Below are 72,089 nucleotides of genomic sequence, written 5' to 3'. Positions count from 1 at the left end.
GAGTGGTTTTTAAAGAAATGCTCTCACAAACACCTGCAATGTGACAGCAGATGATAGTCTGTTGAAAAACACGAACACTGACAATGCTGAGTTCCTAAAATGCTGAGTTCCTCTGAATATGAGGAAGTTTTAGGAATGTCTTAAACAAATTATTCCAATTATATTTTCCTTTTCATGTATGCATACAAAGGTCTTGTGACAAACATCTGTGTTTAAATCAACCTGAAAGTTCTTTTCATAAATACAAAAATAAAATTTTAAGTGATAAGAAAGTATTATTTCATGGTTTCATTAGCAATGATTTGACTTTTTTTAGTGTTTCATAAAATAATGGTGCAACATACGAGCTCTCTAAGTCCCATCTTATAGATGAGCAAACTGAGGCACTTTTATTACTTGCTCAAAGTCACACAGATATTCTCAACCCCAGGTCTTTCTGATTCTAGAACCTGTGTTCTCAGCCATTATTGCTCTTCATCTCTGACATCTCTGAATTCAGATCAACATAGGTTCTGATTCCAGCAACGCCACTTTCTGGCTTTGTGACCCATGAGACTGATGTCTAGTAGTCTCTGAGCCATAAAGCAGAAATGCTAATGAAACCTGCTTCTCAAAGTTATAGGTGGGAAAATCCATATGTGAAAAGGTTCAACACAGTTCCTGGCCCCAAGAAAGCGCCCAGGATGTGGCAGGCTGAAGGAGGGTCTACCTAAAAGTCCGCGCACATCCGAATCTGAAGAGCACCCCTTTGCCTCTGCAGCAGCAGACAGAAGACTTGGGTGGCACCAAGAGCTCAGATCTAGGACTGGAACTGTGTCAGTAAAAGATGCTTTTAGCACTCTCAGGACAAGCCAGTCTGTATACACTTCCTGGTGCCTGCGAGATGCTCAACTCTTCCTTCCTACTAACAAAACAACAGCTGCAGTAACCGTAATTAGTGTATTACTTTATTATTACCATTTATATCTTTTGAATGCCTACACTTTGGGACTGTTCTAAGGCCTTTACCCACATTCTAATCTCACAGTAACCCCAGGAGTAGGCACATTACAGATGAGGGGAAGGCTTAGAGAGTTGAAGAACACATAGGGCTGTCTTTGGGCGTCCTGGGCTGATTCAGAGAACAAATACGCCCAGTGTCTTAGGTTAATTTGGTACTTTGGGATCCCATGGTTCATTCCCATTAGGTCTGAGATTCAAGTTAAGAAGTCGACTTCTAAATGTCATAAAGGATTTCTTCTCCCCCTGCCCCACACCAGTGATAAATAAAACTGTTTACCGTGGAAAATTTGGAAAATATTTATAACAAAAAGTCATGGTCACATATAATCCCATTGCACAGAGAACACCTCCTGGTTTATACTTTTTTGCTCCTTTTCTCCCATTCTTATTTCTAACCATATTTTACACAGTTTATGTTATACATGGAATTTTATATCTTGCTTTTATCTCCCGGTATAAGCATTTCCCATGTTATTGGAAACTCTTAAACATCATTTTTATTGTTACCAGTATCGTTGAATGGGTGGACCATAAGGTCCTTAACCACTCCCTTAATGTGGGAGCATTTAATGTCTGCCGGCACAAACTTGTGTGCCTAAACCTTTGCTTACATTTCTATTTCCTTGAGATAAATTATTTATAATAGCATTACTGTGTCAAATGATTTAAGACTTGATAGATATTGTCAAATTGTAATTCATATTTAAGAATATCTATTTCAACCTTTTTTTTTTTTTTTTTTTTTTTTTGAGACAGAGTCTCATTTCATCGCCCAAGCTGCAATGTAGTGGTACAATCTCACCTCACTGCAACCTCCGCTTCCCGGGTTCAAGCGATTCTCATGCCTCAGCCACCCTAGTAGCTGGGATTACATGTGCAGGCCACCACACCCGGCTAACTTTTATATTTTCAGTAGAGATGGGGTTTCATCATGTTGGCCAGGCTGGTCTTGAACTCCTGGCCTCAAGTGATCCGCCTGCCTTGGCCTCCTAAAGCACTGGGATTACAGGCATGAGCTACCGCGCCCAGCCGAATATTAACATTTTATTGTTATTTTGATAATGAAATTTTTCTGATTATTTTCAATTAACATATTTTTGTTTACTAGTAAATGTGAACTTAAAAAAAAAAAAAAAAAAAAAAAACTTTATTTTACAATTGTATCTGTGAATTTGTGAGGTTACAGCAAAGCAGTTAGGAGCCCCTGCCTGCTAGATTAAGCTGCGTGATTTTGAATCCTGGTCCCTCACTTACAATATGCGTGATCTTGGGATGATTATTTAACTTCTCAAAGCTTTATTTTTTTTCTCATCTTTTAATAGGGATGAGAATAATAACACCTAAATCATAGGGTCTTTGTAAAGAATAAACGAGAAATCTCATGTAAATTATACCTGGCATATAGTAAGTGTTCACTAAATATTAGCTACTTGAATTTCTTTTGCAAATTCTTTTTCATATACTTTTCTCATTTATCTTTTGAGATCTTAGTATCTTTCTTATCCATCCGAAAGAGTTCTTTCTATAGGAAGAACATTAGCCCTTTGCTACATATGTTGTGAATATTTTCTAATTGGCTTTTAAAGCTACATTCTTTCTCTCTTGATAGTCTCCCTGAGAGTATTTTAGGGCCATCCACATCTAGTGAAGCTGAAGGGAAGAGTTAGGTCTATTCAGTAAAGATATAGAAAAATGAAGGAGTTTTCATTTCCAGTGATGTGCCCCAGAAAACATTGCTTCCATTCACAATGCTGCATTTCTAATAGATGAGGTAAGAATTGATGGGGTTTGTCCTACTCACAAAATGACGCCCAAGCGGGGATGCACGAAGAACGTTGCCACGGCTCCGACATATTGATGCCAAACACAGCCCGAAGCACTTCGTGTCAGGGACGGAAGTGTTAGAGCTTTCTCGAGCCCACTCTTTCTCAGTTTGGAAGCTGTCCTCATGTTCACAAGGATATTTTGGTAGAAAACCTCCTTTTCCAGGATCTCCATTTGCCTGTCGCCACTTCTGTGTACTCAGTACTTTTCTGTCAACGAGGGTTCCAAGGAGTGAGAAAGCCTGTTTTTGTTTTCATTTTTTATGTCTATTAAAAATAAACATGCTGAGAAGCTGCCTCTTAGTCTCTTTATCAAGCCCCAAATGACGTGTAGCCCTTGTCAACTCAGCGTTGACGAACGCAATCAGCATTTACAAAATCAGATTTGTAAGGCATCGGGAATAAACTTAGCTAAGGGCAGGTTTCCCCTCCATTGATCAAAACGGGTTTTTGCCGAATGATGGGCAGTCAGTCGGTCCCTCGAAATAAGTAGGCTACAGGCAGACAGGATGCTGTCCCCAGCCCACCCGCCTGGGCCCAGCTCACAGGACACCGGGCAGAGTCTTCTGCTAAGAAAGCCGAGAAGCCCACCTCTTTATGGGTCGGCACAAACGGGGCACATTTCATGCTGAGTCAATTTAATCAATACTTTTCTTGCTTTGGAAACCCAGAGCATTTAGAGAGAGCAAAGCCACACTACACAGTAAAGCAGCTTTAAATTCTAATGAGCTTCTCTGTGCTAATTAATGACTTTGCTAACTGGAAGCTTTCTTTGTTAGAAAACACAATCTTGCCTTTCAAGATGACAGCTTTTCCTTTCCCGAATGTCTTTTATTATCAAACCAGAAAGGGACGTACTTTATTCCTCTCATCCTGTTAGAACTAATACATTTTTATTATTTAAAAAATAATTTTCTTTTAGTAACCAGCATTGCATTTTGCCTTGTAAAATCTAGAAAGTGCAAGAGATCAATTTCTCCTAAATCCTACCTGTCACCTGCCCGGCAGGAAACGGAGTTCTAGAGGGTAAACACAGCCTCTTCGGAATAGACACAACAGTATGCCTCCTCCCACCCCCTCCCATTGCACAGTGAGATTTGGTAATTTGCAAATTGAGCAGCCATCATTATTTTTTAAGGAGCAAACAGGGTCTCCACTCCTCACTACGAGAATGTGGCCCAATCATTTGTCTCGGCAACGCACGAATTCTAGAGCACTTGAGAATTCTTAGCCATAAAGCTGATTACTAACACAGGGATGGTTATAAAGAAAAAACTTCGTCTTAATCTGGGGAGGAGGGGAAGGGAAGATGAAGGGCAAGAAGGAAAAAGTACATAGAGCTCATTGCTGGAGTTATCAGGCCAAATCAGAGCTTGAACTCTAATTTTTTTGTGAATCAGAATTCACACATGAATGTATGAGTGGAATTTCTCTCCCTCTCTCTTTTCTGCCTTGTTGTTGTTGCTGTCTGACAAGAGAGTCCGTCTGGGTCTCTCTGTCACTATCGCCATCACTGTTCCTCTGTCCTTTCTGAGTACTTGGTGAAGATACCCTGCCTGGAAATAATTGCATTCAGACCCCTGAGTCCCACTTAAAAGTCTTTGGGACTGATCGAGATAAATCCCATCAGGCTTTTGTTTCCACTCAAAGTGCCCCCATCATTTATTAGACGAATTAAAGTATCAATTTCTGTTTAAACATTAACAGGGTGATGCCAAATATTAGTCAGTTCCTAATAATTCTGAGGGATTAAAAAGATAATAAAAGTAATAGTCCATTACATTACCTACTTCAGCAAGATTGTAATGAACGTAATAAATTCTGGATCAGGGTTATAACAACTTCCATCTATTTAAAATGAATTTGTAGGGTTACTTTCATTAACTATGTATATGGGGAAAATGATCTGACGTATTACTTTAAAAGAGCTGTAAAACCGATTAGGAGAAAATATGCTTTCCAGACAGGGATGCCGGCCACTGGGGACAACTGCATCCTTGGGAAGTTGGAACGAGCTGCCGAGATAGCCCGATTCTGTCCTTCCAGCACTATACGCTTGCTACTCGGAAAAAAATCGTGACAGCATCAGTGCTGGTGAACGACGGTAAGGGAACCTTCTTCTTCCCCTTCTCCTTTTTTTTTTTTTTCTTCCCAGGTATATTCCTACTAATGAACCAGGGCTCACTCTGGGAACTTCTGCAAGGAAATAAACCCTAGGACTGCAGCCCAGCCTGGCCTTTGGACCCCCAGGGGAAAGCTGCCATATTAAAGGGGCCCATGCCCTCATTGCTAGAGGAGACAAGGGAGCGAGCACTTGACTGCACCACAGAAATTACTGCTGTACCTCGAATGCCCGCTTCATTTATCAATTTCATAGCAGAAAAACCCATATGACTGCCTTGTTCAGTCGCACGCTAAATCTAGTCACAGAAAGCTCCCCACCGCCAGTCAAGTGTGTTACGCACAGGCCTGGATAAAGTAACTTGAAATACCACTAATGATTTATACTTAATTGAACTTCTAAGTGATTAAAGTGGCAGTAATGAATGAATAACACCCTCCTCATTCCCTTGACCACTCAGCCCAGCCCCTCCAGGCAGAGAGGGCCTCGCCTGGGGAAGTCAGCGGGGACCGCCGACCGAAGCCATCCTCTGGGCTCCCCGACGCTGCTCATCCTGGCTCAATTGCTCTCACTTGCAGTAAATGACTCCATAAGCACCGAATCAGACCATTGATCCTTTTTATTAGATTACCCAATTGTAAGGTTAATGCATTTGCATTTGGCAAACGGAGTCGGTCAACTCGAATCCCGAGCAGGGATCAGCGTTTAAAAGGACACATATGGGGAGCAACTCTGTCAACACACAGATTTGCTGGCAGCAGTAGCCAGATGCTGACCCCTTCCTTCCCCTGGCCCCCCCACCAAAGAAGGTGCCATAAGAATTCACTTCCAGGCCTGTGTCTTCCTTAGCAGCAGCCCCCATGGGACAGCCAGGGGACCAAATCTGCTGCCCATGTCCTCCCCACCCCCAGTGCTTCTGCTTCTGGAAGAAGAAAGAATCCTGCAAAAGTTTTCAGTCACCTCAGACAGGGACAAAGGTGGATAGTTCACCTTGGGCCAGGAACCTTGCTGCCTTCTCTAAATGGAGGAGAGCCAAGACTTAAATCAGTGACAAGGACACAGGCTTCATAAACCAAAAGTTCTTCTTTTCTGATGGTCATAGAGTCAGACAGGGGGCAGCCATTTATACTTAGGCCTCTACACCTGATGTGAATTTATTCTTGGATTTTCCAAATGCATTAACCAAATGCTATTTAAGTGGTCTGCCTTCATTAGGATTTTCTAGTAAAGAAATTCATAAGTATGTTGGAAAAACATACTTTGTTGATCTCATATGAGTTCTGCATTGGAGAATATAGCCACGGTTTAGGGGAAATTAGAAGTTACCCAGAGAAATCACCCCAGAAAATCATGTCCTTTCACAGAACAGGAAACTAGGGTGCAGAGAGAATGAAACTTACCCAAGGACCACCCCCACCACAGTGAGTTCATGGAAAAACTCCCGTCTTCTGCCTTCCAGATCCCCCTGATGGGCCATCCTCGGGTAAGAAAGCAGTACTCTCAGAAGAGGTGGTTTTGAGGCTGCGACAGTAAAGAAATCATCTTTTTATACAAATGTCTTAAGACACAAGCCATATTTCATATTCAGCTGCATAAACTAGGTCTTTGTCTAAATTGTTCTGTGGAGAACATTCGCTGTAAGTATTGCTTACAGGATGGATTTGTTCAGCATCTTGCCTCTGAGGACAAGGAAGCTGCTTTCATCATCTCCATTCTGTTCCCTTTTTCTGCTGTTCACTTTCTAAAGGTGGCCAGGACGCTGGGGAACAACCCATCATGTGAAGTCAGATACTGAGGGTTCAAGCCCCAGCCCTGTCACCTACAGGCCATGTTATTGTTCTGAGCCTCAGCCTTCTTCATTGTAATAATTCCTCCTTGCTGAATTGTTTTGAGATAAATGGGATAATATATGTGAAAATGACCAGTGCAGATGAAGCTTTTATCTAGGTAAGGCTCCTTATCCATGAGTTTTCTCCCTCCTGGTTTCATAGAAAAAGAGTGATCCCCTTGGCTTTACAGGCAGTAACTGACTGGTGACAGGTAGCCTAGAGACAGCCCACGTCAGTAAAGGGAGCTATTTCCAGTCCCAGCTCTCTCTTGCTTTGCAAGAGAGGCCCAGGCCCTTGCTAGCCTTTCACTTGCCTCCTCTGCCAAAGGCTGGAGGCTGTGCCTTCTTTGAATCACTGCTCAGACCTTGTCTGAGTCTCACAGGGCCTAAGAGGCCATGAAGATAGGGGTAGGGCAATTGCTGTAACAATTCAATTACACTTCAATTGCCATAATAGTCATTCTTATTAACTTACATTTTTTGAGCACTCTGTCATTTAAGTCTTTTTTACTTGTGATTAACCTCATCTAAGCCTCTCAGCAATCCTATAAGACTCAAATGACCATGCCCATTTTACAGAAGCAGAAATCGAAGCTTGCGTAGGTCAAGTGACAGTCCAAAGCGACACAGCTGAGAGGGGACAGAGCTGGGGTTTAAGCTCAAGCTGGTCGGACTCCAGGATCAGTGCTCCATCACTGTGCCCTGCTCCGAGGACTCATGGTACCTTTGTGACAAGGCACAAGCCAGATGTCAGCAGGGACCCTGACCTCTCCTTCCTCTTTTAGCCAGTTGACCCATTGAGCCCCAGGGACAGGTATCTGTTCTCAGGGAAAACAGAGCATCAGAGGAGAAGGGAGAAAATAATCCCCAGGTGAGCAACAGCTGACCTCTGTGAGTTATTGAGAAAGTGCCGAGGTGGCAAGGCTGGTGGCGACAGGACCCCAGGGGCCTAAAGGAAGGGCGCTTATCTGATTGGGAGTGCATGCGGGCAGATTCTAGCTAGAGATAGCTGCGGCTGGGCTGTCTGGGAGGAGAGGGCAAAGAGAGGCCCCAGCTGGAATAAGCTACTAGTCCAGAAAGAAGTTCCCAGCATTAGAGCTTGCCACCCAAGAAGTTTCAGACCTGAGCAGGCCAAATCCCAAATCCCCATAGGCCATGCCATCAGCCGTGGCCTCTGTTCTAAGGAGGACACACGGAATACCAGGTGTAGGGAAGCAGATGCCTGTATATGCATAGACATGGACAGACTTGGTCTCTAAGTGGGTCTGTGCTTATCTGCAGGGGCGTGTGCATGTGTGTGTGTACATGTGCACGTATGTGCCCACACAGCACCTGTGATGTGTGGGACAGTGTCTCTCTGTGCTTGTGTCTCTCTGTGAGGATGAGGGTGGGTGGGCATGTGTGTGAGTGACCATGGCTGGTCCCAGGACCGGCGTCTATGGCCCCATGGAGGTCTTTATGCCCATGACTCAGCTGAGGTGAAGGATGATGGGGGAACAGTTGATCCCATCAGTGGGAATGTCATGCTTCACAGAAGTAGGTTCTGGGGCACTGGGAAGGAGGCACTGCTCTGTCTTGAAGAGTCAGGAAGGGCTGCCTGGAGGAAGGGGCATTTGCTACATGGAACCTTCCTCCTGAGTCTCTCATGTAATAGACTTGAACCAGAATGTGTGGAAACCCCTATTGCCACCCAGTCATATTTGGTCTGTCATCCCCAGAGCAGTTTGAGATAAGCCAAGCAGCATGATGGGCTGAGGAGTTAACCAGCCTCTTCCCCTGAAATATAAACACAAGCTCCCCACCAAGCCCTGTGTTCACAGGAGGAGATGGGAGTAACCAGGACAGCCCCTGGCCACCTCTGACTCCTGGACTTGGGGCTCCTGAGTACTGCCTGGTGGGTGTTTCCCTGCTGGACTGACCTGATTTTTTATGCACAATGCAGAACAAACCCCTGTGCAGAGTTGAGCACTGCCCCTGTGACCAGGGCTGGTGCGGGCAACAGAGCTTCACTCTGTACCTCTGGCCTGGAGGATGCAGTGCCTGAAACCCACTTCTATCACCACCTCTTACTGCTGTATGATTTGGGACAAGCCCTTTCAGCAACGTGAGCCTCAGTTTCCTCATCTGTCAGATAGAGACGATTATTTCCCCCATACCTCAGTCACTGATCCTTGGTAGCTGTGCTTCAAGCCAATCACTAAGCCCTCTGAGGTTCAGCTTGCTCATCTGTAAAACAGGGACAATAACAGTAAATGAGATCACGTGGAGAAAAGCACTTCAAAATTTAAACATTATCTGGCGTTTGAGAGAAATCACCTATGAGATGGAAAGACTCAGCCAGAGTTTCAATTCTTGGCTCCATCTGCAACCCTGGCTGGGCATTTCTGAGAGGATGCAGGCCTCTGGGTATTGCTTCAGCGGCCAAGGAGGCTCAGACAGAGAGCTCCAGGACCCCAAGGACAGGAATGCCCAGGGACAGAGTCTGCTGGTCAGAAGGCACTGGCCCGTGGCTCCCTGGAGCTGCCCAGCAATGATTCAGGAAAAGGCTGACAAGGATATTAGCAGCGTGGGGTTTTTTAATCCTGAGTCCAGAGAAAATGCACGGTCAGGAATAAAGGCGCCCAAGAGAGCAAGGAGAAGGAGAAATAATCAGAATTAGCCAGGGGGAGGGCAGCACGAACAGGGGAAACGCAGCCCCACCACGGTTGGAGCCTCTGCAGGACCAGCTGAGGAGGTGGCCAGGGAGTGGGCAGGCCTGGACAGGCGTATGAGGGAACTTGGGCCGGCTGGAGCCCAGCGAGGAGGCAGAAGGGAAGACAGTAAAAGAAGCCGTCATCAGGTGAGTCCAGCACCCTCTGAGGCTGCCGTGGGACCACCTGGCCACAAGGCAGTGGAAAGGGTGCTGCCAGAGGGCTTCAGTGCTCTGCCCCGCATTGTTCACGGGCTCTGGATGTGGACACTGGGTTTTATAGTGACCAAGAGACTTCCCAGATCCTGCAGAAAGGCTGCAGAAGCCTCTGCAGACAGCAGGCCTTCACACCCCACTCCCTCGAGGCTGAAACCAGACAAACATGACAGAGACCATGGCCCTAAAATTTCACTGGGGCTCTCTCCCTGGCAGTTGGACAGGGTGTATCAAGGCATTCAGAAGGTGATCCCAGCTCCTGCTTTAAGAGCAGAAAGGAATGGATTTCGATGAGCTGGGGCAGAGAAATCCATTTCCATGGGCAATGGAACTGATGTTGTTCCTAATTGAAACCTGCTTTTCACAAATCATTTAGACTATCAGATGGCTTAAGAAAAAGCCCTGGTCCTGAGTGTGTGTGTGTGTGTGTGTGTGTGTGTGTGTGTGTACTGGGAGAGGGCAGCATTAATGCATCCACCCTTGATTCCACTGCAGATCCCAAATTAATGGAGTATAAATTAATGACAAACGTGTGTGGCGTCCTGGAAGCCCAATGCTCCTGCGACACCCCCTGACTCTGGGTCCTCAGGCAAAGTGCTTTCCTGAGCTGCTTTGCTACTAATCTGATATAGAGGAATGGGAATGCATGTCCCCAGGTCCCCCTTGCCATGGCCGGGACCACATTACCCATTCAGCACAGCTTTTTTTTTTAACCAGGAAAGGCCTCAAATTGAAGATTTGACAGTGTCGGCGATAATAGCACAATTATACAGAATTAAATTGTGTCTCTGCATTAAAAGCATTCATTGGCTAAATGTAATATTTATTACACCACAATTTTGGTAATGCCATTCAGCCTATTTTTCTGCAATATTTAATACTAAAGAAGCATCAATAAATAAAGGAATCAGGACCTCTCTGATCCTCCAGCCTCTGAACCTCATTCCCAGTTCCTATCATGTAGGTTCCTTTCACTGTCAATTTGAGGTAAATTGGGATATTAGGATTCAGGAGAAGCCTAGAAGGAGAAGAGAGTTACTTCCCTTGAGCACTGCTGATTGTCCATACCTCTCTGTTAAAAGCTCTAAATTACACTGACTGACGCGGAGAGCCCGGCAGACGTTCCCGAGAACCACCACAAGCTCTCAGCGTTACTCTCTCCCATCAGAGCTGCACTGTCTCTGGGTCAGTAACTGAACAAACACCCTCTTGCATTTGCATCCCTCTCTTGGGTGCCAGGTCAAGGCAGGAATCATCTGGACCTCTCACCTCCCCAGCCCACTCTCTATGGGTCACCTATGTGAACATCAAACCCAAATCACAAGCCCCCAAATTTAATTTATTTCTACCTAAACAAGTTCTTTTATCATAAAGCAATAAATTTGTCTTGGTGCTAGCAATTTGTTGCGGGTGACATAACATTGCAAATTGATTAATCGCTACTGTACGCAGCAAAATGAGAAAAGCAAGGAATTATTATGAATAGCGTCCGTCTTTTACGGGAGGGATTCATTATTCAAAAGTGCTCGCTGGTGCTTACATGTGCCCTCGGTGCAGATTACATCCATTTGCAGACTTCCCACATCATGCTTACACAAATCAACAAACGTGCATTTATTAAGACGTAGAATGAAAGCTATTTAAAAGTGAAAAATGGCCTTTTGCATTACTTTTCTTCAAGGAAGGCAAATCTGGGTGGGATGTTCCTGGGACATGTCCCCACGGTTGTCACATGAGTGTCTCTGGGTGCTATGCAATCTGGCTTGTGCAGGTGCCAACAAATCTGCCTGCTCTGCCTTTGACAGTCCCAGGATCAGAAATACGCCACCAGTGATTTTGCAACCCTTGCTATGGCTCAGGAGACTTAAGCAATTGGCTGTCACTGCCTGCTGGGGAAATGCAGCAGAGAGTTCTCAGTTCTCCAAAAAGGAGCCTCCTTAACATCCCCCGGGAGGGGGAAAGGAAATGAATATTAATTGAGTATCTATTCTGTACCAGACACTATCTGAATGCTTTCCTTGCATTAATAAGGCAAGTCCCTCTACCTCCCTAAACCTCATAGGATTGTTGTAAAGACCAACGGAGATAATGTGTGCACATAAAGCACGTAGTAAATGCTCAATACATATTAGCTATGATTGCTATTATAATTTCATGTAAACATTCCTAAGGTCAGTATTAGTACCATCATTTTACAGATGGGAAAACTGAGGCTTAGAAAGATTTCAAGATTTGCCAAATCACACAGTCAGTGAGCAGGGCTGGACTTCAACTTAGGATCTGCCTCCAACAATTCATTTTTTTTTCTAAACCACCCCCACAGCTATCCTTGACAGTCAAAATAAGATGTATTTGCTTCCTCTAATCCAACAAAGGAGGCCACACACCAACCACACATTAGCTACCCACTCTTTCCCTGCAGGTGTGTCAGAGGGGACATTTGAGAGGGTCTGGAGATTTCATGGCCTTCCCCATCTCTGCCCCTAGCTCTTCCTGCATAGGCAGAGCCCTCATCTGTCTCTGACTCTTGTCCCTTGCTTCTTTAACTACTTGTCCCATTACCAAGGACTCTTCCAGAAAAAAGCTCGTTGCCTGCCCCAGTGAGAGGCTGACGGGCAACTCACAGCTCCAGCATTGACTATTCCTACTGAACTCATGCTCTGTTTAAAAATAGACTAAGATCTCAACTTTCATATTCTAATTAGATTTCGAAGCGACTTTCATAAAATGAGAATGCCTTCATTGTTTTTCTGCTGCATAAAGGGCCATTAACCGCTCCCCAGCCAAGCTAAAGTCCTTTCTAATCCCTGATATCACCCATAAGATGAGAATAGTTACTCATCAGCTTCCGAGAAAACTGTACGGAACCACAAACCTGTCTCCAGGTATCCAGAATCCAGGGGTGGTCGGGTTAGAAGCCTGGGCATGTAGCTCAAATTGAGAGTTGGCCCCTGTGAGCATATCTCACAAGACTACATTTCACCAAGGGTCTTCCTCAAACCACCTGCCCTGAGATCCACCCGGGGCTTATATGATTCTGGGTCTCCCCGAGATCTGCCACAGACTTACCTGATTGTGTGGCCTGGCAGTCTGAATGTTTGACAAACTCCCTGTAAGATTTTTTTGCACACTGAAATTTATGAACTGTTGTCCCAAGTATTTCTCAAACCCCATGCCCAGTTTTTTATGCCAACAAATTGAATCATTAATTATTGCAGATTCGGGCTGACTTACAAATATCCCTCACTTAATGACAGGGAGATATGACCTAAGAAGGAATTTGCTATTTTGAGGCCCGGTTGACTCTCTTCCTGTCAGCTGTCCCCACCATAGTCCCACAGGGTGTCCTTGAGCTCCTAGCAAGACCAGGGTACCAAGGCTAAGTTAGGCTGTGAGTCACTTGTTGCATAGTCTGGGGGCAAGAAAAGACCAGATGCCCAGACATGATGGAAGTGACAAGGGCATCTCTATGCAATTCTGGGCTCTGTTTACAACAGTCAGAGCCCTGAGCTGTCAAGTACCTCTGTCCCTGTTGTTATCACAACCCGTCATCTTACATGCCCTTGAGTGTAGTAGTTCTCAAACCTTAGCATCAGAATCACGTGGAGGCCTTGCTAAGACAGAGCTTGCCGGGCCTGACCTCCCAGAGCTTCTGACTCAGTAGGTCTGCTGTGGGGGCTCAGAATTTGCATTTCTAAAAGTTCCCACATGACGCTGCTGGTCCAGAGACCAGACTTTGAGACTCAAGACTCTAAGCTCCATGTTATATCTCCAGTGTTAAGTACATAATAAGAACGCAATTTGTGTTTGCAGAATGAATGGATGAATGAATGAATGAATGAATGAATGAGTAAATGATTGAGTAAATGACATGAAAGACCTTCTTGAGCTCTCTAACTGGGACTCCTCACTCCACTCCACTTCACTTGTGGTTATCCAACATCTGCTGGACATCTGTAAGAGCATCCAGGAGGTGTATGTGTCCTGGGGCCAGGACAGGGTTTGCGGTTTCTCATACCCACAAATAAAAGTATGGCTTGCTCAGGAGGTCAGAAAGCTATGCAGGGAGTGAGGTATCCCATTCTGGCCTTGATAAGGGTAATGGTGACTCTTACCACCTCAAAACACTGGCCCATAATGTCCTAGCTGGGTGACCTCAAGCTGGGCCCTCAGACTCTAAAGAGTCCCCATTTCCTTATTCATGAGGTTGGGCATGGATAATTGTCTTCAGGGTAACTGTGCAGATTCAATGAGGCTATACATGAAAACAGTTCAACAGTATCTGTCTGGCACATTTGGGGGGCTTGGTCGATGTCTGTTCCCTCATTCATTCCCCACAACCCCTGACTCCTGTGAAATGAGTCCCAGAGATGTTTTGGGAGTAATGAATTCCCTCATTTCAGCTAAGCCACCCGTGATCCTGGTTTTGTAGAGATGTACGATGCAACATGATAAATTATTGTTTTAAGCAGAGGCTTCATTCAAATATCCATTTCCCTGTCAAGTTAATTTTGTTTGGATGTATTTTCTAGCGGGTTCTGACTGGGAGCACGGATGGTACATAAACAGAAGAACATTATGTCTTTGGCCAGTTCTCTGAGTGACAGGGAGCTGATGGCTTGGGGGAGGGAAGTTTTGGGGGATTATCACGGCCAAGAATCCCCATTCCCCCATTGTGCAAAGTTGCTGGCGTAGCTCCGAGGGTTAATTGTAGTCACTTCACCTCTGTCTGCAGAGCATAGCAATACCTCATCTCTCCTCAAATGGTTGAGTTCCTCTGGAAGGGGCATATTTCCTAGGAACACCTAGAAGGTAACCTTGTTTGTATCAGTCTCTAGTTAAGCCAGGAGCCAAGGCTTCGGCTTATGTCCTTTGCCCCTCAGCCCCAGAAGACTTCAGGGTGAATTTCCTAAGAACAAGGACATTTTCTTACATATCACAGTACAATGAGGGAGATAGGGCAATTAACATAGATGCAGTGCTGTTATCTAGTTCACGGCTTATATTCCAATTTTGCCAGTTCTCCCAAGAATGCTCCTCATAGCCATTTATTTTCTCAGTTTAGGGTCCAATGCAGGATCACTCTTTTGAGTCCTCCATTCTGGAACTGTCCCCTAGCCTCTCTCTGCCCTCCATGACCTTGACATTTTTGAAAAGTTCAAGCCAGTTATTTTGTAGAAGGTAACTCAGTTTGTGTTTGTCTGATGATACTTCATGATTAGATTCCAGTCACGCATGTTTGGCTTACATACCACAAAAGTGATATTGTATCCTTCTCAATGTGTTCTACCCGTCCCATTGGTGATGTTAACTTCAATCACATGATTAAGGTGGTCACCCCCAGTTTCTCCACCATAAAGAGATTATTTTCCCTTTGTGATTTATCAGTAATTTGTGAGAAGATACTGTGAGATGATGTAAGTATCCTTGCACTTGTTTTAGTCTCTATCAATAATTGTTGCCTAAATCAATTATACTGGGATGGTTGCAAAATGGTGAATTTTCCAAATCCATCATGTCTTCTACATTTCTGAGTGACATTATACTGTAAAGGAGAGCGTTCCCTTCTCCCTATCTATTTATGTATTCGTTTATTTATTGCTAACGCTATGGGCTCAGAGATTCTTCTTTCATTCAATATGCTATAATCCACTATCATTGCTACCACTGTTTGATGCTTCAATTGCATGATCTCGTTGAATCCTCATGACAGTTGGGTGGTATGGCACTATTATCAGAGATGTTTGCGTTTCCACCTTAGGTCCTGAAGCTATGTCAGCAAGGCTCTGATTCCCAACTCCCAGACCCAGGCTCTCTCCTGGAAACACTGCCTTCCCTGCAGGGCTCAGATGGGAAGACAAGAGCCCACAAATAACGTCACCAAGCCCAGACTTCCCACTAAGCACCATGGGAATGACCCTACAGGATAGAAGGAAGCTTGACTTCCCTAGCATTCTCTTGCTCTGTCTGAAGCAGTTCAGCCTGGAGGCACAGAGGCAGTTATACTGGGCTGTCTAGTGACATGATGTCCCCAGTGACTCTTGACACAAGCTACTTTTTGTCTGACTGGATGAGCTTGGCCACTCCTGAATTCATCATTTGACAAATATTTGCTGACCATCTACTATGTGCCAGGCCCTGGGCTAACCTGGATTTACAGCAATGAGCAAGTCAGACGAGGTTCTTGTTCATGGAGCTTGTATTCAAGTGAAATAAACTGTAATCAAATGATCCCCCAAGCAAATATATGGCAACAAGGGGGATGAGGCCTATAGAGGAAAGAATAGTTACGACGAACATTCCCAACAGGGGAATTTGACCTTGTTTCAGACGTGAGACTGCAGTAGACAGGTTAAAGTCAGTGGTTCAAAACACACTGTTTGAGACCACTACTCAAAAGTGGAGACGAGGAAGCTGAGACTCAGAGAGGTCAAGTAACTTACCCAGGGTTGCACAGTATTGGAGTCCAGTCTCAAATCCAGGTCTGCTGACCCCTCAGCCCAACACTGGTGCAGCTCTTCTGCCAAAGTGGTTCCTTAAGGGTCTCCAGTGATTCTGGGCATAGGGCCCGTGTCCATCTGTTTGTTCAATTTAGCACACTTTGTTTCCACTGTGACTCTGCGGGGTCTTACTAAGGACAGCCAGGGGAAAATGACTTTCTGATAGGCCCAAACATTCTCTAAATCAGTTTTGATTTATTTTTAAGAACTAAAGCCAAGAAAACTGAATAAGCCTCAGTATTAAAACAAGGCGAGTGAATGTATGCCCATCACTGGACATCAGAGATCTGTAACTGTGCACCAGGCTATGAGCTAAACATAGAGGGAGGCTGAGAGTCACCTAGGCGGGTCCAAGGCCAGAGCCCATGCTCTTAACCATAGCACTGGGCTACCTCCCTGGAGATGTCTGGCTGGCTGGCTGTCCATCTGTCTGTCTGTCTGTCTGCCTAGGAGGCTGCAGGCAAGCCTTAGCCCTGGGAGCAGCAAGGCAAATTCCAAGAAGGAGAAAGGATGCCCACGCCTGCCCCTGCTGCTCAAGGAATAAGGAAGAGTCGAGGTGGGGGCAGCTCAAGCTCATGCCTGCACCGTGCTACACACCCACACCAACACCCCCAGCCTCCAGGTCTCCTCTGGCTGGCCTTGGCCGGTCCTGGCTTGATACCTGATCCCTGTGGAAGCTGACACCTCAGCATGAGAGGGATCAGGGCAGACACTGCTGCCGCCACTGGAGCCTCAACCGACTTCAGGGAGAGACTCTGAGGCCACTGGCCCGAAAACCGTTCCCCCTCACGCCACACTCACAGAGATGCATGTATAAAGTCTTGTATATAATAATAACGGCAGGAAAAGAAAAAGTTTCAAGTTAAGTGACTTGACTGAGTTTACACAGCTGGGAAACTGTACTCAAAATCCAAGTCATATGTTTTCAGTTTATACATTTAACCTTTTCTTCAACAAGCCATCTCCTTGTATATCAGGTAAATATACTTGTTCAGTGCCTGGTACATCATAGGTTCTCCATGGGAATTTCTTTAACGACCACATGTAAATACATGTATATCTGTGTTTGTGTGCGAGTGAAGGCATCTGTGCGTGTGAGTACACATCTCTGTTTGTGTATGAGTGAAGGTGTTTGTGCATGAGTGTACATGCAGGATTGCATGTAATGTGGATGTCCTGAGTCCTGAAGTTATTAGAGAAGATTCATTAAGATCAGGAACAAGGATGCATGATAGTCCTTGTATCTCGGCTCTTGTTTATCTCACACTTTCCCCTCTGGAAACAGAAGAGCATAAACACCATTCCATTCAGCTTTAGGATAGGGAAATAATAGCCAAAAACCCACTCAAGGCATGGCATGATTGGCAACTTGATGGAACTAAAAGACCACAGCTTTGGAGTCAGACAAACCTGCTTCATCTCCTGGCTCCACCACTTACTGGAGTTTAAGTCACCCCGGGCAAGTCACTTCACCCCTCTGAGCTGCTGATTCCTCACCTGAAAATGGACATGATAATACCTACAGTGTGATTATGAGGATTTAGTATAGGGAAATTTCCCAGCACAGAGGGTCTGATGCACAGCAGGCTCTTAGCGTACCTTAGATCCCTTCTTTGTCCTTAAAGACAGTGTCATAGTGGTCATCTTAGTACGTTTGTGCTGCTGTAACAAAATATCTCAACACAAATTATATAGACCAGAATTATATATGAACAGAAATTAGATAGAACAGAATTGAATAGAACAGACATTTTTGTCCTCTCATTTCTGGGGTCTGGGAAGTACAGGATCAAGGCACCAGCGGGCTTGTTGCCTCATGAGGGCTGTTCTCTGCTTCTAAGATGGTGCTTTATTGCTGTGTCCTTCTGAAGGGGATGTTCCTGCGGGGAGGAACACTGTGTCCTTACATGGCTGAAAGCAAAAGACTGGACACTGAGGGAAGCCTTTTTTTTTTATAAGGGCCTTATAAGCAAAAGGAAAACTATAGTGTCTGCACCAGTAGAATGACGATTCTCAACTTCAGCTGCACATTGGAGTTCCTGGGGAGCTTCAAAAAGTCCTTTGTCTTCTCTCCCCTACCTCCCAAGAGGTTCTGATTCAATTTGCCTGAAAGGTGGCCTGGGAATCAAGGCTTTTAAAAGCTGCCTAGGTAATCCTAATGAGCAATCAAGGTTGAGAACCTCTTGTCCATAGGGCCTCTCTACCATTTACTGAGCCGCTCATGGGATCAGACCTTGGACAGCCTGCTTTGCAGCCATTCTGCCTGGAGTTTGCTTTGTCAGCTTAAGCCAAGGCAGAGAGGAGGAGGAGGGAGAAACTCACACCATCTAAGGCTAAAATCCTCTTATTTAAATTGCAGTCTGAATTTCCAAATCAAAACTGGAGATCCACAAGATAAATAAGTGCTAGAGATCTGCTGTACAACCTTGCCCCTAGAGTTAATGATACTGTATTATATACTTAAAATTTTGTTAAGAAGTTAGATCTCATGTGATCTTATCACAGTAAAATAAAAATTTTTTAAACCCTCAAGACTCTTAGTCTAACAATTTTTTTCTAATTTGTAAATGCATTAATATGCAAAGTGCTTTAAGATATAAACATGTCTTAGATATATATTTAGCTAAATGACCTTGCTAAAATAAATAAAAACCATTAGACCCACTAATATTGAGTATGTGCTATGTGCCAGATATTTTACCTGCGATATTCTCTCAATAATTGCTACTCACTACACCCTCTGAGTATGCTGAGGCTGGTAAGGATGGTTATGTAAAAAATGCAGTATTTCCCACCTTTCAGACTTAAACTACTAGTCTTTTATACATAGGCCTCTCCACAGATTTCTGAGTCATTTTGGAATTTGCATGCAAAATAAAAGCTTCCTACGTAATTGAAATTATGGTCAATTGACCGTGAAATGGAAGTATCCGTGACCAATGAGGTGCTGGGTGAGGGGGGGTTGTTGTGCTCATAAATGGGGCCTCAGGAGCCCCGGCTCTGGGAGAGAAGCCCATCTAAATCCAGCTTGTTGTCCTGGCCAGCCCACAGCCTTTCCTTGGTCCCTCTCTCTGGTGTAGCTCCAATGGGAGACATTCTGCTGTACTCTTTTCTGTCTTGGTTCAGAAATCAGTTGGAGCAGAAATGTCCATATGGAAATATTTTCCTTTCTCAGGCCATGGCTTTGCAAGAGAAGGAACTGATAAGCCAGACTAGGGTATGGGATAACCAGAGAGAGAGAGAGAGTGGGAGAGGATGCCAGAAAACTAGATGCAGCCCAACTGCAGATAACTTTTGGGATGCATTGAAGAGCCATCAAAGGCATTGGGAATTTATTTTATATAACCTGCATTTTACAAAGATCACTCTGCAAAGAGGATTTGAGGGGAGCAGATGGAGGCAAGGAACCCAGCCAATCAGTTTCAATGACAATCCAGCCAGGATGTCATATTGTTATGAACAACAGCCATGGGATGAAGCAAAAAAGAAGGTGGGAGACTCAGAATGTGACTAACTGGGACACAGAAAAGTGACAAGAATATATGCTAGGTAATAGTTAATATCACAGCCCTGTTAGAAGGTACTGTTATCGTCATCCTATTGAAGGGGAAACTGAGGATCAAAGAGGTTACATGTCTTGCTAATAATTGGTACAGCCAGGAATTAAATATAGGTCCATATGTATTTGTATGTTAATAAATAGGTAAAATATTAAGATTAAGGAGGGAACAAAATTTTGCTCTGGTCAAACTATACTCAGTGTACTGCATTCAGATCCAGATCACTACTTTAAAGAGAAACTTTGATGGGTTAATGGAATGTATATAGAGAAGAGTGATGGGGCAGGCATGGAGCTGAAAACTGTGTTGTGTAAGATGAAAGTTCTGGGGCATACACCTGAAAAACAGCAGAATTGGATGGCATGTGATGCTGTGTTCAATTATTCTGAGTCCTTCTGAAGCCCAGGGAGTGAGCAGAAGGAAAGCTCTGCATGAGTCAGCAGGATCCAGAAAAGACATGTTTTAAACTTAGGTCTTTGTCTTGAAGACAATGGGAAGCCATTGACAGTGTTAAGCAATCAGTAACATGTTTTCATTTTGAAAAGATCATTCTTGGAGATGGATTCAAGAACACTTTTGTCGGCTGGGTGCGGTGGCTCAAGCCTGTAATCCCAGCACTTTGGAAGGCCAAGACGGGCGGATCACAAGGTCAGGAGATCGAGACCATCCTGGCTGACACGGTGAAACACCGTCTCTACTAAAAAATACAAAAAACTAGCCGGGCGAGGTGGCGGGCGCCTGTAGTCCCAGCTACTCGGGAGACTGAGGCAAGAGAATAGCGTAAACCTGGGAGGCGGAGCTTGCAGTGAGCTGAGATCCGACCACTGCACCCCAGCCTGAGCGACAGAGTGAGATTCCGTCTCAAAAAAAAAAAAAAAAACACCTTTGTCAATAAATTGTATGTTTCCTTCATATGTATTCCAGAACACAGCCTGGTAAGTTTATTACCTAAGATTTTCTATTTTTTGTTATTGAAATAAAATCTTTGTCTATTATATTTTCTAACTGGTTGTTGTTTGAATTTTGGATTTTTTTTGTATATTTATTCCATATTCAGCCTCCTTAATGAACTCTTTTTATTACTTCCAATTCTAGTTAATTCTCTTAAGTTTCTGAAGACAATAAACACACCTTCTGAAAGTAATTACAATCCTCTCTTTCAGTAGTTACAAGTTGTAATTTTTTTCTTGTCTCATTGCATTTACTAGAATTTCTAAAACAGATTCTCAACATAGATTAGTTATTCTCAAGCAGGGATAATTTTGCTCCCTAGGGGGCATTCAGTAATGTCTAGAGGTATTTTTGATTATCACAACTGGGGAAAAGAGGGCTCTCGTGGATAAGGGGCATCCTTAATGTCAATAAAAATGCCTTTTGTATTTAACCAGTATCTATGGCTTTGACTGTTAGTGTAAGGCAGAAATTTTGTTGAGTAGAGTCTTTAAGCCCATATTAATTAAGATTTTTAAAATCAGAACTAGATATGGAGTCTTATCAAATTCTTTTATAATTTTCATCAAGATGATAATATCACTTTTTACATTTGTCCTATTCTTACATTATAATAGTTGACTTCTTGGCTCCACTGGCATTACTTTAGAAAATCATTGACCATTGTTAAATAAGCATATCTCTGCTGTTTCTCTCCCTGTAACACACTATAAGGAATTGCCCATGTGAAAAGCAGCTTGATTACAAATCAATGCCAGTAATTTGGAGTGTCTGCCCTTGTGGCTTTCAATGGGGCCTCATATATGAAGCCACCATTTGTTTCTTCTGAGTTGTAATGGCTAAATATGGATACCATGAGCCTCTTGTTGCCCTCAGCTGCTCTGAAGAATGACTGCTAACCTCTTTGAGGTCTCTCTAGATTCTCACTCCCAAAAAGTGATTTTTTTTAATATACCGCAGAAACAGACGATATCAGGGCAAACAATTTCAAACATACCCTCACAATTTGGGGGAAATTCACTCAGGCATGTTTGCCTGACACAGTAACAAACAGAAACTTAATTTTTAATATAGATTTCCTAATATTAAGCTATCTTTCAGTCCTGAAATAATTGGTAGCTCAAGGTGAATTATTCTCTTAAGATTGGACTTACTGTCCTAAATTTTTTATAAATATACAACATTCTTATTACATTCAAAAGTAAGAATGTTCTCAAGTTTCCTGTCTTTATATAATTTTGGTATGAAATTGCAATAATTTTGCTATCCCTTTTATGTTCTAAAGCAATTTATCATGAGATTTAAATATTTAGATTATAAATTAGAAAAGATGTACCTATAAAACCATCTGGTTACTTGTTTATCATTCCTAAAACTCACTCTGTAAAGTTAAATACTTCTTTTCACTTCTAATGTTTTGTAGTAATATTTTGACCATCTTGCTAGTTGTGTAAGAGACTTTATTAACATCCGTGGAATTTCTCTTGGGTTTAATTGTAAATTTTATTGTTTCCCATTTCTTATTCTTCTTATTATTATTATTTTCTTTTTGAGATGGAGTCTCACCCTGTTGCCCAGGCTGGAATGCAGTGACACCACCTCGGCTCATTGCAACCTCTCCCTCCCAGGTTCAAGTGATTCTCCTCCCTCAGCCTCCCAAGTAGCTGGGACTATAGGCATGTGCCACCATGCCCTGCTAATTTTTGTTTTGTTTTGTTTTTAGGTAGAGACGGGGTTTCACCATGTTGGCCAGGCTGGTCTGGAACTTCTGACCTCAGGTGATCCACCCTCCTCAGCCTCCCAAATTGCTGGGATTACAGGCGGAAGCCACCACACCCAGCCTTTTTCTCTCATTTCTAAATTATCACTTTCTGTGTCTGTCCTTGAATATTGCTTTTTACCTATTGTCTACCTTTTTACCTATTGCTTTTTACCTATTGAAAATATACATTTTCTCGTAATTTCTTATGTAAGTTGTTCTTTGATTTTTTAATTCTTTCTCATTTTAACAGTGAAGTCACTTAAGGAAATGTATTTACCTTTGAGTCCAGTTTTAACTATATCCCAAAAGTTTGCTAAATGATGTTCTCACTCTTTTCATCTAACTATCCCATGTCTGTTGGTTTAAGTTGTTTCTAACCCAAAGGTTTTGTTTACCTTTCCATTAATTATTTTTCCTCTAACCTTTTCTTATTGTTTCCTATCTTTATTATATTGTGGTTAAAGAATTTAACATATAACTTTTATTTGGGGAAATTATTGATTTTTTTTCTTTTTAGCTAACATGTAAACAATTTGTATTGATATGTTGAGTTCTTGAAAAGAAGCTTCGTCTCTAGAACATAGTCTCCACTTTGGGGTGTGCATCACAGAGGGGAACACAGGATTATCCAATCAAGTGTAGGTAAAACATTAAAACTTACATTCAATATTTATTTTCATTATGTCTTTTCTCTATTTTGTATATGTTTCATATGTCTTATATTAGTATTGTAGAAGATTAATATTATTAATATATGCACTATTGGGAGCATATACTTGAAAAGGTTTTAAACAGAGAAGTGCATAGTGAACATGACAGAGAACACCAGTCTAAAAAGCACAGAAGTCAATATTTTAATTCAGTGGTATGTCTACATAATTAACAAACATTTATATTTAAACTGTATGCTCAAAATGTTCTACATATTGGGATTCACATTCAAAAAGTTTGGAAACAATTGCATTATCAACAATAATTTTCTAAAGAGATAGAAAGCCTTTGTTTATCAGAATTCTGAGGAAAGCAGGGAAACTAATTTGGATTCATAGGGAATGCTAGGCTGAAAATAATCTTCCAAAACAATGGGACCAGACTCTACCTCCTATTTAAACATCACAGAAACAAAAAGGAAGTCAAGAGAAGCAGGAGAAGGTGAGGTCAGGAGATTTTACAGAGCATTTGACAGCCCTGAGGTATGGAAGTGGGAGTAAAGTGGAAAAATTTTATCTCAATTTCCAAGGGTCAAGGTATATATTGCTGAACTCATAAGTATCCTTATTTATATTTTTGGTCTGTGTTAAATTCCTCTTCTATTATTGTGTTTCATCACTTTTTTCCTGATATGATGTTACATTATTTGGCACATCAAGATTCATGACTATTATTGCTTCCTTATCAAAATAAAATTACCTTCTTTTTTTTCTTTTTCTTTTTTTTTTTTTTGGACAAGATCTCACTCTGTTGCCCAGGCTGTAGTGCAGTGGTGCAATCATGGCTTATTGCTTCCTCAACGTCCAAGGCTCAAGTAATCCTCCCATCTCAGCCACCCAAGTGGCTGGATTACAGGTACATGCCCCACACACAGCTAAATTTTTTTATTTTTTATAGAGATGGATTTTTGCCATGTTGCCCAAGCTGCTCTTGAACTCCTGGGCTCAAGCAATTAGCCTGCCTTGGCCTCTCAAAGTGCTGGGATTACAGGTGTGAGCCACTGTGACTGGCCAAATTGCCTTATTTTAATGTCTTTTACTTTGGAGTGTATCTTGTCCTTGTATGTCATTTTGACTTAGATCTAAATCATATACAAAGTTTGTAGGTGGTTTCTGTTTGCTTGCTTGCTCACTCTCTTGCTTTAATCCAATTTGAAAGTCTTTATATTTTGCATTAAATTTTATTCTATTTAAAGACCCATGTCCACAGAGGAGGTCTACAGAAAAGAAAATGAAATAAAAAATAAAAATAAACAAAGACCCAGAGTTCTAGATCTTACTGCATTGTTATTTTATACTGTTCTTTGTGCTTTTTTGCTATTAGTTTTGTTTTTCATCAAGACTATTACTGTTTTTCTAAATTTTGAAAAAGTTTAAAATATAAAAAGCATTAGAAATAATATATAAAAATATTCCCATAAACTCTGTTCTCTTTGATTTTTTTTCTTCTCTGGCTGATTGAAGTGTATAAAACCTTCTTATATTCCCATAAATGATTGTCTTTTCCTGGTAAAAACTATACTGTATACCTGTATTTTTCTGTTCATTAATGTAATGAATTAAATCATTTTTGTTGATGACTCTTCTGTAACAGGAGTAAAAAATCATTTTGAAATTTACCCCCAATCCATTCCTAACCCACTTACATGTTTTCATTAATATAATCTAGAATTTTTAGACCCAGATTATTAATATTTAATTTTATGTTTGTTTATATTATGTTCCTCTATTCCAGGAATTGTTTCTCAGATAATTGCATTGCTAGGTAACCTTATTTATTATTATTAAAATAATAGATATGTTTAACTGATTTTAATGTTCACTGTTCTGACTTTTATCTTGATTTATCCTTTTCTGTGTCCCCGACTTTGATTTATTTCATTCATGTGTAATATAGCCTCAAGAATTTTATTTGCTTTGCTTTTTGTATTTTAGGATGGGTTCATAAATGATAGACTTTGCATATATATCTTTCTGTTATCTTCACAACTGAATAACTTGCCTGGGAACTGTATGCTCTTGAGTCATAACCTTTTCCTCTCCGAATTCCGTAGACATTGTCCCATCATCTTGCAGTTTTCAGAATTGTGGCAAAGTCTGAAAGCAATCTGATCTTTGTCCTTTATGAGAAAATTGTTTCCTTCCTTCATGCCTCTAGAGGTCATTCATTTATTAATACAGGTATTCAACAAATATTTGTCAAGTACCTACTGTGTGCAAAGCACTGATCTAGACATAGCAATGAATGGAACAGAGAGAATGAAGAACAGAGAATTAAGGCAGAGAGAAAGAACAGAGAATTAAAGCAGAGAAAAAGATCTGCCTTCAGGGACCTCTCAGGCTAGTGGGGGAGAGAGGCGATAAACAAAATGAGTAAGTATGTCATGGACTCTCTATTATAGGGGATTTCTGATGATAACACACACTAGGAAGGAGGTTAAAGCTGAAGAAGGGCATAGGGAGTTGGAAACATGACCATTTAAATAGGGTCCTAAGGGAACACTTTAATAAGTTAACATTCCAATAAAAACCTGAAGGAAGTGAGGAGTGAGCCATGTGGCTCTCTGGTGAAGAGCATTCCAGGCAGAAGGAAGAGCATATGCAGAGACCCTGAACTGAGAGCTTGCCTGATATGTTCAAGGAATAACAGGGAGGCCACTGTGGCTGGAGTAGAAATGAGCAAGAAAGAAAGAAGAAACTGATGAGATGAGATGAGACTTATAATGGAGGGCCAGATCATGGAGAATCTTTAACCAGTGTGTATACAGGTCAGCTTTTCCCAAGCTGGGGTTCCAAGGAAAACACACATTGAGCATTGCTACTTTCCAAGAGGGAGCTATGATAAGCAAAGCTTCCCAAATTAAATTGTCTATGGAATCTCATTATAGAAGACCTGTCAGTATGCATTCACCCATGCACTCAACAAATATTTATTGAGCGCCTACTATATGGCAGGCACTGATCTGGGCATGGAGGATACGATGATGAACAAAACGAAGTCCCTGCCCACATGGAATTTTCATCAATGTGTAGATAACAAACAACAAACTCCTACGTACGTGAGATAAATGCTATGAAGGAAAAATGAAGCAGGATAAAATACTTGTAGAACACTCGTTTTGCTAAACATTTATCTCTTTTTTTTTCATTTTTCCTAATGTATTACTGACCTTTCAAAATATATTAAAATTTTTCTTAAGCTTGAGAAAGTTCTCTCCTAGTTCACCTTCCACTGTTACTTCTTTTGTTGTTCTGGTCTCTTTTAAAATTTTGTTTTTTATTTTGAAATTTTGGAGGGAAATATTTTAAAGTATTTCTTATATGCAAAAGCATAAACACACTGGTCTCCTTTTTAGGAACAGCAGTGATCTCTATGCTGGCACTCTATTAAGTGCCATTCTCTGTTCTCTATGTACCTAATCTCTTTGCTTTTGTTTCTCCTATAATCTGCTGGAGTTTTTTAAGTTTATCCAGGATTTATGATTCCAAGTTCAGTGTCTACCTCACTATTATTAGTTCAAATGCACAATTAAAATCTCTAAAAACTCACTTTTTGTGATCACATTAATTTCTTACATTAAGTTTTTAATTAGAAAAATAATAGCTAATATTTATTAAAAGCATACCTCATCCCAGATACTCTGCTAAGAGCTTTACATGCTTTATGTCATTTACTATTCAAACGGCTCCATGAGCAGGCACCACGGTTATCACCACTGAACAGATGATGACATTGAGGCATAGAGGCATACAGATTAAGTGATTATTGACTATTTTCTACCTTGCCAATTCTGCTCTGTGCTGCATCTAACATTAATTTTAATTTTGCTTCTTTATATTTCATCTTTATGAATTTCATTTACCTTATTTTATTTCTAACTCCTCTCAGCTTGCTCCCTTCATGTCATACTTTGGCATATCATCATCTTATTTTTATTTCTTGTATCATAAACTACATATTTCCATGAATTTTGCTGAAAAGACAAGTCAGATGTGTTCTAAAATGTTATTCAGTTTACTATCATCAATCTTTTTCAAAAGTAAGTTCTTTCTCTACATTGTGAGTAACATGTTCTCTGTTTTGTAAGGCAGATTTTCTCTGAAGCCTCATGCGCTTCTTTTCTTCCTCTATTTACTCATTTCTGATCCAACAAAAGAAAGAAAATAAAGCCAAGTCTGCCTAGTCTTAGGACTTTTTTGCTAAAAAAAAAAAAATTAAAATTAAAAATAAGACTTTCTTTGGTTCTTCTTTGCTGGCCATTTGGGTGCTATTTGAATCCTTAAGCCCAGAACTTATGCCAGAGAGCTGGAGCATGTGACAGCCTCTAATTCTCTCTTCAACTTCCAGTGTTTTTAGTCTCATATTTACTATAATTCCGATGGTTCACAGGGAGTTATAGGCTGTCTCAGAAACCAGCCAACTGATCATGTTACTACGAGAAGGTCACATACTCCTGAATAATCTGTGTGAACAGTAAATTCAAACTCCAACCCCTGAATGCCCATGTCTGTCTCAAGATTAGCTCCTTCCCAAAGCCAGACCCACATTCCAACATGGCCATTACCTATTGTATGTACTTCCACCCGAGTGGCATTAGAGTGCTGGTCACTGAACTGCTGGAAGAGCATTGCTAGGGTGGAGTGAGGGAATCTAGAACCCCGGCCTCCTCAGAACATAATTCCTACAGAGTAGGGGTGAGGAAGGCTTCCTTCTCTCTGAAGGACTCATTTAGAGATATAGATACAGGTTGGGAATAGGTAGACTGAGGCTGCCTTTAGCCTTTTCCCCGTTTGGCCCCACCCTCTGCCTCAATACTTCATCTGTTTTGGCTGAAGGAAATTAGATGCATATCACAGATTAATATTCCAGGATCCTGGTGCTATTAAATATGTCAGCATTTGTGTGTTTCCATAAACATTTCAGTGGAAAGGTAGGGAAGACAAAACAAAGGTGACCAACTTAAAAAGAAACAGGGAGGCAAGCTTACAATAGGAGATGGGCAGCTCTCTGCCTCAGTCTTCCCAGACCTCTGACCTTGCTGTATTAATCCATTCTCATGCTACTAACAAAGACATACCCAAGAGTGGGTAATTTATAAAGAAAAGAGATTTCATTGACTCACAATTCGGCAGGGCTTGGGAGGCCTCAGGAAACTTACAATCATGGCAGAAGGGGAAGCAAACACATCTTTCTTCACATGGCAGCAGGAGAGAGAAGAATAAGAGCCAAGCAAAGGGGGAAGCCCTTAATAAAACCATCAGATCTCATGAGAACCTACTCACTATCACAAGAATAGCATGGAGGAAACCACTCCCATGATTCAATTACTTCCCACCAGGTCCCTTCCACAACACATGGGAATTATGGAAACTACAATTCAAGATGAGATTTGGGTGGGAACACAGCCAAACCATATCATTTGCCTTACCCCTAAGTTAACCCTGAGCAGAGCAGGGACTCTCTTATCCCCATTACAGATGTGTGCTGGGCCAGGCACAGTGGCTCACACCTGTAATTTCAGCACTTTGAGAGGTCAAGGTGGACAGATCACCCGAGTCCAGGAGTTTGAGACCAACCTGGGTAACACAGTGAAACTCCAGCTCTACAAAAAATACGAAAACTAGCTGGGCATGGTGGCATGCTCCCATAGTCCCACCTACTTGGAAGACTGAGGTAAGAGGATCACCTGAGCTTGGGGAGGTCAAGGCTGCAGTGAGCCATGATCGTAACCACTACATTTGCATCTCGGCAAGAGTGAGACCCCATCTTCAAAAAAATAAAAAAGATGGATGCTGAAAGTGTGGACTCTGGAAGCAGGCTGCCTGGGTACAAATCTAAGGTCCACACTGAGGAAGTTACTAAATCTTTCTGTGCCTCAGTCTCCTCATCTGTAAAATGATCTCTCTCATAGTTATTGTGAGGTGTAAGTGATATAATATTTGAGAAGTACTAATGACGGCACATGGCACGTAAAAATGCTATTGGTTGATTAAATGGTTGATTTATTTAAAGTGGTCAGCACTGGTACCTATGAGCCTCTCCTAGGCATGCATAGTCTGTCCTCATGGGCTACTTCCTTGATTTCCTTTACTAGGATAGAAGCTCTGCTTAGGGAGACCTGTTTTGCCTGTCCCTAACCCCCGGCCAGGTTCTGTCCTTGAGGTTTGGGCTAACTCCTTGTCCCCAGGATCCAAAGGATCCTTGATGAGTGAGCTTTAATGAAAATTAAACCAAGTACCAAAGGCTTCCTGTGTGCCAGGCCTTCAGTACTTTGCCTGTATAAATCATTTAATTCTTACAACAGCTCAGTGACATCAGTGCTATTATTATCCCCATTGTACAGATGAAGCAAGAGTCCTAAAGTTTCAGGGCTATTAAACAGAGATGGGATTCAACATGAAAAACCTGAAGGACATAACCACCTCTCTGTCTGCCAAGGACAGAGACTTTGGGAGTTCTGAGACAGGCCTCTCTTTTATGAAGAAATTCCTAAGCAACTTAAAGGGCCCCAAATCCAGCACAGATCTGGTGCTCTGTAAATATTTACTGGAGATTTATAGAGTAAAAAATTTTGCCCTAGATCAATGATTCTTAACAGGGTGCGATTCTGCCCCTGAGCAGACAATTGGCAATGTCTAGAGACATTTTTGGTTGTCACAACCGGTGGGGAAATGTTACTGGCATCTAGTGGGTAGACACCAGGGATGCTGCTAAGCATTCCACAACACAGGACAGACCTCCACGACAAACGGTAATCCAAGTGTCAGCAGTGCCAAGAATGAGAAACACAGGCTCTGAAATCAACCGGCGTGTTCATCTTCTCCTTGTATCTCTGACAAGACAAAAGAAACTAGATACTCCCACCGGGCGTGGTGGCTCACGCCTGTAATCCCAGCACTTTGGGAGGCTGACACAGGCAGATCATGAGGTCAAGAGATCGAGTCCATCCTGGCCAACATGGTGAAATCCCGTCTCTACTAAAAATACAAAAATTAGCCGGGGGTGGTGGCATATGCCCCAGGAGGCTGAGGCAGGAGAATTGCTTGAACCCAGGAGGCAGAGGTTGCAGTGAGCTGAGATCACGCCGCCACACTCCAGCCTGGACAACAGAGCCAGACTCTGTCTCAAAAAAAAAAAAAAAAAAAAAAAAAAGAAAGAAAAAGAAAAAAGAAACTGGATACCCCAAAATGCCATAAACCCCAAGAAGGGTTCTGTGCCTTGTAATTTACCTCTGTAAATAGGGCTGTCTCTGTACCTCTCATCCCCCAATTCAGTCATCTCCTTATTCCTTATTTTGGGGGCAATCTCAGAACTGCCCTTGAAGACAAAAAAATTGTGAATTTCAGGAGGATGGTGGAAACCTCGTCCTTTGGGAAAATTGAGTTGCTGAACAAAAAACTCAGCAGGCAAGCCCCTCATAGCTCACAGAGGATAAAGCATAGAATATTTTAAATTTCAGCCAGAGAGAACTGACTCTCTGCTCCTTCCATTCAAGAGCTTTTATTTTGCATTTAAATGACAAGGGAGAGGTTGGGGAGAAGGCGGCAGCTCCAGCCTCTGTGAGAAGGGAAGTTGTCGCCCCTCTGAAGTGGCTGCGTTAATGTCATGTCATTACACCGTATTGCTGCACAGGTTAATATAATTGGGTGACGATGTGTGAGCAATGATCCGTGCCATGTTACAGCTCTGAAACAAATGACATTTAACCAGCCAGTCTGTAAGGCTCCTTGTTATCTACATGGTGAGCAATTGAAACGGAGAAGCAGACCTCTCGATGAGCAACTGATGAATTAGTTGTTGGGTTTCCTCGACAGCCTGGATTTATAAGAGCACAATTCTAACATAATTTATTAGATCTATAAACGGACAGATCCGATGTTTTTACTGAGATTACATCTTGTCACCCTCAGATATTGTGTCGCTGACAGCCCTGTTATAATTTAATTTTATTATTCTGATAAGGTGTTGTTTCTGGGGATTTATTTATTTTTTTCCCCCTAAAAAGACATTTTCATTTTTAGCTGGAAAGGAATCAGAAACTTTTATGCTAGCAGATCTCCAGTAGCCACCCAGACAGCTTTTCCATACTATGACTGTGAGCTTCTAAAGAGCAGGGCTGAAGTTTTAGCATGAATTAGTGCCTGGCCCTTGGCCTGGGGAATGGCAGGAAGACATAAGGGAGTAACTGTCGGGTGGCATTGGGGCTTGTTTGAGGATCTTCCTCTTGTTGAAACATCAGCCAGTGATTGATATCCTTCCATAGAGTTTCTCACCTTCGCAGCCTGTCCGCCCCTCTCCACACCTGCCTTTCAGGCCAGGCAGGGCACAGAAGAGTCTACCCTGGCTCTAGCCATCACTCACCTGAGCATGAAGCTGACATGTAGCTTCCTGGACAACAGTGTCCCACAAAGCTATTCTAAGCCAGCTCCTCCTGACCATGTAAAAAAAAGGGGTGTGTGTCCACTCTCAAAGCCCCTCTAGCCAAAGGGTCACAGGTCTGAGTGACCAACACCTACCAGTAAAGGACAGTGGCCATCCCAAGAACTGCAAGGGAGAGGCAATGCTGGATGTCCAGTCCAAAGAACATAGACGGTGAGAAAACACCCGACTTAGAGGCAATCAGATTGGGGTTGATGTCCCTCCAGGTAGCTGTGACTGCAGGCATTCTACTTCTCCTTCATGAGCCATTGCCCATCTGAAACATAGCAGTGATGACACCTGCCTCATAGTCCTGGTGAGAAAAAAATGAGATAATGAACATAGAATAGTGCTTTATTAGATAAAGTACTGTGTAAAGGAAGGATACCTTTATTAGCATTAGCATCTCTAAGCTCTAGAGATACATTTTTTCATCTAACAGGGATATTTTTATTGTTGTTTTTTATTTTATAATAATGATAAACTTCATATAGCTTTAAATTTTACCAGGTGCTTGCATATGATATAAGATAACAAGCTCATTTTCATCTCCTAATAATTTGGTGAAGGTAGGTGACTTCACTGTCTCCTATTTTATGGATAAAGAAACTAAGGCTCATGGAGGTGACCCAGAGTTAGTCCACTGGTTACAGGATTCTAACTCACAATAGAACAACCCCACATCCATGACTTTGTACTTCCAATAAAATCAGGGCTTTCTCTACTCTGGATTCAAATGAAGCAGAGCATGGCTCTGGGGACAATCAGAATGAAAGTTTGTCACCAGCTCCCCGTTCTCGAGAGTTCAGCCACAGCTTGCTCGTAGGAGAAATGATTTGGGTCAATTCACCAAAGCCTGGGGTACAGGTGCTCTAGGGTTTCAGCTCCATTGGCTTTCAGGGCCAGCTTCCGTCTCCAAGGCCAGAAGCAATTCTTGGAGTCATTCATAAAGCCCTCCATGTCTCATGGGGAGAAAAGAAATTAATATCAGAAGTGGCAGCATCTGAGCAGTGGCTTCATAACAGGCTTGAACCTCGACCTCTCGGCTACAACTGGGAACGGCTCAGTCAAGCACGTCATTGACTCCCACAGTCCTGGAACCCGAGATGTGCGTGTGGGCTTGTAGGTCACCCAGTCCAGCCCCGTTATTTTACAGATGAGGAGGTTGTATTCCAGAGAGGGGAGAGGGTTCACCCAAGGTCACACAGTGGGTCGGGGGCAAAATCAGGGTTGGAACCAGGTCTCGTGGTTCAGGGCTCTTTTCAACATTGGGCTCCCCATCAGGCATACTCTATCATTGGAAGCTTTTATGAGACCCAGTAAAACAGAGGCTCCATCAAAACACCAAATACGCAATGTGCAGCCCTGCACAGATCTGTTAAGCCATCACTGCAGCAGCCAGGAGCTCTACCCGGGAGGAAGGCCCACACCCCATCACCATTCACCCCCTTGGCCTTGAACCTCTTGCCTCTATCCACTGTGGATTTCAACCCTCCCTTCCTCTCCCAGTTGCAGCCTGATCTTACTCTTAAGGCTTAACGCTAAAATGTGCTGATTTTTCTAGATCTCTTTCTCTGTTCTTATTAAAGTTTTCCTTCCAGAAAATTCTGCCTCAGGCCAAGCTGGTAAATGTTCTCCAGCCTCATCCGATCCTCAAGACCCTTTCCTAGGAGCGGTGTGGGAGGAAAACCAAAGTTTCCAAAATACAATGTCAGCTGAAGTATCGCATCTTCAGGGAAGCCTTCCCTGACCCCAACCACCTCCACTCAAAACTGGATCCGTTTCTCGCATCCTTTGCAAGTAGCTCTTAGAGTTTGTAAGGAGACTTGGGTGTGATTTCTAGATCAGCACGTGTCTCCCCCACTAGAGGGAGCTCTGAGAGGCCAGGGTGCAGCTGCTTTTGTTTGCTACTGTGTGGCTAGTGCTTGTAGGGTGCCTGCCAGGAGGTGGGTGCTCCATAAATATCTACTCAAGGAGGGGGGATGCAGATGAAGCTCGTCTTCACCCACCCCCAAAAGGGTGAGCTTTTCCTGGAAAACGGGGAATTCTGGGGGCCCTTGGAGGGTCCAAAGAGGATGCACCTTTAAGTAAAGGGATGAGTCCATCTTTAAGGGGAGAGTTTGGGCTGAGACACTGAACAAAGTGAGAGCACCCTGTCCCCACTGCTCCCTTAGCGCTAAGGATGTGTTATGCTGCCCGCAGCTGAAAAAGTGCCCCTTGTAGTGGTGGAGGGGTGTAGGTTTACTCAGGATTGAGGTGGCTACAGCAAGACGTCCCCTCCTCTGTGCTTCCCAAGGTTGCTTCGGCTTCCAGGGGCACCTGCCTAGAACCTGGCAGCCCATCAAGGCAGAGGAGGTACAAGGCAGGAGATGTAGGGCAGCCCAGTTCCTGTGGGTCAGCCGGGAACAAGCCCAGCCACCATAAGGAACAGGAAGAGAAGCCCCTGGATGCCCCCCAAGAGACCCCTCTGGAGCCTGTCTTTGGGTCTAGAGGGAGTAGCCATGAGCCTTGGGACCCAGCACAGGGACTGTATCTAGGTGCCAGGGGTAGCAGATCAGCAGAAACTGGCAGGAGTAACCAAAGTTGCATCTGCAGTCACTGCTCTTCGGAAACAGCTGACCAGGGTCCCTGAGGACACAGTTCTCACTTTCTGGGCAACAGGGGAAGGGATAGCCCATGCCTCCAGGACCTAGCAATATCCAGCAATAAGGGCTCCTGGGCAAATTTTGCTGGTGACACAGGCACAATGTCTTTGAGGATGATGCTACAAGGCCTGCCCTCTAGGACGGCACAGTACAAAAGAAATAGAAAGCAAGCTCTGTGTGTCATTTCACATTTTCTGGTGGCCACATTTTCTTAAAGTAAAAATAGGTGAAAATAATGTTAATAATAAATTTTATTTAACCCAATATATCCAAAATATTATTATTTCAACATGTAATCAATATAAAAATATTATTGAGATACTTTATTTCTTTTTTTTTCAAAATGCAGAGTATTTTAAATATACTGACAATATAAGTCAATTCTGAATAGCTTGTGGATAGTGGCTAGTGAATTGGACAGCATGGCTCTGGAAGGTCAAGTCAGCCTTCACCTTGACAGTCTCATCTGGTAAATGGGCATATCTCAAGGTTGTCAGGTGTCTGAAGGCTCCAAATGTGACATGCAGAGCTACAAGGACAGGTGCAGAAGCAAGGGGTTTCATAAGCCAGAGAGTGCTCACTGGGCCACACGATTCCCTCTCAACAAAACCAGGCTTACGCCGCATTCTAGTGAAACTTTGGTTGGAAAGACCCTGTGGCACTGGTTTTATGGCTGCCCTGCAGAAATGCTCTGCTTTGAGCCTGGGAAATGGAGCTGTTTGAAACAGATCCAGGTTTTCAGCTGCCTGGTCCCCGCGCCCCATCTGCCAAGCACCAGGAATGAGGCAGATGCTAGAAACACATCTGTCAACCTGCCCTGATGGCTTCTGGCACTTCCCCCAGGCTCTCTGAGCCTGTGCCCCCACCCTGGAAGAAGCTGGCATTCTCTGGGTTTTCAGTTCCTAGTACCCACCGGAGGGCAACCTGGGGCATCCCTGGATGTGGCTGCCCCCAAAAATGGGTCCCCCATTCTCAGGGACTGATAGCTCTGTCTGCCTTGCTGCGTCCCACCCCTCTAACACAGCCCCCTCTCTGAGATAGGAAGTAGGGTGTAAACCCAGCAGTCCCCACAGACACAATGAGCAGCTCTGGGAAGGTCTGCATGGGCTGCAGTGAAGCAAATCCCAGCATGGAGCAGGCCAGTGCCTGCACGGCAAGCGACAAAACCTGCTCCCGCTCTGCCTCTCTCCCCGATAATATGAGTTGTTTTGAGGATGAGATGAGAGTATGTAAACAAAGTTCCTGACAATCAGTACTCAACAACCTCTGAGTAGAACAAGACCGAGAGCTAACAGGGAAAAGAGAGGATGCCTTAACCATAGTGATGGCAGGGCTAGACTCCAGGTCAGAGTCTGTTGTCCCTCGTCTGGGCCATTACAGGTCACCACCACCTGGGGTTCCTGAATGATTTCAACATTATGTAGTTTAAGAGGGAAAAGTCAGTCCATCTGGTTGTGCATGTATTTTATATGCCTAAAAAAGTCATGGGTTAAAAAAGTTTAGAGTGTCTGACTCTCCTCTGTCATGCCGGCTCCCAGGTCAGAGCCTGGATCAATGTAGGTGTTCAGTAGATACGGTTGATCAGACAAGAGGAAGACTGGAGTGCAAAAAGCAGGGAGGGAAGAGAGAACTCAAGAAATTTGGTGAGGGGTGTAAGGGGTGAGCAACAAAGACACAGCAGAAGGAAGAGGTGGAAGAGGTGATCCAGGGTCGGAGCCTCCCGCTGCCCCGGCCCTGCGTCTTCAAATCCAGCTCAGCCCACCTCTCCCAAAGGCATCCCAGTGGCTGGGTGCAGAGGGCTGGGCACCCTGGCTTGAGCTGGAAAGCCTTTTGCCAACTCCATTTTTCCTCTTAAACCATCAAAGAGTCTAAACGTCAGCTAAATGAGGACCCATATGTGGAAATATTCATTCTCACATTGATGTTTTCCTTATAAAAGCACGTTGTTTTATGTGTGGGTGGAGGAACTCATTGTAAACTGTTAAATATGATGTAAATGTTAATTTCTCTGCATTGCCCTGTAAAGGAACTCCCTGGGAAGTGCGTCTAGTGGAAGACCATAAAAGAAAATGGTAAAAATAAATTAGGGAGAAACGCGGGTCGTAGCATACGGTGTCTGTTTTGCCAACACGCAGCCGTGTGTCTCCCCTCCAAGCTCTGGCCCTAACAGGAGAGGATTTGCATAACTGCAGTGACAGATGCCACCGCTTCCCAGCGGCCACCCGGCCTTGACAACTTTTGGGAAACATTCTGCCAGGGTTTGCTTCCAATAAAAACAATTTTTAAAATCACCAAGCATTTCTCCCTTTTGCAATTTTTAACAAAATTATGGTTTCTAGAGGTTTGCATTTCAATCCTGAAAAGAAGAGGCACAACTGATATGATGAAGCTCTGCCTTTAAAACCAACCTAGGTTTCAGGTTGCTCACCCAAGCTTGCACTAATAACCTTTTCTAAAAACCTCCAATGCACTTTGGCCACATTCAAAAGAGAGAACATGGCAGGTGTCTGGTGAACACAGGCCTCTTTCTCCATCAGTAGCCTGGCCAGTCTTGGCACTCTGTTAACCAAACCCAGCTCTGGATTTTAACCACAACCCAAATTTTGTCACACACAAAAGAATTAGAATTCAGGGTCACACAGCTATTTGTGGAATGAATATTAGTATATTCTTTGCAAACGCATGATGTATGAACTGCATATATTTCTTTGATAAATTGTTTTTAAATATTTCCTCCTTTTTATTAATCGAAGAGGAGCCTCGTGTATCACTGCCATTTTTTCCTGTTTTTCACATAAATTATTTTCTTGCAATGTTCGTTTGTATTATTATTGCCGATATTAAGGCAAAGACTTTTTGCCTTGTAAACAAGATTTTGCTTACAGCTAAATGAAAGAAGTGAAGTTAATCACATTGAAATAATAGGTTTAAAAAGGTAATTCAGTGGTGTGGGAATGAAGTTTAATCTTCAGCAATAGAAGCCGTGCTGAGAGAAATGGCAGAAAAGCTTGTTCTGTAATTAAATGGTATTTATCACAGGCAGGTCAGCTCTGCTGGGTGAGAGGCTCCAGGACTTCACAGAGAAGAGGAAGGCAACTAGGGCAGACAAAAAGGGTCCAGAGTAGAGCCTGCAGATTGCAAGAGTGGGCTGGGAGGAAGAGCTGGGTGCAGTGACACCTCCTGGGGTCCGGCTGTCCAACCTTGCACATGTGTACCTCAGCCCACAGCAATGAGTCTGGCAAAAATGTCAAGTGCATCCTCCACATCCCTCCAGAAGGGACCCAATGTACAGCCTCCCTAGTCAGCATTAAACCGCATGAGGTTAGAATTTACACAGACCTGGGACCAAATCATACAGCCGGTAGCCCCACTTTCTTCATCTGTAAAATGGAGATAATAATGCACCAATCTCCTGGAGTTGTTATGACAACTTGCAACACAAGATGTAATGTGCCATGTACCATGCCTGGCACTGCAGCAATAATCAATGCTAATTATAGCCCACTAATGAGGATTCAGACCTCAGGCAAAGCTAGTGCAGGTTGAGAATCTCTAGCCCAAAGAGGAAAAAACTGAGCTTCTCAAACAGATGTTTCTCAGGCAGCCTTCTGCAAATGTGGCCAAACTTGTCAGCAAAGCGTCAAACCTGGTGTAAACTGAGGGCATCAGCCTGCCGCTGAGAAGGCTGAGGGCTGATTTCAAGATGGTTCTCGAACAGCCCTCTGCAAACATGTTCAACCCTAATAATAAAACGAGTCAGTGAGTTGAGCCCTATCCCAGATTTCTCTTTCCAGAACTCTGATTTCCTCCGGGAGCTAGATGATATGAACCCCAGATGGTTTGGCTGGGCTCAGACCATGCTGTTCATCCATCTGAGTTCAAGCCCTGAATCTGCACTTGGAAGGGTGTGGTGTTAGATAAGTGAGCATCTGAAGATGAGAGAAAGTGACAGTACTGTGAGGAGAGGAGGATGGAGTTAGATAATTCAGGGACAGTCTTTCATGCTGCCAAGGCCAAGCCCTTTCCTCCCATGCTACAGCTCTTTGCTAGCTGCTGGCTCTTTCTTAGAGGCTTTTGGCCCTTTCACTCACCATTTAGAGGCTTTTGGCCATTTCACTCACTCATTGATGAGATACTCAGGCCACTGTGCTTCAGGAAGACCAAAAGACCCCATGTAGGGATGTCTCACTTTGGGGAGGACCCTCTTGTCTTTAACTCTGGCCTGCCTGTCTATCAGGGCATTTGCTGGCAGGAAATTTAAGCATCCCTGATCCCCCTTCAATGAACCCCATTTCAGTAGGCCCTGTTTGGCATTCACAGGTCCCTGGGGCTCATGTGCTGTTGAAAGATGCCTTAAAATCAACCTAGTCCTCAATTGGCCCATGTGCAAAAACATACCAGGGCATTCTTCCACATCAGGGCAGCTGAGCCTGGCACCACTCCAGCTTTCATCTCTAAGAAGCTCGAATTTGGGTCCTTTATTAGCTCTCCCATCTTTATTAGTGTTCCGGAGCAGAGTGTCTGCAGCTAAAGTTATTGAATTTTCACTAAAACCTCAATACATGCACGACCCTTTTGTACTTTCATGTTCAAAAAGGTACAGATTTCCAACCACCATCTCCTGCCTCTATCCGTATCTTTCCTCATTACAGGCTGCGGTCCAAAACCAATACGAATTAAATAAATACCCTACTGAGAGCTGCACTTTGGAGAATTGTCTCCTTGCTGTACAGATGTGGGCTATCTCCAAACAGCACCAACATCTTGTATTTTATCTTATATTTGAAAAAAAAAAAGAAATTAAAATCCAAATAGTATCCAGGAAGGAAACGTTTGCATGGGTGAATGTTTCATTTCATTCTTCTCCCAGCGTGCCCTCCTCTTTCATCCCATAATGGCTCTTCTCGGCTAATCTGTCTTGAAAACCCGCAGGTAGCAATGTTTATTGATACAAGGCTGACATGCAACTCAGTTTACAGAGACTATTGAAAGTGCATAAATAGTATATTTCACTTGATGTCTACTTATTAATGCAATTCCACTCTGAACATTTCTACAGAAAGAGGTTTTGTCAGATGGGAGATAAGTCTTATGTTATGGATATCCATGCAAGAAAACATTTGGTTTCCGTTCTGAATGTCTGATACAGGCTGTCCCCATGATTGCATTTTTCAGGGCAAGTCACCAAATTCAACATCAATTACTTTGTCTTTTAGCAGTTTAAGGGAAAAAAGTTTGGGTTTTTTGTTGTTGTTAAAAAAAAAATCACTGAAATCTCATAGAAACATTTCAGCCCATCATTTCATATGAACACAACCAATTACTTGTGTAATTTTACAAGAGTAGCTTTAACCATGGTTCACACAGAATCATCTTGTGCCCTGAAACCACAAATTCGACTTCCCAGCAGCTGGTAAGTTTAAATCCCTAACATAATACCCACAGACATTTGTTCCCTTAGATCCACCCGGGATCTGATATTGCCAGACAGATAAGCAGAGTGGAGGAATTCACTTTAGGCATATTGTGGAGAAATATGGCAGGCGGGTCCACGCACTCTGCAAGGCCTTTATGGTCCATCTGTGGAACTGGAATAGGAAATCAATGGCTAAGTCCAGACTGGGGCACTGAATTCTTCCACGTAATCATTTTTTCCTTCCTCCAGTCCCTGGCCCCTCCTCTGTTGAAGACTTAACATCGCCTTGCTCATTTAGAGCATAATTGAGACTCCACTTTTATTTCATCATCCTTCCCCTTTCATTGATCATTGCTAATTTTCTGGCTCAGTGCCATCCAGGGAATGGGTTTCCTAACCCCAGCAGAGGTGCAATTGGAGTCATGGAAATAAAAATGAGTTTGTGCTTTGTCTCATGAACCAAGTCAGCTGATGTGAGGCGCTGACCAGGTGACTCAGGGATACCTTCTACCTGCCACCCTTCTACCTCTGTGCCAGCCCACAATATCTCCCCTGCCCCCTGGAGCCTGCCTGGCATCTCAGAGCATGTGACCTCAGCATCTTCTGCCATGTAGATAAAAACACCAGCACAATAAGGAAATGATTCCTCCCCCACAGGTGCAAAAAAGAGTGGGTGGCCAAGTGCAGCTGTACCTCCAGGTAGCCAGATGTGAGAACAGTACATCTGTCTGCAGTTTCTCTGTTCAAACTGAATCACTGATTCTTCACTCATGCCTGAGAACGTGTGCCAAGGAGAGATTTAGAACCACAGAGTCCCCACCACCCCTCCTCCAGGCATATCGGGATGGGGGCAGGGAAAATTTATAAGGTGTGTATGTCAGAGCTTTGAACTTAGGCAAGTGTAAACCCAGAAAGAAGAAGGTAGCCTACCAGAAAGGAGCAGAAGGGAACAGTACCCAACACACTATCCCAACATAATGTCATACCATCCCTAGAGGGGAAAAGAATCATAACTGTGAGAAATGTGATAGAACTGTCAAAATTATACAAAATCAGCTTCATAGATTGTGAGCCACAAGTCACACTTCTGTTTGTTCTATAACAGGGTAAAAATTGCAACATTTCCATCAAGATATGAAACAGAGACAATAATAGCACAGAAAAAGACCTACCAATGGGATATTCAAGTTATCTGTACGCTGTTACCCATTTCTTTCATCTGACACCTAGGAAGCCTGCTACCAAAGTTTGAAAATCCAAATCTTGCAAAGTATTTGAAGATTTGGAAGCTGTAGTATGCTGCAGTCAGTTCGTATCAGCTCCCAAGAGCTAACTGTTATGTTTTCAGGAAATTTGCAAGCTGGTTAACATCATGTTGGTAACTCACAAAATTGGCCATTATAAGAGTATTTACACCAAAGAAATAGGCAAATGCTATCAGGACTTTTCTTTTTTTCAGAGAGCTGGTTGTTAACCATTTTCTAACATCATTGATTAGAGGGCTCTCCTGAGATTGGTCAGCATGATAATTAGATTTAGATTTAGCTCCATCAAGTTCTCTTTCAATGCTTTCAAATTGCTTAAGCCCAAGGTTTTCTAATTGCCAATAGCAAGTACCTTGCATTCCCAGAAGTGCCCAAGGATAAATGGGGAAAGGGAACAAGGTGAAGAATGAGCCTTATACACATTCCTGATTTAATAGACCATCTTGCCTTTGAGCTGTTAGAGTAGGTCTCACTACAGGTTCCCTTTTGTCCAAGTGCTCTGCTGCTCTAAAAGCTTAGTTTAACTGAGATTGCTTCTGTCTGTTTAACTGAGCTATCTGTCCGTTTGAGTCTTCAGAGAGGGGAGATTTATGCAAGGCCACACAGTGAGGGCAAGGCTGTGGGAGAAGGATCCTGCATCCTGGACCCAACTTCCCCTGGACTTGTTATATGACCTTAGACAAGCCCACTTTTCCTTTTCTCTGGTGTACAGGTGGACTTGGTGATCTCTCTGGACACTGTTGGCTGTGAAATTCTGACATTCAACTCTGAGTTCTTGGTCTAAATGGACTCTTGAGGGAGTGTGGATAATTTAAGAAACTGAAAGACGAGAGACAGAACAATGCCATCTGATTTTTCAAGAGAAAACATGGAACCATCATCTTGACCCAGACTCCTGAAGTCCCAAGATCTGCTTACTTTCTAGATGATTCACAAGCCCTTGGGAAAGGAACATCAGGAATCTACTTGGGTTCTGTAGGAACAACCCAGCCAGCCATGAGTTGGGGCATCTGAGTCATACAGACCTAGATCCAAGTCCCAGCTCCTCCACCTATATGCTAAGTGACAATGGGAAATTTACTTAACCTTTCTATCTTTTGATTCCTCCTCTGTAAAATGGATCATAATAATACCACTATCTAAGACTTTTATTAAGAATTAAATGAGATAAGCCATGGAAAGTACTTAGCATCACATTAGCCCAGACTAAACACTCAATAAAGAGCAGCTATTAACATCATTATTTCCTCAGGTGATGGGGCTAAATTGAGAGGCCAGGGAAATGAAACAGACTTGGAATTTGCACTCTCAGTTTTGATCTGCGTTGAATCCATGTGTGGGACTGAGGTAGGCCTGGGCTTCTAAGACTGATCGCTGAGTGGACTGCACTCATAGGGAAATTTTGGGGGTATATTAGCCAGGAGGCGATTTTGCACAAGTCAGTTTGGGTTGGAATCAGTTAAGTTTCTTTTTATTTGGAGTGAAAAGAGCAAAAACATACACTTGAGAAGCCACGATGGACTACTCACATCCCGGGCCTGGGCCAGGAACTCATGCCCAGGTCCTCTAGGGAGAGGCTTCAGAAAGAGACTAGTGAGGCTGAGCTCTTAACAGACTTGCTGAGACCCAGTGCATCAGCAGCCCATGTGACAAAGTGTGACCCCAAGAGAGGAAGCCTGGACTTCTCACTTCTGCACCAGACCCAAAGCAGCTTTAATCAATGGGGATGCCAAGAATGGTACCAAAGTCTGGGATATTGCACACCACACAATGGACATTTGCATTCTTGCAGGGAGCACCAGCAGAGGTGGAAGTAGTGAGGTTCCCTACCATGATCCATGGGCCGCAGGTGTCGGCAAGAAAGGAGGAGCAGGAGAGAGAGAATTTAGTAAGTGCTGTTGTGTGGGGAATGAGATTTATTCCTAAACATATAAGGGGCTCCACAACAAAATTGGGAGAACTTTTCAGAGGTCCATAAATGGGGCTATAACCAGTACAATTTGGATGACTTTTGTTAATGTTATCCTGAGTTTAACCCCAACCTGGGGTTCCACATTTTGGATCTGGAATGAAGCATGCATCCATTCAGCAGAAATGCTTTCAAGATATCCTTGTAGACAGGTGGAAAAATGTAAGCTTCACGGTGGGTCCATGACTGGCTGAATGTACCTAAAAGGAGAGTCTCACCTTGGTGCAAAATTAGAATCACCTGGAGAACTTTGTTTTTTAAATAGAGACAGGGTCTCCCTCTGTCACCCAGGCTGAAGTGCATTGGCACGATCCTGGCTTACTGCAGCTTCTAACTCCTGCCATCCCTCCAAGAAGTGCAAGGTTTTAACCAGATCCTCTGACTCTCAGGCTGGGCCTCCTGACTCTGCAGTCCCATGGCTGTCTTTCCTGAGTCATAGGATGCTCTAGAGTGGGTATCTTGGGTAGAAAATGAACCACAGGACTTTGAATATTGCTTCCATCTCTGAATGCCTGTGCTGCCTCAGAGGCTGAGGCTGCCCCAGTGACCCACCTGCTCCCAAGCCTGGCTCCCACCAAGGCATGCCCACTTCCTGAGGCCTTCTCTCAGGAAGGAAATCCCAGTCATCATAAAAGGAAAATAAGGAAATAAAATCTTAATAGGATTTCATAGATGATATAAAATCTCTACAACTCTGGGTGACAGACACTAAAAAAGATCATTTAGAGATAAAAAGCTTTCTAAGACTTCCTGTGGAATTGGTTGTCTGAAGAAGCTTGCATGGCGGTCATATATAATGTCAGTGGAGGGAGGACCAGAAGGGTCTGGGCTGACTGGGGCCTGAGATCCAGGGAGAGTAGCTTCACCCACTGAGGAGGCTCTCAGGGTCATAAGGCGACACCAAGACATACAGTCCTGTCTGCCTTATGACCTTTGCCACATCCTTCAGGCCTTGACTCAGCCACTGCCTCTTCTGGAACCTTCCCTGACTCCCCAATAGACTATGGCCCTCCACTTCTTCCCCGGTACTCCTGGGACATGGTTCCATTATACAGCAGTGTTTTTCAGAATGTGTCCACAGAACATCAGCATTGGTATTGACTGTGTGCATCTTGTTAGAAACAGGCTCCTGAAACCCACTCCTAGACCTGCCATTTCAGAATCTCTAGGGGTGGAGCCCAGGCATCTGCATCTCCAACAAGCTCCATGGGTGTAGGTGATATTTTGTTGAGATCTGGGGGCAAGAAGGAGCCCGTCCTGTGAAGATCTGGGAGCAGAGAATGGCAAGTGCAAAGGTCCTGAGGTGAAAAAGCATTTGGAAAGTCTAAGGGACAGCCAAGATGACAGTATGGCTGGAGAGACATTTGTGAGGGGGAAAAGTGGGAGGAGTTGAGCTTGTTGATATATCAGGAGCCAGATTCTCGGGGGAAGAGTTTAGACCTTATTCTAAGTTTAACAGAAAGCCACAAAAGGCGTCTGTTGAAGACTGAATTATTGGTCACAATTCTTTTTTTAGAAAAGGGGTATCATTGAAATGCAGTAAGGCGATCACAGCTCACTTGGACCTCAAACTCCTAGGTTCAAGTGATCCTCCCACCTCAACCTTCCTCCCCTTGTAGCTATGACTACAGATGTGCACCACCACACCTGGCTAATCTTTATTTATTTTATTTATTTTGTAGAAATAAGAATCTTGCTATGTTGCCCAGGCTAGTCTCAAACTCCTGGCTGCAAGGATTCTCCCTCCTTAGCCTCCCAAAGTGCTGGGGTTACAGGGATGAGCCATCATGCCCAACCAGGTCCCAATTCTTTTTTCTTTTTTTTTTTTTTTTTTGAGATGGAGTCTTGCTCTGTTGCCCAGGCTGGAGTACAGTGGCACTGTCTCGGCTCACTGCAACCTCTGCCTCCCAGGTTCAAGTGATTCTCCTGCCTCAGCCTCCTGAGTAGCTGGGACTACAGGCACGTGCCACCAGGCCAGGCTAACTTTTTGTATTTTAAGTAGAGACGGGATTTCACCAGGATGTTAGCCAGGATGATCTCGATCTCCTGACCTTATGATCCACCTGCCTCATCTCCCAAAGTGCTGGGATTACAGGCGTGAGCCACCACACCGGGCAGCCTGGTCCCAATTCTTTATCCCACTATTATAAATTATCTATCCACACATTTGCTATGGCCTCATGGTGATGAAGTGTACTTCCTTTCCCTATGACTTTGATCTTGGCCACATGACTTGCTTTGAGGAATGGGATGGTGGTGGATGTGTTGGGAGCTGAGGCTCAGAATGTTTTTGCACAGATGGGCTTTCCCTCTAGCGTTCCTCTTTCTTCACCAGGAGTAGAGCATGCCTTAGGTAGCCATTGATCCAACGAGGAATGGAAACATGTAGCGTTAAGCTGGACCCAACCTGCAGGGCAGAGCTAAACCCTACCTAGATCAGCTGAGCCTCAGCCAACCCTCAGACACATGAACAGGAAATAAATTCTTGCTGCTATACATCACTGGGTTTTGGGGTGACAGGTTATACAGAATTACTGTGGAAATAACTGTGCGATAAAAGCTTTCAGCAGAGGAGTGATTTGACAGCTGTTTTGTAAAGACCACTCTGGCAGTAGCAAGGAGACTGGATTGTGAAAGACACACATGGAAATGAGAAAACGAGCTTGAAGCCCATTGCAGTTGTCTGGGTTAGATCCCACAGTGGGTTCGACTGTGGTGGTAGTGGTGGAGATGAAGAGAAGCTAATGGATCCTAGATGTATGTGGGAGATAAGAGCTGACAGGACTTGCTGATAGGCTGAGTTTGGGGATATGACCACACTATTGTGCAATTTCAGAAGGAGGCACATATAGGAAGGTGCAATTTGGCACCACTGGATACACTGAGGAGGGAAATGGAGAAATTGAAGATGGATGAATGTCTTCTAGATTTTTGATGTATGCGACTGGGTAGATGGTGGGGTCATTTACCAAGAGAGGAAGACCTGGGAGGAAGAAAATTGATGAGTGTGGGTTGCAGGGGGACCAGGAGGACCAATATCTCTGTTTTAGCCATGCTAAGTTTGAAATGCCCATTGCATCTAAATGGAGATGTCAATAGGCATTTGGATATATGTATCTAGAGCTCAGTGGAGCAATCAGGGCTGGAGTTATAAATGAATGAACCAACATTTGACGGTGGTGTAGCATGGCTTTGCTCAGGCTATTCCCTTTACCACATCTTCCCCGGCCACTTAGCTCCTATTTCTGCTTTAAGACCCAGTTCAAACATCACCTCCAGGCAGAGTTTGTGGTTTTCACCTCTGTGTTCCCAGAGTTTACTGTAAACAGCTCACATGTTCCAAATAGCCTGCCTCCCCTACTAGACCACAAACTCTGAGACTCTTCATATTCCCAGCACCTAACTGAATGCTTGACACATGGAAGATGCTCAATAACATCAACTTCCTTCCTTCAAGGCATTGGGCTGGGTACTTATAAAAGCAATGCTCCATTTAAACCTCTCCACAGTGCAGAGAGTATGTTGTCATTCCATTTCAAAGTTAATCACACTGAGGCCCTGAGGGATTAAGGTCCTGCCCAAAGTTTCTGCAAGTGGAAGCATCTGGATCTGTCTGATTTCACTGCCTGGGCTCTTACGACGTTGCCTCTGTCCTACTCCTGCCTCCCATCCCCTCCCTCCTCCCACTCCCTTGCAGCCCTCCTCTTCCCTGGCAGGGCTCCCACGCTGCCTGCGCCTCCACACAGGATGTGCTTCCTGAAGTTCCTGGTCCAGATGGCCCACGGAAGCTGCTCCTCATAAATCACCAGGCCTCGCAGAGCTGTGCTCAGCCACTTTCTCCTCTCAATCTCCCCAGGTCCCAGTGCGTGGGCCCCATCTGCCCAGTCAGCAGAACTGGCTTCTCTAGACTGGGGAGCAGGTTTGTGGTCCCCCTTTCCAGCAGGGCCAGGAGCCACGGAGCAGATTCCTGGGAGCTGATGAGGGGACTCACAGAGCATCTTTGTTAGGGACTTGGAGGTGACTACATGAGATGCACAGTGCTTAAAGCTTTGCCCGTAGTGGAGGTGCAGGTTCAAAGGGTTATCAAATCCATCTGCCACTCAGGCCCTATCACCACTGAGTATTCAGACCCCATTGCTCCCTAAGACACCATGCCACAGGGCAAATGCATGCTTGGCACCACCCAGTCCCCAAACACATTTCCCAATACAGATCAGCAGCTTCAGTGACAACCCGCTCGAGGCCCAGCACACCTAGGACAAGTCACTTCCTTTCCCTGAACTTTCTATTTTTTTATATGTAAATTGCAGATAATAGTATCTGCCTCTCAGCTGTGCTAAGGAGTCAATAGACAGTGTTTCAAAAAGGCACATGGTGAGTCCCTAGAACGTGGTAGGAGTGTAAATGCAAGGAACCCTTGAGTATTGCCCTACTCAAAACTGGGCCAGAAGTGGGGACAACAGGGACCTGAGTCCTTTTTTTTTCATTCCATTACCACCATCTCCATAATGTTCCCAGAGCACAGACTGATCTGTTGTGTCCCTCCTCTGCCTAAAAATCACTCAGTGGTCCTGATGTCACCTTACACAGTAATTCTCCATATCTTCTTTTCTGTAACTTTAAAAACTACAGTTTGGGACCGTATACTTGGAGGCTGTGGCAAAGTGGGCTAGCTGCCCTCCAAAAATGCATGCTACCACTCCATGGTACGAGGTTGGCAGATCATGGTTGCCCAATCAGAACAACACTTTCTAGCCCCTCTTGCACTAGACGGAACCACATGACTACTTCTTATCACTGAAACATGAATGAAAGGGATATGCCTGTCCCTTCCAAGCAGAGGTGCCTTCACCCCACCTTCTCTTTCCTTGTCTGCTAGCTGGAAGAAAGGATTCTAAGATGCAAGGACTTGGTGGAGCCATAAAACGAAAGGTGCCTCAATCCATGAATGGCTCTGTGGAACAGAGAGCCAGCACTGTCAATCAATTACTCACTTTCTGGACTTGAAGGAAAATTGTCTGAGGCCAATAATATTTTACATTTTATCTGTGATAGCAGCTAGCATTACCCTAACTCAAAGGAGTTAAAATATTCAAGATAGCATAAAACAAATCAATAATAATGATGGTGCAATGTGACTATAGTATAACAGTACCTCACAGAATCCATAAAGGCACATATCTGTGCTGACTATTTAACAGAGACCTATGGATACCACATATCAGTTTGAGTAGACTTAGTGCCCTTGTCTTGCTCCCTATATGCTCATAAAATGACTCCCTTGACTGTTCTATTAAGCATGCCTCTCTGCATCTTGTCACACAACCCACCCACCTACTGGTAGCATCAGTCTGATTTCCATCGGGGCAGCCACCCTACCACTATTCTTAGTCTCTAGGTTCCAACAGGTCTGGCACATGGTGTAAGCCTGGCCGATCAAAGTTCTACCCATGGTAGCAGTGGCTGGCCTAGGAGTGGGCACATGCACTACAACCAGTTGAGTCATCAATCATGGTAAATAGCAAGACTTTGACCAGGTATGCTGGGGGAAACACAACTACTCTTTTCTGCCATATTCAACCCTAGAAAAAATGCTAACAACCACGTTGCAAACACAAGGGGAGAGCCTAAGTGAGAATGGTGCCAAAATGGCAGCAGACAAAACCTAAAGAGAGAGAGAAATCAAGCCCCAATTACATCAAACCATGGTCTTTTCACTTACATAAATCAATACATTCTCTTTTTCCTAACTCCAACTTGAAATGGATTTTCTGACCCTTACAATCAAAACAATCTTAAGTAGAACTCAGGTGGGCCAGCATTTGACAGCCCATCCCTGAAGGATTGGAAGTTCCCCAACAGGACAGCCTCTGGCCTACATGGTACAATTTAGGCTGAGTCCTGCACCCACAACTTCCTTACCAGACCCTGCATCCTCTCCCCTCCCTCCACTCGTCTGTCCCCCATATCCTCTTCCCAATCTCCACACAAACGATGTTGAATTCCCAGAAAGTAGTTATCCTTCTCCTACCCCCTGTCTCTGCTATTTGTTTCCCTACCCACCACCTTTGCTCAACTACCCATAACTACTTCTCAACCTCCCTCAAACCTTACCTCCTCTGTGAATTCATCTCTGAACAACAACTTGTTTCCAATTAATCAAATTCTTTTTCTCTCTTTTTTGTTCAAATCTTGTTGATTCTCTACCAAAACAGATCTGACCTTTAAAAAAATGCCCAAAGAGATATTGGCCAAGTTTCAGCATGAGGTATCACTGAAACCACTTCAGGAAGGATAACACCACCACAGACTTCCTGGGAAGAGATGTAAACCCACCTCAGAAGATGACAGCAGAGAAGAAAATGAGCATCACAAACTGGTTCCCAAGGCCTGGGCCTGAGAAACACTCAGGAGAGCCAATTGCTGAAAAAATAATAATAGTAATACCCAGAGAGAAGAAGCCTTTTCTTCAGGAGGAAATTGACTCACACTTTCTGCCCTCAGATCTTCCTGTTCTCACCCTTACACCTCCACTCCAACTACAGTGCCTCCTTGCTGTTCCTCAAGCAACCAGGCATGTTCTCACCTCAACATCTGCATTGGTTATTTATTGCTATGTAACATACAACCTGAAATAGTAGCTGCTTAAAACAATAAACTCTTTTTTTAAAAAGCCTCAGAGTTCCTGTGGGTCAGGAACCTGGGAGTGGCATAGCTAGGTGATTCTGGTCCCAGGTCTCTCCTAAGATTATGCCCAAAATGTCAATGCAACTATAGCCATTAGAAGGCTGGGGGCTCTGCTTCCAAGGTGGTCCACTCACAAGCCTCAGAAGTTATTGCTGGCTGCTGGCAGGAGGTTTCAGTTCCTTCCCATGTGGACTTCTCCATAGGACTGCTTGAGTGCCCTCACAAGGCAACAGCTGGCTTTCCACAGGATGGGTGATCCAAGAAAGAGAAAGGCTGAAGCTGTCATCTCTTTTATGACCCAGTCATGGAACCCACATTTCCACAATACCCTATTGGGTACACATGTCAGCCCTATGCAGTCAGGGGGGGACTACACAAGAACATGAATACTGGGGTCATTGGAGGCCCTCTTTGAGGCTGGAGACCACTGAGACTTTACACTTATCATTTCCTTTACCATCCTTTCCCCAGATATCCCCATGGTTTCTCTTTTTCCTCCTTTAAATCTTTGTTCAAATGTCACTTTTTCAAAAAGACCAGCCTTTTAAAAACTACAGCTCCTCCTCTTGCCCCAGCGCATTCCCAAATTTCGTTTCCCAATTTACTTTTCTTCATTGCATTTATCATCAAATACACACACACACAAACACACACACACACACACACAATTTTGTTGTGTTTTTGAGTTTTAGATTTACAGAAAAGGAACAAAGATAGTACAGAGACTTCCTGTATATGTTTCACCCAGTTTCTCCTAATGTTTGTTCTGGTTGGGTGTTGTTGTTGTTGTTGTTGTTGTTATTGTTCTTTTGTTGTTGTTTTCTGTCTTCCCCTGTTAGAATATAAGCACAATGAAAGCAGAGACTTTTGCCTATTGGCTGATGTATCCTCAGTGCCCAAAACATTGCCTCACTCACAGTAAACATTCAATAAATATTTGTTGGATGAATGAAAGACTATATTACCAGCTCAAAGAAAAGCCAACACTTGCCTTTTGACCTTGAAGTTCTTAACAGAAACACAGAGGATATTTAACATAGGATGACCCAAGGGATTTAGGTAGAGTATTTAAAACTCAATGGGGAAAGGTTTGGGTGAGAAAATGTAAACCTAACTTGTTGTAAAACAATAAACTTCATTTATTAAATTTTCATTTTTCTCTCTTTGCTCTTTTCAGTATGATTTGTTTTATTGCTGATAAAGTGAGTTGGCTTTATATTGTGTCAATAAATCCATCTTCATTTACCAATAACAAGAATGCAGTATTTCCCTAGAAGAGGCTTAACTGGACTAAGCAGGGAAGAATAAGGAGAGAGGATGACTTCTGAAAAATCCAAAAGAATCATAGACCCTGAGATTTCCCCAATCTAGTGGAGTTGTCCTCAGTTCCCTGCGGAGCCTTCCCTCGTAAGGCTTCCCATCTGGAAGGCTCCTCCTCTCTCTCTTTATTCGCTGGGAAAATTATCCCAACAACGCAATCACAGGATGTATGTCTTGCTTCCTTTGCTGGGGTCACCTCCACCAGGGCTTAACAGCCTTGGTGAATTCTCACTGATGGATTGATGTTGTACCCTGGGCTCTGAGCCCCTCCAGGCCCTGCAAGCCCCATTCCATGTCAGATCCCTGACAGCTCCTAACCCATTCAGTGCTGAGGCAATTGGCTGGGGGTGAGGGCAGTGAGTGCTTATCAAGCACCTGCAATAAGCCCAGCACTGTGATATGTACTCTACAGATACTTAACTCCACTGAGACTCAGCATCACAGTTAAAAACAAGGGGAGGTGGGTGGTCTTGAGTGAGGCTTCCAGAGTTCAAAAATAATAGTTCCTACTTGAGGACTACCATAGGGATCAAATGAGAGGATGCAAAGGGTTTAGCATTATGCCTGGAACTTAAAGAATACTCCGTCGTGTTATTTTCAAACAAGGGCATGTTACAGATGCAAAAAGTGGAGCTCAGAAAGGTGAATAAATATGAATGAGGTCACACAGCTGATGTGATAAAATTTAGGTCCAGGTCTGCCTAGGTCTAAGCCCTTGCAATATCCACTATATTAGTGTCACTCGAAGAATGGCATGGAGATATTTGCATTAGAATCACCTGAGGAGCTGGTTTAAGAAGCAGAATCCCAGACGTCCAGAACTTGAACCTCTGGAGGGTAAGGCCCAGGGATCTGCATCTTTCTCCAGCTCCCCTTGTGGCCCAATGTGCACGAGGCCAGTTCGCCTCTCTTGGACCTGACACAAGCCAGGGATTTGTGCTTTGGCCCCTCTGTTAGTTCAAATGCAAGGCATGGGCAGCATTCTCTGCAGCTTTCTGGGGTCCAGCTAAGGTCATTATGACCCTGGACTCACGCATAGCCTGAAAGGCGAGTAAAGCTGTGTTCCTTTGGATCAGGGCATCACTGAGGGCAGAAAGTGGGTCTCAGGTCTCAAGGAAAACAAGCCTCAGCTGGGAGAAGAGGATGAATCAAAAAGAGAAAACCCCACCTAATTCTCAGCACAGGGCCAGCTTGCAGCTCAGAAATGTCTCATTGTGCCCCCCTGTGAAACAGTGGGCCTCCATGCCACATAAAGTATTTTGGAACCTCTCTCAAGGTACTGTAGAACTTGAAAGAGACTTCTTTGAAGCTTCTGTCAACAGGATGACAGGCAGAGCTGAGTGTGACACATACCCATCAAACAGAAGGGCCTCTGGTTGGACCTGGAAGAGCACTTGGGGAAGCTTTCAGGGGCTCCAAGGCTGGCAGACCAGGAAGGGGCTGCCCACCTTCCCCACACTGGTGGTTCATACAGCCCCGCCCAGACCTAAGCTCTCACTCTGAACCAAGAACTATCCAGGGCATTTCACATATAAGACCTCACGTAACTCACATCAACTCTGTGGAACATCACTATGCCCAACTGACAGGTTGAGACTTTAAGGCTTAGGGAGATGAGGTCACTTGTTCAGAGTCACACAGCAGAGATGATGGAGCTGGGATTCAAGTTCAGTCTTAAATGGCATCTGCCCTACACAGAGGGCTACAAGCAACGAACCTGGCAAGGAGGGGAAGAAGGTTTGGCCCTGTGCCCCTAAGGCTCACCATTCAGGTTCAGCTCTTGGCTCCTGATCCTCTCTGGAGTCCCCTGACTGGGCCAGCCTCCCAGGCACCCTGATTCATCCCTCTCAGCACTTGACTGAGCAAGGTCTTTTCGTATTTTAATAACCTGAACAGGAAGTACAGAGGGTTTCCATGTATCTCCCACCCCCTTAACAAGCCCAACCTCCACTACTGACATCCTGCAGCACAGTGGTACATTTGCTACAATTGATGAACCTGCATTGACATGTCATTATCACCCAGAGTCCGCAGCTTACAAGAGGGTTCTCTCTTGGTGTTGCCTATTCTGTGGATTTGGAAAAATGAGGTGTATCCACAATTATAGTATCACACAGAGTACTTTCACTGCCCTAAAACTCCTCTGTGCTCTGCCTATTCATCCCTTCCTCCCCTAACCCCTGGCAACCACTCATCTTTTTACTGTCTCCATTGTTTTTCTCTTTCCAGAATGTCACAGAGTTGGAATCACATTGTTTGTTGCCTTTTCCAATTGATTTATTTCACTTAGTAATATGCATTTAAGATTCTTCCATGTCTTAACGCTCCATAGCTCATTTCTTTTTATGGTTGTATGATATTCCATTGTCTGGGTGTACCATAGTTTATTCATCCATTCACCTACTGAAGGTTGCTTCCAAGTTTTGCTAATTATGAATAAATCTGCTTTTCATATTTTTAAAAAACTTTATTATTGTTGTTACTGTAGTTCTCGATATCATTAATACAAGTTTACAATTCAGATTAAATAAGAAGAAAAGTTCTTAATCTCTGCTACTCCAAGGATTGCTTTATCTCATATTTTTTTAAAAATGAGACTATACTATAAATGCTATTTTCTAATTGTTTATTTTCCATTTAATCTGATGTGGAATATGTCGCCTGTCTCAAAGACATGGTCCAACTTGTAACATGTTTGTGCGGTTCTGGAGATGGCTGTGCGACTTATTCAACCAGATCCTTTCTGATGGATGTACAGACTATTCCAGATGACTTACACTTGCAGGTTCTCATGGTGAGGAAAGTTCCCACACTTCCAACCCAGCTACTTGGGACTCACATAGGCCAGCCTAGCCCCAACTTCCTTCCCTTCTCACATGGAGACTTAGGAAATGTTAAGGGAAGAAGAGGGGGTCGCAGGAACTGAGACGTTGGCAGTGCGGATGCTGCTCATGTCAAGTAAAAGGAAGACTGAACAACACCCATCAAATTTAGTGGCCCAGAGTTATTCCTCCACGCCCTCACCTGACCTCAGGGTGAGGCATGGAACTCCAGCCTCCTGGGGGAAAGGCAGCAAAGGGAAAACCCAAAGGTCATCAGAATTGCTACCTATCTGGCATATCTATCCTTGCCCTGATGCCTCACGTCCATTCTCAGTTCCCCAAAAACAGCCCTACCGGTAGCTTCTGTTCTTCCCATTTTATATACAAGGAAACTGAGGCTGAGAAACCTCACCTGAAGTCACATGGCTGATAAATCACAAAGCCAGGGTTCAAACTCAGTTGCTCAGGGCCCAAAGCAGGGTCAATGTCCCCAACCGGAGAGATGGCCCAGCCAGCCCACCCCCTGGGCTAAATGACCTGACTGTTGTCTGAGAATTAGCTGATTGCCATTTACCAGAGTTCTCAAAACCACCAGCAGTTTCTGCAGTGGTTATTTTGCTGTTTTTTTCTTTTAATTAAAAAATAATACAGGGCTATGGTTTAAAAAACATTTAAACTGGAGAGAAAAGAAGCAACCCTCAGACCCATTCTCTAGAGGTAACTTACGTGACACATGTGCACACACGCAATAACTGCTCTGCACACCCCCTATTATAACCAAACTCTACATACTTGATGCTTTCAGGAACATTGTCCCATTTCATCTTCATCAGTATCCCCGGGCCTGGACACTATTACCTTCCCCACTTCACTGATGAGAAAATTCAGGTTCAGAGAGGCTGAGCCACTTGCTCAAGCTCACCCAGCTAGTAAGAGGTGAGACTGAAATTCAGGTGCATGCTTTTCATAGTACCTTCCTGCCTATAAAGAGGGGTGGCTGAGAAAACCTGTTCCACATCCTTGAAACAAAAGGATCAGGAGGCCTGGACTGGGGGATGAAGTTGTCCCTCAACATCTAGCAACTATGGGGCACCTACTGACTGTCAGGCAGTACATTGCCTGGCACCTCGGGGATCTCATAATAACAACCCCAAGAAAGGCCATCCTGAGCAAGAGGCACCCCGGCCTCCCCATGGCCCAGAAGGATGACTTGCATGGTGATAACAGAGGCAGCAAGAGGGGAGGGAAATGGGGGGCAGCTCCAGTGGACACAAGCAGGAGTCTGCAGAGCTTCCTGGGAGGGGGCCCATGGATGAGACCCACACAGTGGCCTCGCTTTCTGTCATTTCTTCCTTCCAAGCTCTCACAAAAGTACTCGTGGCAGATCTATCTGGGTCACAGGACAGAAATAAACATCATTTGAATAATCCCAGGCTGACAGACTTGGAGAGCGGACAGGAAAATTAGCCCCTAGAAAAGGCAAATCTGAGCATGTCACCAGAGGCACCAGAGGGAATCTCAGTAGCCTCAGTGCCTCCTGGGAGCGCTCACCCTCACCCAGGCCCTTGGCTCAATGCCCAAGAGAAGGAGACAGCAAAACGCAAACTCAGGAGTGGAGGCCCATGACAGCAGCCAGTGGCTTCATTGTTGCTATCAAAGAAGACAGGATTCGAACCCAGGTCTCTCCAACCTCACCCCTTCCTCCTGCCTCCTTAGAGGAGCCATCTGGAGTTGGGTGGCCCATCTCAGAAGGAGCTGGATGTCTCACTTAGGGTCTTCATGACAACCAATGACTCCCATCCCCAGTGGCAGGATGGCTTACCTGAGCCAGCCACACATTGGGCGACCCCTCATTTGGCTGGCATCAAAGGTGAGGTTGCCTTCCAGATAGCAGGGCACAGACAGTAGCAACGAATGCAGAAACCACTGTTGGTTTTAAGAATTCTAGATGGTGGCCATCAGCTGAGTCTCAAACAACAATCAGGTCTTTTAGCCCACAGTGAGGGCTGGCTGGACCACCCAGTATGGTGCCACAGAAAGGGCAGACTCTGGACCAGACATCTGGATTGGAGCTCTAGCTCTGCACTTGCTGGCTGAAGCTTTCATCATATCTATGAGCACTCCGTGAGCACTTGCCATCTGCCAGGCCCTGTGCTTGGTGCCCTTAGACGCAATATTTCATTTGAATTCCATGAATTAATAGGGTCTATTATTTTTCCCATTTTACAGATGAGAAAACTGAGGCTCAGAGAGATTAAGCAAATAGTCTAAGGACACATCGCCAGTGAAAAGAAAAGCTGAGACTTAAACTAGATCTTTCTGTCCCCAAAGCTCAGGCTCTATATATATATATATGTGTGTGTGTATATATATATATATGTGTGTATATATATATATATATGCACTAGATTGTTATCACTGTTGGAGAAACAAGCCAGCACCACATAGCAGAAAACCCATATTCAACTTCTAGCTCTGTCCATTCCTGTGTCTACCTGGGAAGATGATCAGATATCTCTGAGCCTGTTTTCTCATCTGTAAAATGGGTAAGGGTAATCCCAGCCTCGTGCGCTGCCAAGGAGGGTCAGAGGACATGGACCTAAATGGAATGACCACAATAGGAACGGACCCCAAAACCTGTCAAGCTGAGCCAGGGGGTCTCTAACCTTCCTGGCTTCTCTCCCCGTTTCCCAAGCTGGCTGGGCTCGAGGTTGTGCTGGCTGAGTGGACCAGGCGCGGGTATTTTTCCCTCTTGCTGAGCAATGCGGATTGCGCCAAGTATTCCCTCTCCTTTTGTGCATGTTTTTCATGACCTGCTGCCAACAGCTCTTTGCTGGGCGGCTGCCACCATTTACCCAGCACAAGAAAACTGCCTTTCTTCCCCCATTTAGGGTCTGGTTTTAATTTCTACAGTATTCTCTTTAATAACAATGCCTAATTAAAACATCTGTTAAAAAGTCTGTAACATTAACTTTACAGGGAGAATTTAATAGAATTATATTGGAATTGCAGGCATTTAACGGGCTTCCTAATTAGGCTTTTCTTAAAAAAAAAAAAAAAAAAAAGGAAAAAGAAGGAAAGAAACATTCTACAAATTAAAATCTCGCTCTTTTTTATGATAATGTAGGCTGATGGTCCAGTGGCCGGAGAGGACAGGTGGAAGCGGATAGAGAGACGGGAGTCATACTAAGCCAGTATGATGACCTTTCTAGGATAGAGAAGGAAATTGGAAAGACCCTGCGTTTAATGACAGGCATTGTACCAAGAGCGCTCTCATTTGTAATCTCAATTACCTCCTGACAACAATCATAGAAAGTGGTATTCACCCCACTTGAATGATGAAGAAACTGAGGCAGAGAGAGAAGTAATTTACTCAAAATCACACATGCACACAGCCAGAAAGTGGCAGAGCCTTCAAAGTATGTACTCATTCCACTGCTCCCCACAGCCTTTCAGCTTTGCATCTGAAGAGTTTTCTAGAGCCCTCAGTGGAGTCTTTGTCTCCGATTTGGTCACTGCTTGGTGGTGAGCATCATGGCTGCCTCCAATAATCATCTGTAGCTTGTCCCCAGCTTCTTTCTACAAATTCCTCATCAGCTTGGTGCTCCTACCTGATCCTCCCTGGCCCTGGCTGTCACCCTACACGCCACCAGCAGCAAGCTGGAGCATGTGGGGGGTGGGGGGTAGGAATACAGCCCAGTGCCTGCTGGGGCACACCCCACAAGGGAGGAGTCAAGAGAAAAATGTCCAACGTAATCATTCTCAAAGTCTGGTCCCCGGACCAGCCACATCAGCATCACCTAGGAGCCTATTAGAATGCAAGTTCTCAGGCCCCATCCAGACTTACTGAATGAGCATCTCTGAAGCTGAGGCCTTGCAATCTCTGTTTTCTTGTTTGTTTTTGTTTATTTTGTTTTGTTTGAGACAGAGTCTCACTCTGTCACTCAGGCTGGAGTGTAGTGGCATGATCTCGGCTCACTGCAACCTCTGCCACCTGGGTTAAAGTGATTCTCCTGCCACAGCCTCCTGAGTAGCTGGGATTACAGGCGCCCACCACCACACCAGGCTAATTTTTGTATTTTTTGTAGAGATAAAGTTTCACCATGTTGGCCAGGTTGGTCTCAAACTCCTGACCTCAGGTGATCCACCCACCTCGGCCTCCCAAAGTGCTGGGACTACAGGCGTGAGCCACTGCGCCCAGCCACAGTCTCTGTTTTATTAAGCTTTCCAGGTGACTCTGATGCCATTAAAGTTTTGAGAACTACTGATCTGAAGACATAGGGGACCTTTTTTGTCCCTTAACCTTCCCAGGCTAGACTCCAGAGGTTTGGCACTTGACCTGCCCCGAGAGGCAGGCTTGCCCTAAGCCATTGACCCTAGCCCAGTCCCTGCCAACTATCACAGAGGTAAACTCCAAGCAGAGCTCCCAACTTGAGACTGGCCTGCTAGTTACAGGAAACAGGTGGGATTACCATCTTTACATAGTAGGAAAGACCAAACCCAATTGCTTTCCTGCCGCTTCCTGAAAAGAGTCCCCTGATCCTTTTTAGCCAAATGTGACCTCAACAGTGCTCCCCAGAGTGGGGTATGGTAGGTGAAGCCAGCCCAGGCTACTCAAGAAGGGGCTGAGCCACCCAGGAAGGATTTAAGCAGAAACTCCCAAGTTCAAGGAAAGGACTTTTCTCCAGCCATGGTTTTGAGATTCCAGTATGGCCCTGTCTGTTTTTAACTGACCTACCAAGCCCTGGGGTGGATTTAAAGATAATTCAGACCAAGTCCAGGCTCAAACAGAGCTCCTAGCAGAGTAGACAGACAGTTCCCATAGCAGGTTAGTGAGGCCCTCACAGATGGTATCTTTGGGTCCATCCCCAGCAGTTGTGTGAGTGACTTGTTTCTGTCCTGATGAAGCAGGAAGTTGGGTGCAACGAATAGAGCAAGGATTTGAGAATCAGACAGAACTGAGTTTGAAGCCTGGCCCTCCCATACATTGGCCACATGACTTTGGGTAAATGACATTTCCTTGCTGAGCCTGTTTTCTCATCAGTAGATGTTCAAGGCACAGAGTTGGTGTCCTGATTCATCTGGCTTTACATGTACAAAGGAATCAGAAGCAATGGAGACAGAGATGGCTTACCATCCTTCATTCTCACTCTGGGGTCCAGCATGTCTGCTGGAGGCTTGGAACAGTTATCACACAGATCAGGGAATATGGCCTTTTCTGCGAAAGCAAAACCCGAACTTTGTAGTTGGGATCTGGGCAAAGAGCCTCTGGGTGAGGTGTGGCTCCTATACCACCCAATCCTAACTCTGTCCCCTAAGTCTCTCCTCCTCCTTAAGGATTTCAGTTTGATTCCTGCTCCCACCATCAAGCAGGTTTCCAGGCTCTGTTACCCCTCTCCTTTGTTACCACAGCCTAGGGATGGCCAGATCCCTTCACTCAGCTCCTCCAACATACTTAGGAATTTTTATAAGCCTTCCCTAAACATCAAGGAAGGAAACCACAAGAGAAAAAGAAAACAAGAAGAGAAGCTCTGGAGTCAAATTGTCCTGCTATTTATTGGCTGCGTGACCTCGAGCAATTTAACTAACCTCTCTGAGCCCCAGTTTCCTCATCCATCAGATGGGAACAATCACAAGATGACTAACCATGGCATTGCTATGAGGATTAAAGAAGCTAATATTTGCAATGCACTTAGAAGAGTGGCCAGTGCACGGTAAGTGCTACAGAAGTATTTGTTCTATAAATAATAAATGAAGGCATGAATCCAGTCACACTCCCAACTCTGAAACATCAAAACCTTCAGGTTCCCAAGTCTTGAAATTGCCACTCCAGCCCCATCCCTAACCTACGCCCTAAAATCTGGTACTGCACAGCTGTCCCTGGCTGGAGGCACCTCCCATCACCCTTCCATGTAGAGCTGGTCTCTCACGTGGGCCAGGGCAAGATCCCCATGGGAGGGAAGCAAGCGGCTTCCACCTGGGCACCATGTGACTGCTTTGGGAGGACTGGAATTCACAGTTCAGTGCTTGGGCAGATTCAATTGGACAATCTCCTGTGTGATGGCTTCCTCTGTTCAATTACCACTAAAATTCACCAAATGGAACTGAGAGGTTTTAACGGCAGTAATTGTGGTGCAAAATGCTCTGTAATTGGTCTCACAAATGAAAGTGAGGAGAATGCTATTGAAAATGAAGCTGCCTGCCCCGAATAGTTCAAGAGTGATGGCTTAGACATGCTCCCCAGAAACCAGTTGGTCCCACCCTCTCATGCCTGAGACCCCTGCCCTTTGAACTCTTGTGTTCCTGGTGGGAACCTCAGGCTTCTCTCTCTCTGTCTGTCTGTGCTGAGGTACAGTGGTGGGGGACACTGCTGGCACACCCCTGCAGACCCCCTCCACCCTGGTCATCCCTGGAACCTCAGGCCTGCCTGTAGACACCAGGAAGCCTGGAAGGCCTCCTTGAGTGGCCTTTTCATTCCCTGCTGTCTTACATGTGGATAATCTCAGGCCCCCAGGCCTTTGTTCTTGCCAGTCCCTCTTCCCCTCACTTTCCACCCACAATCACTTCTCATTTAACCTATGCAGTGGAGCCATCCTCTCCTTTCCCAGACAGAGGTAGCAATGCCTCCCTTCTACTATAGTCCCTTCTGTATAGCCCAGATACTACTACGAATAGTACTGATGACAGTTACTCTACTGAAGGGGGAGAACTGTAGTTCAAAAACTGGCAGCAGAATTCCTCTGTGGCAGTGTGTCTGCCAACAATTCCATCCCTGCACACACCTGCTGCACCTCGCGTCAAGAAAGCATGTCTATTTTCCCTCCCCTTGACTCTGGGTTGGTCCTGGGACTTGTTTTAATCAACATAATGAGATGAAAGTTGCAATGTTCCCACTCCAGGTTAGCCTTTCAGAAGCCCAGCAGCTTCGGCTTTTGCTCCCTGGTAAGCTAGATGCTGTATTGCAAAGAACTTAGGCTGGATGCCTGGATAACGGCAGACCTCGTGGAGAGAGGGCATGGAGAATGAGGGGCCATCTCTGACACTCCATTCCCATTTAGGTGCTTTGTTTTGCAGCACAAGTTAACTAATACATTCCACTAACGAGAAACCTTTTCTTTGTTTAGCATAACACTCTGATGAATTATTTGGGTTTTTTTTTTTTTAAATTTTAAGTTCTGGAGTACATGTGCAGTATGTGCAGATTTGTTACATAGGTAAACATGTGCCATGGTCGTTTGCTGAACTATCAATCCATCACTATGTAGGTTATTTTAAATAAAAGAGGACAGGCGCCGTGGCTCAAGCCTGTAATCCCAGCACTTTGGGAGGCCGAGGTGGGTGGATCACCTGAAGTCAAGAGTTCGAGACCAGCCTGGCCAATATGATGAAACCCTATCTCCACTAAAAATACAAAAATTAGCCGGACATGGTGGCACACACCTGTAGTCTCAGCTACTTGGGAAGCTGAGGCAGGAGAATCATTTGAACCTGGGAGGCAGAGGTTGCAGTGAGCCAAGATCGTGCCGCTGCACTCCAGCCTGGGCGACAGAGCGAGACTCCATCTCAAATAAATAAATAAATAAATAAATAAATAAATAAATAAATGGGAGGGGGGACATAGCTAGGATGTGCTTGACATTCACATCAGTCACCTGAGATGTTTGTGAGAAATGAAGTATCACAGACTCACCCCCAGAGAGTCTGATTCCGCAAGGTGGGGTCCAGTAATCTGCATATTTGACAAACAGTGATGATGACTGTCATGGACACAGAAGTTTGAGAACCACTGGCTGGGAAAGAAAGGAAGATCCGCATGAGAATTTTTAGATGTTGGGAGAAGGAGAATGAGATGGCCAAGAGGGAGAAGAGAAGGAAGGATGAGGAGAGCATACAACTGAGAATTCCCTGGGCTGGGAAGGCCTTAGACCTCCTGAGAGCATGATGCTACCAGCTGGGCTGGACTGGTCCCATTGTGTGACCTGCCACACTGCACCTGGGTCTCTCTTAAAAGTCCTCCCAAACTTGGGAGGTGATAGACATGTTCATTATCTTGATTGTGGTGATAGTTTCACAAGCAAATATCTGTCAAAACTTTTCAAAGTATACACTTTAAATTTGTGCAATCTGTTCTATGTTCATTACATCTCAATAAACCTTTTTAAAAAAATAGTGTTGCAAACACAACTGCCCTTCATGAGGGGGGCTTTGATAGGGTCACCTAACTGGGACATTTCAGAAAGTGAGAGGGGAGGTAACACAATGGGACAAAACGCATAAGCTATGACCATCCCTGGCATATCTGGACATTTGATCACCCTCTGCTTTGGGGACATCAGGGACTGGCCAGGACAAAGGGAAGAGGAATAAAAGTGAGATATCAGAAAAATCAGGAAACAGGAGCCAGAGGTGACTAAGAGAAGCAAGGATTGTAAGAAACCTGTTGCCAGTACTCACTAAGTATGAGTTCTCAGTGCCTGTACTAGCTCAGGCAAACCTCACAACAGCCCCATTTTACAGGTAGGCAAACAAAGGCTCAGGAGAGTGACCTGCCTAAGGTCACCCAGTAGTAAAAAGCAAACACTGGATTTGAAACAGGAACACTGGCTCTAGGACCTGTGAACCTCACCCCTTCTGGGACTACTGCCATATGTGAGTGAGAGACTCAGTCCTTCTTAAAGATCAGTAGAAATCCACAAGGCCAGAGGGCTGCAGAAACCACACTCAGCTACAACCTGGTCACATTCACATTGACTAGCTGCTTCCTGGGGTTCTCAGCTTCTGCTTTCAGGACAGTGTCTTATGTAATTCTCACAATGACTGCAGGGCATAAATTTTTATTATCCTGCTCATTTTACAGACTAGGAAATTGAGACCCAGAGAAGTTTTCCCCGGATCATCCAGCTAGTAAATAGTGAAGCCAGGTTGAAACTAGGACCAGAACTAGACACCAAGACCTGTAGTTCAATGTCATTTGAATTACCCAGGGATCTTATTTAAATGCAGATTCTCATTTAGTAAGTCTGCCACAAGGCCTGAGATTCTACATTTCTGACAAGCTCCCAAGCTTGTAAGGCATTTTTTTCTAATTTGTGTTGTTGTTGTCGTTGTTGTTGTTGTTGTTGTGTTTATATTAACCGAGACCTCCCGGAAGGCCTGGACGTGTCTCACTCGTGTGGCACAATTCCCCCGTGTTGCATGTGTTAGAAGGCAGGCCTGGGACTCAGGAGCTACTTGATGATAATTTGATGGGAAGCAAAGAAGGAGCAAAGCAAGATAAGAAATTGGAGGCTGCCCCTTCTTGCACACCCACCTAACGCCACAGCTTGTGCTCAGAGAGCACACGAAAGAAAAAGACTCACATTTCCAGTATTTTTCCCACCACTATTGCAGCTCAGGGCAGGAGCCTCAAAGAGGCGAGGGAAGTGGCCAGGGGACACACAGCCAGGGCAGTGACTGGTGCCAAGTCTTGCTCTCCCTGCCCCATGGAGGAAGCCCAGGCACTGATTCTCACCCCTCCCTGCATCCTGGGCCAAGCTGGGAGCCCAGGAAAGGACTTTCCAGGAGGAAATGCGTGGTTTTCACTCCAGTGCCCCTCCATGGACCACAGCCCTCCCCTTCCCTCACTTTCAGGTCCTGACTTCTCTCCACGTGGGGCAACCCAGGTGGTCTGTGGCCAGGGAGGCTGAGTAGGCAGCAGGGCCCATGAGAGGTGGGGGCCGTGTCACCACAGGCTGAGAACACACACACTCGCTTTCCCATAAGAATCCAGCCTAGCCACTGCCCAACCCACCCGCCGGGACCACCACAACGCCAACTTTCTCAGGAAACCTGGATGGGGCTGAGGACTCAGGAACTGGCGTGAGAGGCAACTGGAGGCCTCCGAGAAGGGGGAGAGGAACCACAGTTGGTGTTTTGTGGACAGAGTATGAGGCGTTTGCTGATCTCAGCAGACCAAGTGCCTCCTGTCCCTGCAGAGAACCCGAGGGGAGGAACTGACAGCAGGGGGAGAAGTCGGATGACCAAAGTCAGGACAGAATGGGGCAGAGAGCCCATAGACAGGGAGAGACACAGAAGGGCAGAGACACTGGGGCCAAGCAAGACTCCATGAAAAGGAGAGGTCTGGATGGACAGTTACAGGCATAAGAGGAAGGGAAGATGGGGGCAGAGGAACTTATCAGGATGGGCATTCCAGTCCTGGACAACACTACCCCCTCTGGCTTGTGCAGAAATTCTGGCTTCCACACCCCAGGGTAATTAATACCTTCTTATCACTCAAGCCAAACTGGCAAAAGACTGGCAGATGAACAGTATGTCAATGAAGTGATAATGTTGGTAGAACCTGGGACACAGTCCCCAGCCCATACAAAGCCCTCAAAGCAGGTGAGCTGTGGCTGTCACGATGGTTCATTGTTTTGTTTTTAGGGAGCGGCAGGTGCCTATCACCCAGGGAATGATGAGATGCCGGGAAACCCTGCCCAGACTGGAGCAGGCCAAAGGGAGCCCCTCTAAAAGGAATGGGATAGTCCAGTGGTCCCTGGAACTTAAAAGGGGTCCTTCTCTCCTCCCTCCAGGACCCCCACCCAGTCCCTTCTTTCTCCAAGACCGCCGTCTTATTCTTGTCACCCAAGCCCGGGAATCTGGCAGTCACTGTCTGGCCAGAGATAGAACTGGGAGGCATTTCCTCAGGAAATGAGGCCTCATGGAAAAGAGTGCACCCCACAGAGGGTTTGCTTTGAGGAGTCCAGAGGCTCTTCCTCTGCCACTTAAAACACAAAGGAGAATTGCTTGAACCTGGGAGGCAGAGGTTGCAGTGAGCTGAGATCGTACCACTGCACTCTAGCCTGGCAACAGAGCAAGATTCCGTCTCAAAAAAAAAAAAAAAAAAAAAAAAAAAAACACTTCATAATCAAAAGCACTCTGAACCCTTCCCCAGATGTCGGCCCAGATCAGCTCTTTAGTATCAAATAGGCAGAAGAATTCTCAATTATGCCTAAGCTCTTCTAATTTGGCTCCATGATTCCCCAATTATCCCAGCTTGGTACCTGCACAGGGGGCTTTGTGCTGGTTCTGACAGGCAGAGTGGCCCCTCTGAGGGTCCTAGCACAGGTCACAGGCTCAGTACCAGTCACTGACCCAGCAGAGAATCCAGGGAAAACAGGCCCCAAGGAGCATGGTCCTCCTCACATCTCCTTTGGCTGGGACCTGCCTGGCACTGCCTCCCCAAAGTCATCCACTATGGGATAAGACTTGTCATTCACTTCCCAATGAGCTGCCCACCTGGCCAGAGTCAGGTGAAGGCCAAAGATGAAGGGAGGAGATTTGGAATGGTTAAGTGCCCTTCACCATTCACAAAGACATCAGGGTCTGTATCTATATACTCTCTTTGTTTCATCATTGACATGACCACCAGCCCACTATCACCACCACCAGCATCATTATTTCCTAAACACTGTGCACCAGGCACTGTGTTCAGCATTTTACATGAATTAACCCAAGTCTTTTCATCCTCACAACTACCCTATAAATTAGAGACTATCATTATCCCTATTGCATAGATGAGAAATTGAGGCACAGAGAAGTTAAGCCACTCATCTACAGTCATACAGTAGTAGTGGAACCAGGTTTGAACCTAAACAGTCTGACTCCAGAGCTCACCTATTCTACCATATGACCGTAATCACACACCACTCCTCACGTGCACACAGCCCTCCACAGTTTCCCCCCAAATTCCTCATCCATGACTCTGTGAGGTAGAGGGGGGGTGTATTTCTCTTCACAGAAAAACAAATTGACTTGCAGGAACCAATGGGCACTAGAACTGGGACTCTTAATGACTACCTGTAGATCCCAAAGAGAGAGCTCATGCCTTAACCCTGCTGCCACATATCCTGGGAAGAGATACGGCCTTTTGTTGAGTCCAGGAAGATCCTCAGTCTTTTAGGATGCAGTTGGCAGCCAGGGAACCCAGTCCTGCCCTGATCTCTTAACTTAAGACACCTGGGCCAAGCCACCACTCAACCAGGCCTGCAATTATTCCACCTGCCTGGCTGGCACCCAGCACACTGCATCCTCGGTCTCCTGGGGTGGGTTTCTACTTGGTTCAGCATGCAGCAGATTAGAGACAGGGCTGGGAGAATGTTGCTCCTTAGGCTTCCTCTCCCTGTCTGCAGTGTCTGAGGAGTTTGCAGTGCTGGTGGGAGGGGGCTGCAGAGGTGAAGTCAACCCCACTGAGCTCCCAACTGAGGACCTCTTTTGTGACATAGCAAAGGCCCCAAATATAACTGAGGGAGGCGGTGCAGCGACTTCCGTGTGGCCTAGATCCAGGGTCCAACAACATGGAAGAAGACAGGAAAATAGGGCAGTGGGACTGGTGGATGCAGCAAGGGGAGTCAGAGCCTGCAGTGGAATGAGACAGTGGAACAGGCTTCTGAATGGGGGACAGCTTTGGCCCAAGTCCCCTCTACCTCTCACTGCCTACTGCTAACAGCAGCAGCAGCAGGAACATTTGAGGAGGCCTAGCCCCACCACAGGTCTGCCAGGAAGCATATAGTCTGGGGAAAAGGACAGGAGGAAGGTGGACCCCAGGATCCCCTATGGTGACAACTGAACCCATTACAGAGTTTCTCCAAGCTACCCATATTTCAAAAGAGTTTATCTAACAACACCCTAAATATTTTAAGTAATCATTCATTCATTTCCAGTTTCAAATATTCATAACCATCCAGAGTTTTCTGACCAGTAAGGTAACCCCACCAAGATGGTATAATTTTCCCTCCAAGCAAAGCTCCATGCTTTTTTTTTTTTCTTGGGACAGATTCTCGCTCTATTGCCCAGGCTGGAGTGCAGTGGTGCGATCTCTGCTCACTGCAAGCTCCACCTCCTGGGTTTACACCATTCTCCTGCCTCAGCCTCCCAAGTAGCTGGGACTATAGGCGCCTGCCACCACATCCGGCTAATTTTTTTGTATTTTTAGTAGAGATGGGGTTTCACTGTGTTAGCCAGGATGGTCTCAATCTCCTGACTTCACGATTCTCCAGCCTCAGCCTCCCAAAGTGTTGGGATTACAGGCGTGAGCCACCACGCCCGGCCTCAAAGCTCCATGCTTCAGGTAACTTGGGTGGCCTGATGGCGACTTGCTGAAATACTAAATATAGTTTGAGAACAATTCCTGGCCAGTCTGTAACCAGATTTGCCTTGCTCAGGGCTATTTCCCCAGGGAACCTGGCACATGAAGGTTCTCAATGAACAAATATCTGTAGAATGAATGAATGATCCCTGTATTAGTACGTTTTCACACTGCTATAAAAAATACCTGACACTGGGTAATTTATAAAGGAAAGAGGTTTAATGGACTCATAGTCCATCATGGCCAGGGAGGCCTCAGGAAACTTACGATCATGGCAGAAGGGGAAGCAGACACCTTCTTCACTAGGTGACAGGGGAGAGAACAAAGGAGGAACCATCAGACACTTATCAAACAACTAGATCTCGTGAGAACTCACTCACTATCATGAGAATGTCTTGGGGGAAACCAACCCCACGATCCAATCACCTACCACCAAGTCCCTCCCTCGACATACGGGGATTACAATTTGAGATGAGATTTGGGTGGGGACACAAAGCCAAACCATACCAGCCCCCATGAAGGGAAACTCCCAATTCTTTACTCCTTCCAGCATGAGCTATTCCCTACATCCAAGGGGATCCCTACCCTCACCCAGAAGTTCTCAGCAGAATCTGTCTGGGTTTGCAGTGTTGTTAACTCTGCCATGGCCACAGAGAGGCCCATGGGCACATACACACATCGCATGGCTGGGTGAGCTTGTGCCAGGACACACAGTCACCAGGAACAGCCCTGAGAGAGTAGGGGCTGCAAGAGCAATAGTGGCATAGCCATTGCTCCCAGTGAAAATTAGAGTGTAAAAGGAAAGATAATTTATCTGCAAAACCACAGAGCCACAGAGAGGTCAATGAAAAAGCTTCTAAGCTTGTTTACAAAAATATGCAATTATGTATTAACTGTTCTGCGATAATTGCACTTAACACTTGCTCTTAATCTACTCACTGTTAACCATTTAGGGTAAGAAAGGACGCTGGCAAGGAGGAAAGAGAGGACAAGGTCATTGATTATACTCTTGCTCTCAGCCCATTGCAGATGGGGTAATCAAGCCTCAGTCTCCACTTCTGAAAAATGGGGAAAATAATTATATCACTAAGCAAAGACTTCTAGTGCAGTGCCAAGCATGGAGTAGCCCATGAGGGTTGGTAATTCAGGTTCTAATCGTAATCATGAACTCTTCTCTATAAACTGTCTCTCAGATGCCTGGTTAAGAGACAGATTCACAGCAAGTCTCACAGGACCCAGCAACTATTCTTTAGGCAAACTGTATGCTCATCCACCCACCTGAAGCCCCCAGGGGCCCCAGGAGAAAAGATTCCCAAAATGTGCCAGAGTAGTCTGAGGTGTCCTGAGAAAGAGCCCCTCTGAAATAACAGCTTTAGCTAGCTCTGGTCTGGCAGGGTATCAGGTCTTTACAAAGAAAAATAAAATAACTTCCTCCCTGAGATGAAGTTGTTTTATTTTTTCTATTCCCATTTCCTGGCTCCTCTCCTGGGTCTGCTGTTTGGGGGGTCCATAGGAATTAGCAACACAGAGACCAGAAAGAAGCAAGAACTAGAACTTTCTACTGCTTTCTGGGAATCATGATATATCACATCTAAGAACACAGTTTCTAAGCTTCAGTTTCCTCATCTCTAAAATAAGAAAAATGAAAGTAACTTTTTCATAGGGTAATTATGAGGATTAGATGAACTCATGCATGTAAAGCCCTTGACATAGTGTCTGACACTTAATAATCACTCACAGCAAATGTTAAACATTTGCTGTGATTATTATTCATAATGCTCACAATGACAAAAAAAAATGCAAATAAGGTCTCAGAGAGGTTAAGTAACTTGCCTAAGGTCACACAGCTGGTAAGCAGCGGAGCTGGGATTGGAACCCAGGCAACCAGAGTGCTTTCCTATGCTGCTTCCATTTGTTAGGTAGAAACAGATATTCAGCTTCCCATTACACTCCAGAGACCTGGGCCCAGGCAAGAGATCTGGGAATGGTGGCTTGGGATTTTTCCATGGTCAATAACCAAGAACATACAAATGCTCATGCATAAGGTGATCAGAACCAAGGGAACTTAAGGACCATGTTTTACCAAGCAAAGACTTTCCAAACCCAAATAGTAAGTCTGGACTCAGACGCCAGTCTCTTTTCTTCCAATCAAGTGCTTGCCTCCAAATCACACTTATGAGATCATTGTTGCCCCGCCCAGGTGTGGCAGAGCACAGTTCATGAATGCCACACACTAGCTGAGTAATCTTGAGTGCCTCATCTAGCATCTCTGTACCTCAGTTTCCCTATATGTAGAATAGGGATAAAAAGTAATTTGCTAGGTTATTACGAGAAATATGTAAAAATGTCAGCAACATTCTAGGAGCTCCATAAAGGTTAGTTTAATCTGGTTTAGGTTTGAGTGGATTACTTTTGTTTGATTTCCTTATCAGGCAACAGAAATCCTCTCCAACATGATTGACTTTTACCTTAAAATCATTATCTTCCCTTTGCAGAGGACTCACCGGCATTGAAGAGAGTGACTCAAGGCTGAGGCTTGCCCCCTCTCAGCCTGCCCTTTCCAATGTTCCCTCTTCTCTTTCTACTTCCCATCTTGCCAGCTCATTTTTCTCACCAGCAAAGACCTTTTTTCTCCAGGCCCACGGCATGAACCCTGCACTTCCGAAGGAAGCAAGCGCTGAATAGATTTAGCAGGTTCTGATAAATGTCACGTTTATTTTGGTGCCAATGGAGTCACTGCATTTTAATGAAGACTCCACCTCCACCTCTGCCCCAGATGTTGGCGCTGTTGGGAATACCACACGTTCTGCTGCCACCTCGAAAATGAGGTTCCAGCAAGCGGGTGCTGGAAGGTGATGCGGAGCTGGGTCCTGCCAGCTCCCTCACTGGCAAGGGGACGCTGTTTCTGGGTGGCTAGTTCTGCCAGCGAAGATTTTTGTACGCCTATTTTCCAACCTCAGTTTCCTCATCGGAAGAAAACGGATCACACCCTTTTCACCCTGTGAGATAAGGCAGGCCGACGACTGTCCATGGAGATGCTTAGTGGCTGTTTGTTGATTCTTATTGATTCCAAAGATCTAGGCCCCTGGGAGTAGGCTGGGAGAGGTTGGCTGGGAGAGCTGAGCTGGCTAAGTGGCAGAAGCTGATGTGGGTGGCTGAGCCAGCAGTTTTCCCATGCCAGAGAGTGAGAGCCACAGATTGGGCCCCTCGTCCAAAGGCCCCACCCAGGAGGGGAATCCTGGCCTGGGAGGGAGGAGGGGCAGGGAGGGCAGGGCCAGATGCATAGACCTTCTTTTCATCCCAGCCTGAAGTAACTGGGGATACGACAAAGGACACATGGATCTGGCTCCCATCATACCCCCACCCTCTCACCCCACCCCCACTGCAGCCAACTTCAAACGCCCCAGGGCTGGAGAACTAATGAGGTGATGGACTGGTGTTAGGTGGCAGCCGCTGAGAATCACTCCCACACACACTGTAAAATAAAATCCACCCTTTCTTTGCATTTTGCTGAGCCTAGGTGTTCTCTGGGTTCCTATTGTCTATGGGTTTTGTGCTCCAAAAGCTCTTTTTTTTTTGTCATAATCATGAACCCAAGCCCACATGAAAACATGATATAGTCAGGGAAAGAGAGGGGACAGGGTGAGAGAGGCAGGGCTTGTCAGAGACAGAGGTTGGCAACAATGTCTCACATTTCCATAGGAAACCAGTTGGGTGCCCTAGAAGCAGAACCTGAGAACAGGATTCCAGGGTAAGTAATATATTTAGGAGGTGGTCCCAGCAAGCACCAGTAGGGGACTGGGCAAGTGAGACTGGGAGGGGAAGGTAGTCAGTCAAGGATGCATGGTCAAGAAAGTTACCACCTTGGGTAAGTGAAACTCCAACCTCCTGGAGACCTCTAGGAGCCAGTATAGACGTGCTCCTCCAAGTTATTCCATCTACGGGGAGAAGGAACTGGGGTATTTATTTACCCACTCCCATAATAAGGATCTTGGCTGAAGATCCTCATTAACTCTATAGCACTCCTGACCCACCAACACTCAGACAGAGAGTCACATGTACTGGAACAGAGAATACCAAGGAAGAGACATCAACAGCACCTTCTATACTATGGACTTATAAAAACGGCCCGGGGAGGTGGCCAGAGCATGAGTCATGATGCCCATTTTAGAAATAAGGCCACTGAGGCTCAGAGAGGCAAGGAGCTTGGTCCACTATCATATAGCTAGGTAGCTACTTTAAAATGAAAATTATCTCCCTTCTAAGGTCCAACTTGACCTTTTACCTGAAACTACTCACTGCTCATCCCATCCCAGCAGAAATTACTGTTCCCATATCATCTCGTCTATACTTAAGATGTTTGTCATGCTGCATTGTAATGACCCTCTCACCTGTCTGTCTCCTCTGATCAACTGTGAGCCTTTTCTCAAGTGCCTAACACATTGCAAGGAATTAGCAAATGCTTGTTTCCTCTCCTTCATGCTCCCTGCAAGCGCAGTCCATGAGACAGGTAAGTGCATTATCAAGTTGCATTGAACCACGAAGTAACTCTAGAAATTGTTCTCAGGAGGACAGAGGCAATAGCCAATGCAGAAATGGAATTCCAGGCAGGAGAACTGGTTATGCAAAGGCAAAGACATAGGTTTTGAGGGAACCCCCAAGGAACTGTGTATGTGCAAGTGGGCAGCAGTGAGAGATGATGCTGGAGAGTTGAGTGGGAACCAAACCATGAAGGTCTCCAGGCCGAGGAATGGCATTGCCACAGTGCACACAGGGAAGGACTTTTCCAAAAGCTTCAGTAGGTCCGATGAGTCATCAGGACTGTGAGTGGGAGAGGATGCTTCTGCCCAGAACAAAGTCCTCCAAGCTCAGAGGGAGAGATGCAGTGCTAGACTCTTGAGCAGATGACAACCCCACTGAGCTCATTAGGTAGAAAAAGCCAGGTTCAAAACAGTATGCAGTATGTACCTCTTTGTGTAAAAAGGAAAGGAGGTGAGAATATATTTGTGTGAGCTTACCTTTGCATAAAGAAACTGTAGCTAGTCACTGAGCTCAGTGGGATTGTCATCTGCTCAAGAGTCTTCCAGCCCAAAGCTGGAAGTTTCTGTGATCACTGATCACTGTGCATCTCTATGGTGGACAAACCTCCCCATGCATCACATTCTAGGAGGGAAGGGGAAGAATTAGAACCTTCTCGTGGTTGCTCAAAGCTCAGAAAAGGAATTAAGAACCAATGAAACAGAATCTCTTAAAAAGA

This window comes from Theropithecus gelada, chromosome 10, assembly GCF_003255815.1.
Source record: "Theropithecus gelada isolate Dixy chromosome 10, Tgel_1.0, whole genome shotgun sequence".
NCBI lineage: Eukaryota > Metazoa > Chordata > Mammalia > Primates > Cercopithecidae > Theropithecus > Theropithecus gelada.
The sequence above is the reverse complement of the archived record's forward strand: the minus strand, read 5'-3'. Positions refer to the sequence as shown.